The 72089-nt window shown below is 37.0% G+C and overlaps 2 protein-coding genes across 3 annotated transcripts; both read left to right on the forward strand.

Moving 5' to 3' along the window:
* Positions 1 to 19733: 19733 nt before the first annotated feature.
* sh3bp4 (SH3-domain binding protein 4) lies at positions 19734 to 36612 on the forward strand. Of its 2 annotated transcripts, none has more exons than XM_081368912.1 (5): positions 19734 to 19889; positions 23130 to 23287; positions 23384 to 25713; positions 31038 to 31226; positions 34047 to 36612. In XM_081368912.1, the coding sequence occupies exons 2-5, from the start codon at positions 23179 to 23181 to the stop codon at positions 34269 to 34271; spliced, it is 2853 nt and encodes a 950-aa protein (XP_081225038.1). In that variant the 5' UTR covers positions 19734 to 19889; positions 23130 to 23178; the 3' UTR covers positions 34272 to 36612. The 2 variants fall into 2 exon arrangements, with proteins under 2 accessions (XP_081225038.1, XP_081225039.1); XM_081368913.1 differs by having other exon boundaries at positions 19803 to 19889; positions 23111 to 23287.
* Positions 36613 to 40505: 3893 nt separating this feature from the next.
* arl4cb (ADP-ribosylation factor-like 4Cb) lies at positions 40506 to 42245 on the forward strand. Its single transcript, XM_081369197.1, has 2 exons — positions 40506 to 40605; positions 40687 to 42245. The coding sequence occupies exon 2, from the start codon at positions 40915 to 40917 to the stop codon at positions 41491 to 41493; it is 579 nt and encodes a 192-aa protein (XP_081225323.1). The 5' UTR covers positions 40506 to 40605; positions 40687 to 40914; the 3' UTR covers positions 41494 to 42245.
* The last annotated feature ends 29844 nt before the right edge of the window (positions 42246 to 72089 follow it).

Below are 72089 nucleotides of genomic sequence, written 5' to 3' on the forward strand. Positions count from 1 at the left end.
GCTGCTTGTGGTCCCGGCCAACCCAACACTACACAACGACTTCTCCATTCAGCTAAGTTCGTCATCCATAACCCCATCAGTTCCTCCGTCAGCCAGGAACCTTGGAGTTGTGATTGATGATCAATTGAACTTCACAGACTACATTGTTAGAACTGCCCGGTCCTGCAGACTTGCCTTATACAACATTAGGAGGATCAGGCCCTTCCTATCAGAGCATGCTACACAACTCCTTGTCCAAGCGCTTGTTCAATCCAGACTGGACTATTGTAATGCTATCTTGGCAGGTCTTCCAGCCTGCACTATCAAACCTCTGCAACTGATCCAAAATGCTGCAGCTAGAGTTGTCTTTAATGAGCCGAAGAGAACACACATCACTCCTCTCCTCACAAAACTGCACAGGTTGCCAGTTGCCGCTCGCATCAAATTCAAGACGCTGACGTTTGCCCACAGAACAACCACTGGCTCTGCTCCCTTTTACCTAAACTCATTTCTTCAGACTTACGTGCCATCCAGAAACTTGCGCTCTGCAAGTGAACGTCGTCTTGTGGTGCCATCTCAAACAGGCACAAAATCTCTTTATCTGACCTTTTCCTGGTCTGTTCTATGGAAGAAATGTTATGTTTAAGATGTGTGACCATCATATGACAGTAAAAGAGCACACACAAACCTTATTCTAATATGGAATTGTATTGGAATGGTAAAGAGTGTTGGTAGGTGACAGGTGACCTCCACTCAAGGATAAAATATAATGAACAAGTCTAAGATTGTTCCACATATGGTTGAAATACCATCATTGGCCTAGAAAGATAACATTCTGGGAGTCAAATCTATAAAGGAGGAAGGATGCCCTTCCTTCACTGTCACACTCTGCAGCCACTCTGAGTGACTGTACGACTGCTGACCTTTTCTTGCAAGAAAATAAACCTCATCAAAGACAATTGGAAATGTTTGTCTCTTATTCAGTGATATAATTTTTTTTTTTTTTTGCAGGATTGGCAGGACAATTTGGCAGGATTCCTTGTATGTGTCTCTTGGACCAGAGAGTGGACGGTGTTTGGCCACCTGGACAGTTCCAGCCCTACCTCTTAAACTTGAGAGACGAGGGGCCGACTGCCAGGGTCCAGGAGAGACACCACTAGAATCAAGTGGCGTAAGCTGAGACTGGTAAGAGACAAAGTCTAAATTATAAAAGGTACCAGAGGGGGATTGACTCATGATGGTCAAAGGAACACTGTGGTGACTAGTACGGGGATACTAGTCTAGATTAGTACAGGGATGTCTGGTGGGTTTATTAAATGGATGCATGACATTAGATGTCTAGAGAACTTAAATTTATATGATAAGGGTTGAAGGAGCAAGCAGCTATAAGGCTGTCTGTGCGACTTGGGGATTGAGATATGATTAATATAATATTTTGGTTTCTGCAAAACAGTAGAGATAAGTGGGACCGAGGCAATAATGATAATACTTCTTGTATCTGCAGACTAACTATTTGATAGATGAGAAGAAATATAGTAGAGAAGAAATAATGTAATAATGTAAATTAATTTTTTGATAGACTTTATCTAACTATTTATGAAAACCTGTGCTTTACAAAAAAAGCAAGTAAAGGAAATTATGGGTCGTGGATAATTTCCCTGGACAAGTGTGACTAAAGTTAAACAGAAACTTTGTGAAAACCTCTTAGAATATGTTGAGCGTTTCCGTGCAGCTTGTGAAAATGAATGTGCTGCCAATGATAATGATGAAGATTATGATTCGGCTATTGTGATTGAATCCGCCACTGTAAAAAGAATACAGAGAACTTCTTATCAGTGGCTCTGTTTACATTCCTGATTGGGACACACTCAAGGGTGTGCAGTAAGTTGTAGCCGTTTGCCAGCTCACAATGACCAAAATGTAGGCAAGGTGTGTGCTGCTGTAGTTGAGGCTGACACACAGCCACCAGATGACAGAGAGTGTTTTACTGTAAATGGCACTCAGAAGGTGAGAAAATGTGAAAGTGACAGAAATTTCTGGTGTTAATGTGGGTTTGAAAGTAGATCAGTGTTTAATATAACGATATTAACGTTTCCGTCTGAGAAAGAATAAGAGATAAAAACAAGATCAAAAGATTGAAGTCTTAAGGGAATCCTTTTGAAGGAAAGATCTATAATAATAATTTTTATAAGTGAATGGATACAATTATGTTTATTTGAAAATGCATGTAATTTCTGGCAAAGATGCCTCAAGCTGGGCTAGAATTAAAATATGGTAGATAAAGTCTGATGTTAGTTTATGCCTGAATGCCTCAGAGTCTCTCTCATTCAAAGTCAGCTAAAAGCTGTTATCTGAGCCTGTGTCAAGTGATAATAAGGTATTTGTAGTAAAGCACAGTGTTTCAGTTGAAAATCATAGACATGGAGATGTTAAAAGAAATCATGCTACAGGCAGTTCTAGTCTTAGTCTCCACCATGATACAGGGCTGATGGCTCCAGTTACAGATGGACATTGAATGGACGGTTGTGATAACTAAATTCACAGAGTATAATCTCGCACTGAGATTTTGCTGATTTGGAGATGTTTAATGGATTTTAGTGATTAAATACTGCTGTTATTAACCTGTCTCCCTGTGTTAACACTATTAGGCAACCTGATGGCTCTGGTGACTCTTGAATGCGCCTTCCCTAAGCTCCAGAAAACAACTGATTCTGTTGAAGAAAACTGTCAAAGATTCTGTTATGGGAAAGAGCGGTTACCAGTGTGCACGAGGTGATTTCCGAGGAGATCCTGTTTGGCCAGACAGAGGGCAACCTAAGGCAGGGTGTCACCGCCGCCCACTGGGCATCTCCTGATGGGAGGTGTTTTATGTGAGATGGGTATGAGAGTGGAGTGGATGACTATCGTAATTCGTTTGCAGTTGCTTATGATTTTGGGGCTGTGGTCAGATGGCCGACCTATCTTTCATGCAGGGTTAATATCAAATTTGCTGGATGCTATTTTGTTGCCTGATCGAATTTCTATTTGTAAATGTGCAGCGCATACTAACAAAAAAGATTTTATTTTGATAGGAAATGGCATGGCAGACGTGGCTGAAAAACTGCTGCCACCGAACCGAAGGAGATTATGTGTAACGTTATCTGAAAGTAACCTTGATTTTTCGGACTCCTTACAGAGCATGCAGTCTTTTAATTAAGATGGCAACCCTTGTTTACCGAAACATTTCTTCAACCACTATGATAAATGATGCACAGGTTGGTCCATGCATCAAAAGCTTTTGTAACTTTTGTAAAAAAAAAAAAAAAAAAAAGGTTTGCTTTGAACATTGTTTGGGAAACCCATTTATGGGAATGGAAGCGGTTATGCAACGAGTGTCATCAACCGAGTGTGAACATGACATGTTGTAAAGAAATGTCTTCTCTCCTATCTAACATTTATGGTTAGGTGAAAGCAGCTCAAGGAAAAGCAGCTGATACACCACTGCGCGACATCAAACCGGGAGATTTATGAAGTTATTAGGGGATTATGAAAATCTGACAGTTCTTGTTCAAATTATAACAATTTTGGTGTAGTAACAAGGCTAATGAGTATTTTACAAAGTTACAAAGTTATTCAGTGATATAATTTTGTTTGCCACCACACTTCCATGCTGGTGGAATGATCTGCCTTACTCAATCAGAGCTGCTGAGTCTGTAGCCATTTTCAAGAAACGGCTGAAGACACATCTTTTTCAGCAACACTTGATCCATTAATACTAATTTTAAAACTGGGAAGGGTCATAGCACTTGCATATTGTTGTCGTATTGTTAGTTTAAAGCAGCACTCAGTAGCTTTGGGATTTCTTCGCTGTATTCTCGCTTTTTGCTCGCAGGTTTCTCTCTAGAGCTCCCCCCACAGCTTCGGAATAGATATTTGACAACACTGTTGTAAAACCTCGTTGATGATTCTCAGACACCAGAGGCTATAGATCAACGACATCAAAGCAGATCGGACATTCTTTAAAACGTCTTCTTCATTCAGGTTCGGACAGCGTGAGGGAGCGCAATAATGACAGCATTTTAGCAGATTTCTTTTGGCTGTAAAGCAATTGTTTACATCGCGAGACCTGATATCACGCGAGACTTCCTGACGCGGCGGCCGGTGGCCCGCCGGCTCAAAGTTGCAAGTGCGTATTTTCCGCTCACGGGCACCAGGGGGGTGCGAAACGACCACCATTCAACCCGAAATAAGTAATATAACCATTCCAATGACTCCGAAGCTTTCTTTCTTTCTTTCTTTATTATTTGTCTCAAACAATCAACATAGTTATACAACATACAAAACAATAATTAAAACCATGAAATAAAACAACCATCACAAAAACAAAAACAAAATAAAAGTAATAAATACATAAATAAAAGATAATAGTAATAATAATAATAATAATATCAAAATAAAAGATTTGTTTGAGAAGGAGCAGGCAGAAGCAATTAGCTTATTTAAACCTGCCCCTATTTAACAACATAACATTACAAAGCAAATTAATACACAATTAATACATTCATTTTTCATAGATCTTACATAACTCACAACAATACCATAACCACAACACTTTCACATTGCAGATTTAGACCAGTGTTTCAATCTTTGCTTATCTATATTGGTCCAATAATGATTTCTTTAATCTATTTTTGAACCGAGTGATATTAAAACTCTGTTTGATGTCATTATCCAGTCCATTCCATAAGGTTACCCCACAAACTGATATACACATGTTTTTAATAGCAGTTCGTACAAGAGGTTGTTTGAACATACAATATCCTCTTAGATGATGTCCCCCATCTCTTTCATTAAACATTGCACTTATGTTACCTGGTAAATTATTTTCTTTGACTTTAAACATAAATTGAGCAGTTTTAAATGTAACAATGTCCATAAATTTTAACAAATGTGAATTTAAAAACAGAAGATTAGTGTGCTCGTAATACCCAGTATGATTTATTATCCTGATTGCTCTTTTTTGTAGTGTGCAAATATTTTGTAAATTGCTTTTATAGGTATTTCCCCAAATTTCCACACAGTATAACATATATGGCAAAATAAGTGCGCAGTACATAATATGTAATGTATTTTTGTTCAATATGTATCTGGTTTTACTCAATATACCAATACTCCTAGCCATCTTCATGCACAAATTTTTGATGTGGGGCTTCCAGCACAATTTATGGTCAAGTACTACACCCAAAAATTTACATTCATAAACTCTTTCAATTATTTGGTTATCAGTTATCAAACTGACATCTGTATTTATAATACGATTCCCAAATACCATAAATTTTGTTTTGTTCAGATTGAGAGATAACTTATTAGAATCAAACCAAAGTTTTAATTTATTCATTTCAATTGTTACCTTTTCCATCATCTGTTGCAGATTGTCCCCGCAACAAAAAACATTTGTATCATCAGCAAAAACAGTAAATTTAAGTAAATTTGATACTTTGAAAATATCATTTAGATAAAGAATAAAGAGTTTGGGGCCTAAAACTGACCCCTGTGGGACACCACAGGTAATACTGAGGCTTACTGACCGATGAATACCCATTTGTACAAACTGACTCCTATTTTCCAAATAATTTTTTATCCAATTATAGCCCACACCTCTGATGCCATACCTTTCCAATTTTTTTAACATAATTTCATGATCAACGGTATCAAAGGCTTTTTTTAAATCAATGAAAATCCCTACTGCATGTTTTTTATTTTCAATACAATTTGTTAATCGGTCTACTAACTCAATTAGTGCCATAGACGTTGATCTACCAGATCTAAATCCATACTGACTGTCCATTAATAAGTTGTTTTTATCAATAAAATTATCTAGCCTTTTAACAAATAATTTTTCAAGTATTTTTGAGAACTGAGAAAGCAAAGATATCGGTCTATAATTATTAAAAACATGTGAGTCACCAGCTTTATATAATGGGATAACTTTTGCCAACTTCATCTTTTCAGGAAATACTCCTGTTTTAAATGATAAATTATATATGTATATTAATGGCTCTACAATTCCATCAATTACTTTTTTTACTAGTGACATATCAATGTCATCACAATCTTTTGACGTTTTATTCATATATTTACTTACAATCTCTATAATTTCTTTGCCTTCAATAGTTCCCAAAACAAATGAGTGTGGATTTCTATCTACTTGATCCATCACAGAGTATTTCATCCCTGTGTACTTTATATCTTTGGCCAGTTGAGGGCCCACATTTACAAAAAAATTATTGAATTTGTCAACCACCACATTCATATTTGTCAGCTGTATGTCATTGTCCTTGAAATATTCTGGATAATTAAATTTATTAAGTCCTTTTGTAATAATAGTATTTATTGTACTCCATATTCCTTTCACATTATGTTTATTTTTCTCTAGTAAATTATTGTAATAATCCTTCTTACATACCCTCATTATGTTAGTTAATTTGTTTTTATATTTCTTATATTTTAACTCTGATTCTTTCGTTCTATATTTTATAAAATTCTTATAAAGAGTATTCTTTTTTTTACAAGCATTTTGAATTGATTTAGACATCCAAGGTTTATATAGTAGTTTCTTAAGTTCTCAATCTCCTATATTTAATTTCATTACACTCTCTCATTCCACTATAGTTACAGTCATAAGTCACAAAGATTGGCAGGTGGTCACTTATATCATTAATTAATATTCCACTTGTTGATGTACTTTCAACATTGTTTGTGAAAATATTATCTATCAGAGTGGCACCATTACCTGTTATTCTAGTTGGTTTAGTGATTGTTGGAAAAAAACTCAAACTATACAATGTTTCAATAAACTCTTCCGTCAATTTATGATTGTTGGGGTTTAATAAATCAATATTAAAATCCCCACAGATATAAATATTTTTATGCTTTACTTTATTAAACATTTTTTCCATTTTTTCCATAAATATATTAATATTGGATCCTGGTATATACACAACTAACTAGGACATTCTTCGTTTTTTCCATACATAATTCTATTGTAATACACTCCATTATATCATCAATGACTACTGCCATGTTTTCAACAACTTTGTAAATGAAACCTTTGTCAACAAAAAGCGCCACTCCCCCACCACAACTACTCTCTCTATTCACGTAATTAAATTCATAACCCTGCAACTCAAAATCCATGCCCCTATCGGCATTAATCCACGTTTCAGAAATGGCTATAATATTAAAGGGTTTCTTGAACTGTCCTAAATATTCCCTTATACTCTGAAAATTAGAATACAGACTTCTGCTATTAAAATGAATGATAGATATACCGCGCTCGTGTTTAATATTATTGTTAAACTGTTGCTCTGTATAATAGCCACTGTTGTTATACAAGTTATCATAAAAATTATTTTCAGAATCGATATTCATATCAAAGTCAGTTATACGTTGGTCAGTATCAGAACATCTATTATATTGAAAATCAATCATATTGTTAGACATGACAAAAGCTGCTGAATCAACAATAGTAGAAGCAAAATAATATGAAAGTTACATGATCAAACTCCTAGGAGTTTGCTCTACTGACCAACGTTACTTTCAAACTTTTCGAGCTGCTCAATGCTTCTGATACTCATAACTTTAGCCTGCTCTGGAGTGCCATTCATTTTAACAAACACCTTGCAGTTTGCAGTCCAAGTAGCTTGAATGATCCCTTTCTTCTTCAAGAACCTTGCCTTTCTTGCAATTTCTGCATTTGTTTTAGTTAGGTGCTCATTAATATAAACATTTGAGCCCTTCAATTTACGGCCTTGTCTGAGCAGGTCAATTTTATGCTTTCGGTTAGGAAAGCGGACAATGACGACATGATTACTTTTCTGGTTCCTTGCTGGAATAATGTGGCATGCCTCAATATTGTGTCTATTTATAGATATATTTTTATCATGGAGGAAGGCTGTTACCTGAGCCTCAGTTGAATCATCACGGTCCGCGCTCTCGTCTCGCCTCTCTCCATTCACAGCATGAGCGTAAGACCGTGGCTTAATCTTCAATCCAGTTATCAAGACATCGTTCATTCGAGTATACTGCTCCAGGTCTGATACACGAGCTTCCAAGAAGTTAACCTTGTTCTGCTGTTCCTCATTTTGCTTCTTAAGATCTGTGATTTCATTCATGAGATTCAAAATAGTACGTTGTTGCTTGGCTATAGTCGCCAGTTCCTCACCCATCATATTCATGGCTGCTTTTAACTCCTCTATGTCTTTTTTGATTTCTTTTGTGGCCATCTTGTTTGTTGTTACCTAAAACACAATCTGAGCGGCAACGCAGGACCGGCAGTCGCTCCGCCACGAGTCAGTGAGCCACTCCACAGTGACTAGGCTACCACACCGTCCCCAGCGAAGTTCACGCGAACGAAAGCCTCACCCGGCGTCCACAGCAGCAACTCCTGGTCTACCCCGACCAGCCTCTGGGTCACCTTGCGCCCGGGAATGCTCGCCTTCCTCGGCGACCACACCGTCGGAAGCGGCCTCCTCTCTGGTTCCCGCTGCTCCACGCGCACTCCCTTCGAGCCAGTCCCGGTCCAAACTTTCTCAAGCCAACTCGATGATCAGTTAAGGTAAAAAAAGTTTGATGATCAGTTAAGGTAAAAAAAGTTACTTTGTTCACCTTTAACTGCTTCTATTTTTCTCATTTGTAAGTCGCTTTGGATAAAAGTGTCTGCTAAATGAATAAATGTAAATGTAAAACCACAGGCTGAAGTCTGTACCCCTGTGACCTCAGCTGTCTTGGTCAGATACAGATATGTGACCCTGGATCACAAAACCAGTCACAAGTCGCACGGGTATATTTGTGGCAATAGCCAAAAATACATTGTATGGGTCAAAATGATTGATTTTTCTTTTATGCCAAAAATCATTAGGATATTAAGTAAACATCATGTTCCATGAAGATATTTAGTAAATTTCCAACCGTAAATATATAAAACCTTTATTTTTGTGAGTGGTTTGTTTTTATTAATAACCACATGCCATGATTTTTTATTTTATTTTTAAAAAATGATTCATACCATAAGACCATATATTTAACACTTATTGTTCAAATACTTGTTAAATACATAGATACTCAAAATAACCACTTTTGAAGCAACTTTCAGTTTATTTAATCATTTTAATAATTAATTTAAAAAGCACTTCTAAATTATTGCGCTTTTAGTAAATGCTATGTTAGTTCAGGCATATTTCACAAATAAATCTCCATATTTGATTTGAATAATTAGTGTGCATCCACTTTGCACATACCTCACAACATTAAATTGCACCAGTCTCTATACCTAATTATGTCAGGGATTACCATACTATAAAATGCTTGAGACAAATGAATATGAGACTTGAAAGAAGTGTCATAAATCTCTTACTTTATAGCGTTGGATAAATAAATTAATAAATAACACAGGAGCCTGTTTGAAAAAAGTGATATTTCACCACTTATCTCAATAGGCCTGTACTTTCCTGACAGAACAGTTCCACACCTTTAGATCTACTTCATACGCAACGACTGCATCCGAGGACATGGCCTCTGACTGCAAGTCCTCCAGGGTTCACAGTTTGTAGCAGAAAATATCTTGTAAATTTGACAGACTGCACTTTAACGTTAATGCAGCATTGATTTATTTCAAATCCACTCTGCTGGAGTTCAGAGCCAAAAACAGCAGCACTGTCCAAATACATCAACACCGCAAAAAAGAGTGTGCAAAAAGGAGATTTTAATTTTCATCAAAAGATATAAGGGGTGGATTGCGGTGCTTGTGTGGGTGGATGTATTGCCGAGCTGAAACAGGAATCATGACTGTCATATTACATTCAACTGTTTAGCCAATAAAACTCACTTATGGAATAGCAGGGATATCTTTATATCATTACATGCACAAATCTCACTAATGCTTCCTGCATGCATTTTGCTGCTAAAGAAAGTGGTTTTACAGTTTCTTGTGCAAAAATTTATGAAGATTCGAGCCCCCTCATTCTTCCAGCACCTGAGTTATGGTGTAAAACAGGTCTGGCGGAGAGCTTTATTACTCAGCTTCTGAAGACTGCAGATGAGAGCTAAATATCAAGCTGAGATCTCCAGCTCAGAGGAAGCAACATTTACCCAGACGCCCCCAGGGACAGGAATCATTCTGTTTGCTACAGACTCCTCACACAGCGGAGGTCAACGTCTAAAAATAAGGCAGGCTTGAGTTACAGTTGAGTTCAGTTCCGAGGAGAAATTACTGGGATATGGGTAGAAATTATAGGGCTTTATGCAGCTGTGAGACAAACAATAAATGACGAACTGTCAGCTTTGAATACCATTAAGTATAAGGGTTTCATTAAAAGCAGGTGATATAAGCAGCGGTTGATATACAGTAAGCCTCACTCAACGTGCATCAGTAAAAATCTAGTTTACCACAATAATAAGCAAACAAGCAAAAAAATTACAATATCAAAAATACAGGGGTGATTTATATTTATATAACAACATGCCCTGAACTAATAAAAGTTATGTACTAACAGGTAATGGATACATCTTGGCCTATTTAATATGAAAACTAGGCTTAGGAACTGAGAACCAGTTATGATAAATAAAAGGTTGTTCATGTGAAAACATGCATAAAAAACAAATAAAGAAGGCATTACATATATTAATACAATGTTGATTTGTTTTAGTAATGTTTACTGTAAATATGATTGTAATTTTAACATTAAAAGTAAAATTGCGACAGTAAATATTGGTTAGCAGTAAGGTACTATAGAGAGAAAAACTGTAACAATGTAATTTTACTGTAAAATACAGTAAAAAAATTAAGTAAAAAGAACAAATCATATTATAATTTATACAGTGAAAAGTCATAAACTGATATTTCTAGAATTCCCTGTGTGATACTTCATATTTGATGGGTTTTGATGGTTTTTAATAACAAAAAAATTAGAAGCATTCTTCTCCTGTTTTTGTTATCAGTTATGTACATTAGGGTTTTATGTTACATCCTATGTTGTTAATTGGATGTTTATGCATTATTTTAGTGTCATGTGATGTGTGTTTCCATAATGGTGTTTTGTATTACTCGGCATAATCTGCTATTTACTTCAGCTTGTGAAAAAGATACTTATGATGAATTTTGATTTGTGTTAGATGTTTGATGTCAATATGTTAAAAGTACAAAAGTAACATGGCCTTGCTAATTCAGCAGAAAAATGCTGTTGGATTTACCAGTTTAAAATGTTTTTTTTTTTTTTTTATTACAGTTTGTTCGGTAATTATGTTTACATGTTTACTATAGTTTTACTGAATTATTCTGGCAACTACAGCTGTCCTTATTTCTGTAAAAACTACAGATTTGTTTTACAGTGTTCTATAATAATGGTTTTATAATCAAAATTATCTTTGTCTTTTTTTTCCCCCCATTTCTTCATTGAAGTGGAATTGGAACTGCACCACTAAATTATTTAAGTTTGCTTACTTTCTTCAGTATTTCTCTCACTGTAGTATATCCACAAATATCATTCAAAAAAATATCACAGACTAGTTCTGAGAGACATTTAGGTTTTATGTGCAAAGTTTATACCGTGTTGTTGCTGACGAACTGGCCAAACCGCTGGTGACACCAAGTGAAAGGTGGAGGAAGTGCACTTGCAAAGCATTGTCTTTGAATGTCTTAGATGTTTCTTTCCTTTTCCCCTCTGTATATGTGAAATGGGACAGCCACTAAGCCTATTCTGTTTTTGAAGTTGCCTTTATATATCCAGCTGCTCACAGAAGCCATAGTGTGTAATGATCAATCTCTATGTGTTCCTCGCTGAGCGGTTTCTCTATAGCAGTTTGTCCACAGGTGCTTTTTCCAACTGAGAAGGACTCTTGATTTATCTAATTAACTGTTCCTAGTGGGCTGAATCAGATGGTGCAGTTTATGGTTGCAGCAAACATCTGAGAACAATAGAACCCCAGAGATGAACAACACTGGAGCAAGTGGGATTAGATTCATTTCTAGCAGCTGGTAAGGAAAATCATTTCCTTTCTAAACCCATAGGAGAGGAGAGGCACATGCAATCTAATCCTGCGAGTATTACTGACACCAGATATACGTTATGCATCAAGTTAATAAGCTCTATGATTATAGGCAGACCAAACTGGCACTTCTTCTTGGCTCTAGTTCAATTACAAACAACATCGGATGCTCTGATATACAGTAATAAACCCAAACCAATGATAACAGTAAAATGCAATATTAATTTTATCCACCTCACTATGTCATTAGTAATTTCACTACCGTCTCTGTAAATAGCGGATAAATGTCCAGGCAGTAAATATTTAAAATCTTTCTTTCATTACTTTGACAAAAATTCTCCTTTCAACCGATGTTATCAGAAAGGGAGCACATTTTTCTGAAGTTATGATTATGTTTTTGTTCCTCTGAATGTCAAGCTTTTTTTCTTTTTAGTCTTTTTTTCTGTCACAGTTGATGTGCTTTTCAAAGATTTTGGTTCAGAGTTCCATATAATCGCACAATCGTTGTTGTTCATCAAAAGACTTTCTCTCATAGAGCACTTCTAAAAACACTTGTCAGGGGGTATAAGAACCAAACCCGCATTTGATTTTTGATGGCTTCAGCGATCGCTCATTGAGATCAATATATTTCTACTTTAGAGAAAGAAAGAAATATGGCTTGTTTTCATGCTAGACCCAGTGGTTTATCACATCTGTGAAGCTTTTTTTATATGCTAAGATAGCAATTATTTGAAATTTCATAATTTATATTCAATGAGCATCGATCTGTTTTCTTCTATACTCTGTCTCGGAGGGCAACATCAAGTGCTTGACAAGGTAACCATGTGAAATAAAGGCTTCACAGAGTGTGTTTCAAATTATCAGAGCAGCTGCACAAAATCAATGCTGTTTAATTATAAATGAGCTCATTAATTGATCTCTTAAAAAGAAGTCTGTTGTCAGCTGAGAGATGTCAGTGCTCAGGACACCTTCAGGTCCCAAACTTTTCAAGTTTTACTAAATAATCACACCGCAAATTTGTTTGTTTGTTTATTTAATTCAATTGTTGGTTTACTGTTTTCATTTAAACCTATAGCACAAAATCATCCAATTCAGTAACATGAATTGAAACATTTAAATAATAATAGAATTATTAACCCATTTGTTGTTTTTGATACTTATCAGTCAACAGTCTAAAAAAAAAAGCCAAAAATGTGCTTTTATTTCAACAATTTCACCTGAAATGCTTGTGTGCCTTAATGGTCTGGTGGTATAACTTGTGTCAGAGTGGTTCTGGGTTCTAATCCACCCTTTTTCTTCATTAAAACCAAAGATGTTCATCAGTGATTGTATGTCAAGAAAATGGACACGTTTGTGTGCATTTTCTTTTGTGATTTCACCAGAACGAATAGAGAGTCTCTGCAACAGCGTTCAGTGATAGATTGAATTGCTCATTGCATGAGCACCAAGAGAACAACACTGTCTTCCGCCACTGATAACAGTGGCAATGAACGCTCAGCATGAATTAAAAAACAACACATTCCATCATCAGATTGCCTCTTATCTTAACAAAAGAACATTATGAATGCTCTGCTAGTTAACTCAAGATGTTTCATTTGAATTAGGTACATTCGTGCAGAGAGATGTTTCAAAAAGTGGTATAAGGACAATATCACCCCTGACAAAAACTGGTGGGGACTGGGGACATCCCACATGTCCCATCCGCAAATTATGCCTATGAGTGTAATGCGTGGGTACTTCATTACGTATAGAAGGAAACGAGTAAAGACACAAGCTGACCTCACAAACATTCTGTCTCAACTCTGATTCAATTCGACGTGGTTTGTGCGAAGACAAAACAATGGCGACGATGACAGTTAGTAGATTATAAAATAAAGTTAAATCGGATCGTACTCAAACTACTACTACTGGATCCTACTACATCAGTACCAGAATTCGACTGCTTTTGAACCCTCTAGGACTAGGCTGGACGAGATGGCTGTCGGCATTGTTCGCAGATGGAAAAGGACTGCTGTTGGGACAAAATGCAAGTGATGCAACTAAACAACGAACAACAATGTACAACATTTTTTTCACACGGCTTAGACAAGCTGCTAAAGACTGTGACTTTGGATTTGACAGAGATAATCAGTTATGTGACGCCGTTTTGAGCAAATGTAGTTACAAATGTCTGCCATGCATGTCAGTCAGCCGGAGAGAGAAACGGGAATTGTGTGTCGCGTTATGAAAACGGGGAAAATGTGACTGCACAAAAGGCTAAATATGTCAGCAGAGGAAATGAGAGAAATTACAATAATCAATATTATGCATTCATGGTTAAAGACTGTGACTCAGATATTGGTGGAGTCGATTTAGACATGTTGATTGATTCTGGGGCCACAAGCAACATCATAGACAAAGCATTGTACTAAAAAGCAAAAGAATTGTGTGCCACTCATTCAGGTCTGATAAGAAGCTGCATGCTTATGCTTCTAAAGAGGCCCTGCCCATAAAAGGAGCTTTCACGTGTGAAATAGAATGTGTAAAATGGAGCACCCGGGCCGAATTCACAGTAATCAGAGGAAAAGGAAAGCCATTATTGGGTAAAGAGACAGCTACTAAATAGGATAATGAAAGTCAGAGTCAACTAACTGCAATCAGAAACGTGGCAAGCCAAATTCGGGAACAGTATGCAGTTCTGGATCCAGTATCCAGCAAGCAATATCAACATGTTGCATCAGCACTTGCAGGTATGAGGGAGTGGAGAATATCTCTAACTACATTATTATACATGCCCCAAAACAAGAGACACATGATCAGAGACTACATGCAGTTTTACGGTGGCTTGTAGAATGTGGGTTGACACTCAACAAGGAAAATACAATACAATAAACAAGTTAGTGTTTAAGGGAATGCTGCTTTCAGAAAAAGGGATTGGCCCAACAGCTGAAAGAGTTTGTGCTGTGGTCGAGGCCAGAGAACCAGAGAACTCATCAGAAGTACAAAGTTTCTTGGGATTAGTGGGATAGTAGCCTGTTCATTTCACAATTTGCATCAGTCACTGAACCACTAGACTGACAAAGAAAGATACTACATTCACATTTGGTTCCGAACAAAGACGGGTGTTTCAAGCTTTAAAGAAGAAGTTAGCTGAAGCCGGAACCCTTGCTTACTTTAACAAGCGAGCACCAACCAAGGTCATTGTGTAGGCATAGGGGCTGTGCTGATTCAAGAACAAAATGGAGAATTGTCCCATATGTTATATCAGTCGCAGCCTGACTGAATGTGAGCAAAGATATTCCCAGACTGAACACGAAACATTGTCTTTAGTATGGGCATGTGAGAGACTTATATTTACATATACAGTATATATATAAAAAATGACAATTAATGGGTCGTTTTCATTGCCATTAAAGTGAAATAACTGAACATAAACATACAAGCTTGATAAAAATGATCATTCTAGAAGAAAATTTCAGATGGCACTTAGAGGCTTTTGCATCTGAAGTCTTCATATATATATATATATATATATATATATATATATATATATGTCAAAATCATGTGCCCGCATCGAGAGGCGGATGTCCACATTCTCAGCAAGCAAAATATATCAGACCCACTTTCACATCTTGTCTGTGGAAAGCATGGAGCTGTTAATGCCACTCCGGCCGCAGTTACAACAAGAACTGAATCAAAAGATGAAGTCAGACAGGCCATACAAACGGGTTGTTTTGATGAATGCAAGTCGTATGCTCACATTTCCAATTAGTTAAATGGGATTGGACAATCCGTTTTGATGGGTACGCACATTGTATTACCACAGTCACTGTCTCCAGGTGAGAGCTTTAAATCTAGCTCATGAAGGACATTTGGGCATGGTAGGTACCAAACAGAACCTTCGAAGTAAAGTGTGGTGGCCTGTCATGGATAAGGACGCAGAAAGGCATTTCAGATTGTGCTGTGAAAGCCACTTGGTGATGAGACCTGATAAACCAGAGCCACTGAGAATGACACGTCTACCCGAAAGCCCTTGGCAGAATCTAGCCAGTGACATATTAGGTCCTCTGCCAATGGGACAGTCCATACAAGTGGTAGTTGATTATTACAGCCGCTATTATATGCAATATTAAAGTCTGCTACGGCTGATAAAGTCATTGATTGATCAGATTGTGTTCCACAGTTTATGTCTGCTCAATTTCAACGATTCTGTGAGACAAATGGTATTCAGCATGTGAAGATAACGCCAAAACGGGCACATGGAAAACCTCAGAGGTGGAGAGGCAGAATGCATCTTGAAATGCATATGGATTGTTCAGGCAGAGGGGCTAGACTGGAAACAGGAGCTCTGCAGGTATGTAGCCATATTGACCACAGCTAGTGACCACAACACTTCTGGGAAGAGTTCTGCAAAATTGCTTTTCAATAGGAAAATCAGGGGTAAACTGTCAGATTGTACCATGCCGCAAAATAACCAGGAGATAAGGGATCATGACACTGAACGAAAAGGTAGAACAAAGCTTTGTGCCGATCACCGCCACGGGTCAAAATATTGACAGCTGGAAGTGGGAGATCAAGAAAAGATAGAAAAAACTGACAACTGCGTTCAACCAAGTTCCATACACTGCTGTGTCTAGAAAGGGAAATTCTGTGACCATTGAAGATTCAGGTGGAACACAATATAAAAGAAACACCACATTTGTGAAGAAATTCTTCAGTAAGAAGAATGCAAATGACAATCCAGATGAACAGCAAAACCAAGACAAAACCAGCAAAAGCAGGACCAGAGAAAACAGATTCTGACAAAATGCCAACACAGAGTTTGCCACTAAGTGGTATGATGGCTCCACAAATGAGACCACAGACACAAATCAGACTGCTTTTTATTGTTGTTGAGTGGTCCTGTTGAGGAAATAGCATGCGCTGAGATGTTCTATTCATATTTTCACTGTTTTCATAAGATATGTTAAAAAGGTATCTGGAATCTTTTTTTTTTTTTAGGTTAAAGGGAAATGTAAGAGGAAGTTGTTTATCTAGCAGTAGGGAAAAAAACACAAAAGAAAGTCTATATTCTGAGTTATCACTTGTATGTTGGTGACACTTTGATATGTCACACTGAAAATTACATATTTCTGTATGACAGTGTGCTGTGTGACATCTTTTTATCATTCTTTTGCGCATACGGGTCAGTCCAGGGCCAAGATTTGAGGCCACATTTAAAACAACAATGTGAACCACAATACAAAAAATAATAATAATAATCAGATGTGAGCAGTGGCCTAATCGCAATTGAGCACTAAGGCTCGCAGGCTGAACATAACCTTTGATACCCATATGCTAATATCATTAATTAAATTACCCTGCTAATAACGATAATGTAAAAGGCTGTTCAATAACACTACTATGATTTTATAATAATTTTACAGTTTGCTAACAACAACAAAAGCAAAAACTTCCTATCAGCTGGTTTTGGATGACATCTAGTGGTTGTGCCCTATCTGTGCAACTATAAATTCTTCATAGTTGTTAGCTAGAGATCCACAATCCTGAAGCTTTTAGGTGGGTCTCTGGAAGCAGGACTACACTGCTCTGGTTTTGGTGACTAGGGCCCACCATACAGCATACACAAGAGATAAACATATCCATAGAACAAAATCTTGTCTGAGAACAGAAACAACAGTCTCAACTTTATTGCAATCGATAGGCCTATTTACAATACCGTATTATATTTTATAATACATATAAAATATAAAGGCATGTTGCCAATCATGACTGATATGGATCAAATAAATTCACAGAAGTGAGAAAATTTAGTTAAAAAATTAATCTGTTACATTGAGGACAAGTGAACATGATATTATCTAAATGAATGGGAATGGGAGCTTAACTGGATTTAAGTCAAAAATTAAGAGATACAACATATTCCTTGAGCTTAGCATTTAACTGGCAAGTTACAAGTTTAAAGCCTGTTTAAAATAGGGGAAACATGCATTTTATAAAATTGTATAAAATGTTACTTTATGAAAAACTATGATGTACTTTATCAAGGAGGGAATTTGTTGCCATAAGGGGAAGATGGGGGATGGAAGTAACACTTTTTCTTTGAGCATCAGTAACTCAGTGGTTGTTTGTTGTAGATCTCTCAAACTTTGATACATGGTAGCCACATTTGTCTAATACAAATATAAAACTCACTCGGATGTGTACAATCACAGATTATGTGAGTAATGTCAAATACAAAGAGTTTGGTTACAACCTACCCCACTTCTGGGGTGAATTATAACACTAGCTGGGGATATGAGAGGTAATTTGCTGAAATAAGATCCACATTAAATTTGTGCACGAACTTCACTGAAGAACAAAGAAAAGTAATTTTTTGATAAAGTAAATGATTTAAACATTTATCACAAAAACAACTGCCGTGTGTTTGTGTGTGTACTGTATTCCTGACACAAGGTTTCAGTCACTAGCTGTAGCCATCCACCTATTTTATGTGAATTTTGTTTTCACGTTACACACACACACACACACACACACACACACACACACACACACACACACACACACACACACACACACACACACACACATTTAAAAAAAAAAAAAACACTGGATGGAAACACCAAGATGCACATTTTATCTGTTAAACGACGCGCATAAACTACCACATAAATTCCTTGATGCACAATAAAAAACCTCACATTTTGCCTTAACAGAACATGTGATGGATAACTGGATCATCATAAGGGGTTGGTTTAAAAACATTTTAAATTAACCATTACAACTATCCAAACCCCAAACAGCCATAACATGACTTAACTATTTTAGCATGTGGGTTTGAGAAGAAGAGAAACGCTACTTTAGGTTATGTACTAAGTCAAATAATGGTACAACAATATGATTGCTAGGCAAAAAAAAAAAAAATGTATCTTGATAAAAAAAAATTCTTTCCTGAAAATATTTTGTTGGTCATAAAATCTACAATGTTGCTGAAAATCACATGCCACTTATGTGAAGTGATAATGATAATGAGATCACCACAGCTCTTTTCGGACTTGTTAAACTTATAACATATTGAACTGTGGAAATTGAGATCTACATTCTCTAACTGTATCCAGTGTAAATTTTACAGGTTACAGGTTACAGAAACAAGACTACAAGGCACAAACCACTTTGCTATGCTACATGACCACCAGGTGATGCCAGACATGTATTATTTAGACACATTCCCCAAAAGGGTTGAACTTGATGAGCTGATTAGATGTAATTTCGATGTCGCAACTTTTTTTGTGACTCACAGTTTATTAGAAATGAGGTGGAAATGTATCTAGGGCACTAGGCTACATGAGGCTTTCTTAAAATCAATTCAGATTAATTATCTAATGAGCAAGATTTTCTGTGTAATTTAATCCAATAAATGGAACTTCATCCTCAAGAGTGAAATAGCCTAAAGCACATACAACTACAATAAAACATTTAAATTTACAATATGGAGTAGGCCTAGGCTAATAAGGCATACAGGCTACCTTAGCTCAATAAAACTTGTATCAGTTAAAAAGCTGTATGGCAGTTAAAGTGTAAAGGGTTTTAGGTGAAGCCTATAGTGCCAAATTCGGACCCCCGCCACCGCCAGATTATTAGACTACCCCTCCAAATCCCCAGTATAGGTAGGTTTAGGATTAGATATGGAGGTGGGGTTAGGGTTAGGCAATCAGTTAGCGGCTTAAATAAGGGGGGTAATAATTTGTCAGGGAGTTGAAATTAGGCACAACAGGGACTCCTCCTGGCTAATGACGTCACGCAGTTTCTCCACTAAACAGCGAAGCGCTTGGGATTGAGACGCGCGCTCACGACAGCCTCACATAACGGTCCACACACTCAATAGACCGGACTGCATCTGCAATAAAGTAAGTAGGCTATAATTCATATATATTTTGCCTTTATTTCTTCATCGGGGTTTCATAGATTAGTGTTGCATTGCTTTTTCCGCCAATACCATTGAGTTACAACTTTCCTAGCTGAATTTACAGCTGCGGTTTCTGACAACTCAGTTTAAATCGAGTTTATGATTTTTGTTTTCGTCGTGTTAGACACTAAAGTGGATTAAAGTGGATCCCGTGTGAGTGTGTAGGTCTACTGAATGTCCTCGTCCGTTGAGATTTCACAATCCGTCTCAACTTGTCTGAGATACACCCACCAACCGTCTTTTATCTTACATAAAGAATCTGAACTTACTGTTTGAGAGTTTAAACTTGCATGTAGTTCTAAAAACCTGGAAAATGTCAGAACATTTTCTTTTGCGCCATATCTTTCGCCTGTAACTGTAGCCTATCGGATGCAAATTTGATTAGTAGGCTATTAGAACTCAAACCTTCAGGAATCCTCTCATGTCAAACTAGAAGCTCCTCTTAAATAATATATACTTTCTCTGCAGCATTAATGTTTAATTTAACAGTCTGAACATGATTTTACACCCATTTCTCCTCAAAAGTTATCTGTAGCCTAGATATTGAGATAAATGGGAACAGATTAAACATGGTCCAGACACTGCTTTGAGCTCTGCCTGGAATGTATTGTCAAAAATGTTTTTAATTCATTTAATCTTCACAGGATAAAACATTACAAATTCTTGTTTAAATATTGCCCTGTACAAGGCTGGAATGCGAAATGGAGGAGAAATAGCCTTTTCTGTGGTGGGACCCATCACAACTTAGGGCTGTTTCCATATCAGTTTTTAAATCTCTCTTGAAAACTTATTTGTTTTCTTTAGCTTTTAAAATTAAAATTCTTTTTGTTTTGATTACTTGGCTTTGTACACCACTTTGGTCAGTCCTAGAACTGTTTTTAAATGTGCTTTATAAATAATAGAACTAGATTGTTTATTGCAATGTCACCAAAAGCAGTGGCCATTTTTCAAAACTCTGCAGGCTTGTAAAACAAGTTTGGAAAAAAAGCCAATGATATAAATGTCCATGACAGTGCAAATTAATTCAACAAGCACAGAGATAGTTAAATTGGGTATGACTGGTATGTCCTACCATGTTGACTCGCTAAAATATGATTAAGTTGTACAATGTAAGTTTTGGGAAATGCAGCACGTCTTTATTTCACAGGCATTTCCTCTGTTTTTCTGAAACAAAAGGTGGAACAATCAAACAGTCTTTCACAGAACAGATCCTAAACACACACACACACACACGTTTTTAGGAACATTTTGACCCAATTCTAAAGAAACTAATCTCTAAATAAGCAGTTTACCACAGATAAATTTGTAGTCATATCTCATACAATATGCAACTTAACACAGCTGCTCTCCATTTGCTGATACTTAATTTGCTGCTTATGTTATCTATTTACGAATGGTCTTACTGTATAACATTGCCATTTGAATTTTAGTGAATTTGTCTGTGAATTTGCTTTCACTAACTGTGAGGCTTTATGGAAACCTTCTAGTTTTAAACATATTTAAACATATTGAGTCCAGCCACATAGTGATTGCTTTGTTGGAGTGATAATCTGATGGAGTGCAAAACAGTTAGTAGTTTCATAATATGTCAGACTGATGTGTGTGAGACATTCCTAGTAGCCTACAGCTGGGCATTTTCTCTAAAGGCGCTTCACTGTGTGTGCTTTCTTCCCCAAGGTGGTAGTCATGGAAACCACTGATGTGTACAGCTGGAGAGCCTTTATAGTTCATGATCAGACTTAAGAGGATGCCGAGTTCCACTCAAACACTATCCTACTTTTGATTACTAAAAGCAAGCGTTGTTTGATCCTTACGCTTGCAGATTGCGCACTTAAAGCAGCTCAGATGGAACTTCTATTTATTTATGAATAATTCAATCACTTTGCGCAATATTTTAAGCAATCATTTGACAACATAAGTCATTGCACAAAAATAAAACTATAATAAAATAAAAGAGGAAATACATTTTGTTCCTTTGATTTCAGGATATAGAAGCAATTGACTGTGTGAACTTTCATAGAGAACAGGGCTTTTTATTCTCAGTTTGTTTTCAGGAGGATGTCATGAATAAGGTAGACATGTCTGGACAAGAACAAATATTTCTGCCCATATTAGCCTTATCTTCAAGACATGTAGTAGCAAAGTGTGGCATCTCTTAGGTTTAGGATAATAAATGGAACAAGGAAATTAAACTGAAATTTCCCATATATACACACACACACACACACACACACACACACACAAGCCTGATAGACTAATTAATGACTAATCACAATGACTAATTAAATGCATTGAAGAAATCACAGTTAACAGTGATTTTATTTTATATATATATATATATATATATATATATATATATATATATATATATATATATATATATATATATTCTCTTTGTAGATGAATTTTTCTGATTGCACTTCTTAATCAAAAAAGAACTGTCACACAATCAATATAAGAAAATCATTGTTCTTTAGAAAATATTTGAGAAATAAAGATTTTTTTAAAGAATTCCACATAACATTCTTATGAAATTCTAGCCTGGGTGCCAGCCCGAACCCCGCCCACAACATTTTTTGGTCGGGAAGTTCGGTCTGGACTCGATCCGTTGAGGAGTAATTAGGCTCGGCTCCCAGAAGGCCGAGCCAATCAAATTGCCAGGGCGGGCTTTAATCGATGATGGACAGATAATCTGCGGTTACGTAATCAGCCACACCATCAAAGAGTGCTTGGGTTGAATTGGTTTTCAACAATGACTGCAGCTGGAGAATTGAGATGTTTAGATTCCGCTATCGCGTCTGTTATAAAAGTTAATTTTAAAAGACGAACAGAGAACCGCAATCAAGGCATTTGTCGATCGGAAAGATGCGTTTGCCGTCAACATACATCACTTACTGCGTTGCTCTGATTGGTTGTAGGTCTATCCAATTGAGTGCAGAGATTTTTTTTCTTGGTTCGGTTAAGACACGCCTCATAATCAAAGCCCTATGGAGCAGTATCAGACTCACATTCTGCCTAGAATATGAGTATGACGAAGTCAGGCTAATGAAATTCCTAATTTTCATGAATTCCTAGTTTATCTCTGGTGGTGTTATTGTGCAAATAACATCAAATTACCTCAAAGAAAAAATCTCATAATGCCACTATATTGCTTTGTAACAGATCTCTCAATCTGAAACAGAAACATGGGAAGAAAAACTTGAGACAAGAGGTGGAGTTAGATACTCACCATGGCTGCCCATCGCATTCGAGCGAACAACAACACTGTGCTCCCCCGCTGCAGATCTGAGGGCGCACTTATCGATCACAGTGAAGGAGTGTCAGAGGCCACCCTTACAGGTGTCAAAGGTTTCTTGTCTTATTCTTACCTTGAAATCAACGTATTGTTAACTTTTATGTTTAATCTCATGCACCATTTCTTTTTCTTTTTTCCAGCGCCTTCTCCTAGCGCCTTACGACTGGATGTTACCTCATTTGGAGCAGTCAAGGAAGTCATTGCCATTAAGGATTACTGTCCGTCCAGCTTTACCACTCTTAAGTTCTCAAAGGGAGACTGTCTTTATGTTATAGACACATCAGGGGGAGAGTGGTGGTATGCACACAACAGTAAAGAAATGGGATACATCCCAGCAGCCTATGTCCACCCAATCAATTATCGAGACTCCTCGTTCAGTGATAGTGGTATGATTGACAGCGTAGGTGACATTTCTGAGGGAGTGAAAGAAATGGACATCTCAGGGGAGTGGCCGGAGTCCTCTAAAACCACAGAATCTAGAAATGAAAATCCTTTTGTTAATAAACGGATGTCAACTAACCCTTTCCTAAATGGCACGGTGCAAGGCTCCTCTGACCAAAACAGTAAGCATAATTCAGCAAATGCTTTGTGTTTTGATGATCTCTCACTTCCCATCTCAAACACCAGCAGCACTGTTAACGTTAATGGCTTTGAAAGTGGGCTCTTTCCCGGCTCAGGGATCGGTCCAAATCTTCGCCGAAACAATTCGTTTTTTAGGGGCAAGCGCTGCTACAGCATGTCAGAGCTGTCTGTCCTACAGTCCTTGTCTGATGGGAATCAAGGTTCCTTGAGTTTTTTTGGTGGCATGAAGTCACCTAAACCTGAGCATTATCAAAGTAGAGAGGATTTCAAAACGGCATGGCTAAATCATCGTAAACTTACGCGATCCTGCCACGACCTGGACTCCATTGGACAAAACCCAGGTTGGGGACAAACCCAGCCAATAGAGACCAACATTGTGTGCAATCTGGACAGTGCAGGCGGTGCCGTGCAGCTACCAGATTCCAGTATCAGCATACATATCCCTGAGGGCCATGTTGCACCTGGTGAGACTCAACAGATATCGCTGAAGGCCCTTCTGGACCCACCATTGGAGCTCAACAATGATAGATGTACAACTGTAAGTCCAGTGGTAGAAGTAAAACTCAGTAACATGGAAACCAAGACCCCAGTCACTTTAGAGATGAAGGTGTCTGTTGTAGTGAAGATAGAGAGCCGCAAAACCACAGAGGTGGTGTGCGTAAGAAGCGACTTCAAAGAAGGCCCATATGTCTCGATTCCACATGTATACATGTATGGAGACACAGTTCAAGTGACTCTGGACAATTTAGAACCTTGCATGTATGTCTCTGTGGTTGCCCAAGCACAAACTGTGGCCCCATACAACACGGTGTGGGAACATGTCGTAAAAAAGGTCACTCTTGGGGTATACGGGCCAAAACACATCCACCCATCCTTCAAGACAGTGGTGGCCATTTTTGGGCACGACTGCGCCCCGAAGACGTTGCTAGTGAGCGACGTAAAAACGTACTCACACTCTACTCCACCTGTCGTCCTCCAGCTCTGGGGAAAGCATCAGTTTGTACTAACAAAACCTCAAGACCTTCAAGTTGGCGTGTATTCGAACATGTCTAATTTTGAAGTAAAAGCCAATGAACAGGCAAGAACAGTGAGGGGATTCCAGATCAAACTCGGCAAAGTTGCCCGTCTCGTCTACATGATTGCAGCCCGGGATTCAACTGACATTTTAGATTTTACTTTGCGAATTCAAGTCAAGGATGATAATGACTGTATCCTGGCCCAGTTCTGCGTTCAGACCCCAACCCCACCACCAAAAACAAGCACAAGCTCCGCTCAAAGGCGCTTCCTAAAGAAAAAGGAAGTGAACAAAATTGTACTGTCTCCTCTTGCAGTGACCACAAAGTACCCTGTGTTTCAGGACAGACTAGTCAAAAACATGAAATTTGCTAAGTTGCTAAAAACTGTTATAAGACAGTCCAAAAGCCTGTATTTGCTAGAGTATCTTAAAGGAGATGTGATAGCTCTTTTGAGTGAGGAAAAAATTAAATTTAAAGGGCATCTATGGACCAAAGAGTGGTACATCGGATATTACCATGGAAGAATTGGGTTGGTGCATGCAAAAAACATTCTAATCATGGGAAAAGTGAAACCTGTTCATTTCAAAGGGCCTGATCTTATGACTACAGTCCTTTTAGAACAGATCTTGAAGCCCTGCATGTGCCTGACATACATCTACGCATCAGTGCGAACGATATTGATGGAGAACGTGGCGAGTTGGAGAGCATTTGCTGATGCTTTGGGCTACGTCAATCTGCCTCTGGCACATTTCTGTCGGACAGAGCCAGACAGTGAGCCTGAAAAAGTGGCTTGTGTTCTCGAGAAGCTTAAGGAAGACTGCAACGCAGCTGAGGGCAAGGAGAGGAAGTCTTTCCAGAAGGAACTCATGAAGGTAAGTGTTGATATGGATGTAGATCTTTCAGCTAAACTTGAGTGTGTACTGAGAGCACCTTCGTAGAAACTAAACATAATAATTGTATAAAATTATATAAATTATGTTAAAAAAAAAAAATATATCAATTTATTTTTTCCTTAGTCATACATTAGTTAATTTATTATTTATAAGATTAGCAACTGCAAAGAGAATCGGGAGAAGAGTGACGTTTTTGAAAGTTAACAAGTCAAAAGTCTGAAAGTCAACTATGATAGCAATAGATCCAGCCTGAAATCGAAAAATGTCATTACTGAAAATTATAAAAACGATGAAGCAGCATGCAATCGACCTCGCAGATGTGATTGAAGGATTTATTACACTTTTCGCTTTTGCAAATGAATAGATTTGTATTAATTAAACTATGAATAATAGATCATTTCTGTAGTTCATACCAGAGCCAGTCAAATGAATATTTCATAACATACTCTGAGCACTCATATAACTGTCAATAAAGCTTGATGTGAAAACTTATGTCAACAGGAACTTGAAGCAGGATGTTTCCTAAGGAAATATCAAGTTGCATTTTAGCTTATATTACAAACACACTTTTAAATATAAATCTGCTCTATAATGCATCAGTCAATCTGCAGTTATTACCTAAAACAAACCTCTCTATGTAAGAGAGAGTTCACTGAAGACTCTCTAAATAAAAATATTTTAATACACATATTTTAATATCAAATTAAAAAAGAAGTTGTGATTAAACCTCTAAATATATCAATATAAAAATACACATGTAAGAAGGACTTGCCTTGCCTACAACAGTCTACCAGTGGCCTTCTCATTAATGCCGTGTTTTGCTCAAATATTTCATTTCATATGAGCTTCAATGAAAATTCCAATGCTTAATCTGACAAGTCTTTACAAAGCAGCACAGAATGAAACCATTTTAATGTTAAATATTCCAGGTCAATGTGTTAAATATCTGTAGGTTGACTTCCTGAAAAGTGTAAACACTGTCAGAAATTACACACATTTTCCGTTAACGTTTATTTTTGGCTGCGATAATGTATGCAATTGTGTGTGTGTGTGTGTGTGTGTGTGTGTGTGTGTGTGTGTGTGTGTGTGTGTGTGTGTGTGTGTTTCAATTACTCAAATCAATTTTGAAAAGTCAGAAACACACCAAATCACCTAAAAATATTACTAAAGTTTAAAACTTTCAACTTATGTGCAACTGTAAAAGTAAACAACCACCCAGATGAAAAAAAACATACAGTCGAAATGCACAAGACTTAAAAAGGTTATCTTCAGTATCTGATATCAACACGCAGAGACACATCATATAAAGTGCATGCGCATACACGCTTAAGTTTAGTTAATGCTGGGTCTCAACTGAAATAACAATGAGCTGAAACAGCATCTGCTCAAAACACCACATTTGTTGTGAGATTAAAATGATATTGACAATATACATTGTTTCATAGCACGGCCCTTTGACAAAGTCACTGAAGTGAAGCTAGCAGATACTGTCTGTCAGATACATAGAAATGTTCTTCATGTCCTAAAATTAGGAAGGGTCATCCGTGACCATCTCAAACGTGACAACAGACCCGTGAGTGAAAATGCCGGAAGATGTGAACGTGTTGAAGAGTCTTAGTTGTGCAGATGTTTCCTTTCTTATTGTTAACATTTACACAGAAGCATCAAATATGGACCGAGAGGCGCCTTAAACTACACAATCCCTCCACACCTACAAATCTATTGCCAAGATATTGCTAACAGATATGCAACTGTAATTCTCTGCACGTTTTAATAAACTACTTGCATATTCTGAATAGAGAAGAATTTGCATTTTAGAGCAATGGATTCCCTCTTGAATTCCCTCTGGCCTTTTGATTTATGAATAAAATGAGGTCTGCGGTTAATAGTACACAAAGAGACTTTACTGTTTTGTTTTACAAAATAAATTACACACAGTCAAATGTGAATTTTGAAACCCATTAGAAATTCCCAAGGGAAGCCGTAGCGAATTAGTCTTTCGGGTTACCTAAAAAAAAGGACATTCTGACTGAACAGCTTTATAGAACTTTGCAATTCCATTTTTAATCAGTAAAAGTTCCAGTTGTAAATCTTTTTCCTGGCATATTCTCCAGTCTGGGCTACATTTAGGGTCAGATGAATTTACAGACATGCTTCAGAAGAACAAGTGAATGTCTCTAAACTTTGAGTCTTTGATTCCCCACGGTCTCCTCCCATTTCCCTTAGCCTATTGTTCCAGCAGAAGAGTGGTTCTGTATAAATGCTCAGAGATTTCTTACAATAGTTTATAAACAGAAAAAAGAAGACAGAACGGTCAGCTTATATAACAGGAAATCAAAAGAGACAGGCAAGAGGAAATATAATGAAGTATGAGTAATATCATAAAATCAGATGTTAAAGAAGATGAATTTAAGAGAGAAACATACTAAAAGCATTCAAGTAATCATGTGTTCAGCTGTCTTATTAATGAAAGCTGCATTGTCTAGTGCACATGCAGTGTTAAATCAAGGCTAAGCAAATGTACGAGCATGCTAACTAATTCACGTGTTATGTTATATGAATTTAAAGAATTTCTGCACTGATAAAATATCTCGATTTGCTCAGGCAGGCTTTGTGTGTAATATAATTAAATTCCTGTAGTAGGTCAACTGGTAGATCATGACGCTAACAATACCTGTCAATTGGATTCCTACTGAACATATACTGATTCATTTTTTTTATAGCTTGATTTCACTTTACTGAGTAAAAATACTCCAATGCACTACTCAATTCTCAATGTGTGTATTTACAGACTTTTTATAGGTCAAATTAACAACACTTCTTTTGGAACTGTTAACATTTTCCAGAATATTAATATAAAATAAACTTTTTCAAAAAGTTTAGCCAGCTAGGTTCACTGGGTATTACTTTGAATCAATGTATCATCAGTAATAAAGAATCTGCACACCAAAAAATAAACAAATAAATCATGGAGATAAGAGGCTCAGAGTATTTATGGGAAAGTCCAATGGACTGAAACATTTTTTTACTTTTTTTTTTTTTGTGCACCTCAATTTATAAGCCTCTTGTCTGCCATTAATTGTTTGTTTTATTGTTTTATTCTTATTATTTTATGTGTGGACTCCAGCATATTAAGATACATTTAGGAGAGAACAAAATAACAAAACAATGAAACCAGCTTTGGCATTTTTGTGTGCAAAACAGTGAAATTATTAGGAATTAAAATCATTATAATAACAATTTGTCCTGGATATTTTTTTCAATATATTGTTTAAATGATAACACATTTGGATATTCTGTTTTCTAGTTACGTTTCTTGTCATTTCTGAGGAATTAACATCTGGTTCTGGATTCTGTGACAGTCAAAATCCTGAGCAGCAGATTTTGTTTGTCTTTCTGTTACTACAGTGTCTCTGGAGGGTTTACTTAATAAGTTCCTGACTGTGACAGGGGTCAGAGGTGAGACACCTCAGGAAGCAGGTGCACATGAAAGGCCTTATCTCTCTTTAGCTAATGCACACAATCAATGTGTACAGAGTGTGATACTTTCACACACAATATGATTTCTATTTCACTTGCATCCAGACAGTGAGTGGCAAATTCACTGCTTGTGCTACAGGAGAGGAGTGAAGATTGTACCGATCACAAAAATGTATCTTCCTTTTAGCACTGACTGAATGTACAAGTCAAAAACATACCGTCCTGTGTGTTTGTAGAACTAACATCTTTGATAAGATGGAAAGCATCCAAGACTCCTGCTATCTCATTGCTCTGTTTGGAACCAAACAGGTCTTCTGGGGCATCAGCGCCGTGTTCCTCCCCCTCTGAGCAGACTTCCTGTCATTCCAAACATTCCAAGACACGGAACTGGAATCAGAGATTAGTGGGTTTAGGGCGTGTAACTTTTAAACACTTGCTTCTGTTGTGAGACCATATTTGAGTGCATGAAGTACACCTGCACTTTTGACAAATGCTGAATTACATTCACTGATGGCACTAGTAGAAAGACTGATTCTTTTCTTTATTGTATAAAAAAGCGCTAACAAAGTATAAATGTCACATGTCATCATCAGCAGATAACAGTTTTGTAGATCAGTGAATGTCATTCAAAAGGCACAGTGGAATATAAGTCCTTATTCAGTTTTTTAAATGTCAGAACAAACTCTAAGGGAGAAAAGAAGGTCACATTAATAAGACGGAACACTTGGCAAAAGAACGGCCGGATATTCCACCCTAACATTTCCCTTGTCCAAGGGGCCCGGAGTCACTCTCATTATATTGTGCTCACAGGAGCATGCACGTCGCTTCCTGCATATCGCCACATTTATCAAAGGACCCTGGATGATGACTTGAGCTCTTGATTGGTCCAGATCTTCTGAGGCGGTGCTTAGAAAACCACTAACACTATCTCAGTTTTGTAGTTTGTGTTGCTGTGTACTCTTGGTGAAGGTTACTTATTAGAACAGGATTTATTTAGCAACAACTAGGGGAAAAAGAAAACACTTTTATAGCAGATGACATGGTGTGAGATTATGAAAGCAGCTAAACAATAGTACACAACTACACAAACTATAAATTTCAGTTTGATGTGAACAATTTTACTGTGTCAAATATTTGCACATAGGTTCAACGTCATTTACGATTTTGGGCATGATATTTTAAGCATGGGGTAATGCATTGTAACTAGGGATGCACTGCCAATAAAATGATGCACTGGTAATAAAAATTATATATTTTTTATGTTAAAGCTGATAACCAATAAATGGTCAACGTTAAAATCCGTAACTGAAAACAATGAAAAGTAAAATAAACCATTTTAAATGTTACAATAGTGTTTAGGCATACAATATTAAAATGTACAGTTTGAGAAAATGGATATTCCTTTGCTAAAGACTGCATCTAGATGGACAGTTGCATTTTTGTTATCATTTACCCTCATGTCGTTCCAAACCAGTATGACTAAAAGAACATATTTTGAAAAATATCTCTCTTTTTTGGCATGCAGGGAAAGTCAAGGGGTTCCTTTGTGGTTTTGGACCCCACTGAATTTAACTGTAAATAAAAACAGTTCTTCAAAATAACGTATTTTGTGTTCCACAGAAGAAAAAACTCATACAGGTTTAGAACAACATGATGGTGAATAAATGATGACAGTATATTAATTTTTGAGTGATCCCTATAATACCTTTATGAAATTATAACTCTAAGCAAGTGTTAGACAATTGCACAATTAAATTTCCATTATATGCCAATATCAATAGAGAAAAAAAAAATTAGTATGCATTTCTGTATCTTTCTTTCAGGCTCTTCTGAAGATGGACTGTCAGGGCCTGGTGGCACGACTGGTCATGGACTTTGTGCTGTTGACCACAGCGGTGGAGGTTGCGGGACGCTGGAGGGAGCTTGCTGAGAGACTGGCTAAAGTGTCCCGGCAGCAGATGGAAGCATATGAAGCTCCACACAGGGACATCAGAGGACAACTGGACAGCGAGGTAAAACAAACTCACAACGCACCCAAACCTGAACATTCTGTCATCATTTACTCACCATCATTTACTTTAGTTAGTGTGTAATGTTGATGTTTGAGCATAAACAACATCTGCAAAGTTACAACGCTCAAAGTTCAAAGCAAAGGAAGATATTTGCTTTTAAAGAAATAGTTTTTTAAGGACTGATACAAACGGCTGGTAGGGACTGCATGACATTCCTCCCGGGTTAGTGACTTCACTAACCCTAAAATTTACATAAACCCCGCCCCCGGGAACACGCAAGCAGTGTTGAAAAGAGGAAGAGTTGTTGTAGTACAGCTGCACATGTGTGAGTCTGCATCCGTCTTTTCACCTGCAATACAGTACGTAACACAAATGCAATAGCATGTCACTCTGTAGGCATCTTACAACAGTTTCCACACGAGCGATTTTATAGATTATCATGACAGAATATGCTAATCAAAGACTTGAAGATAGTTAACTCCACATCAGCAACTTAAATTCATCAACTAACCATTCAGAAATGTCCTGTTGCATTCTACATTTTGTCACTTCTTCTTGTGTCTCTCCATCATTGTCCGACTCCAGTTTCAACAAAAAAGGCAGAACAGTTGTCTGCATGAGGTAATCGGAGCTGTTAATACACACAAGCTCTTGAAGCTCCGCCCTCTGTGCCGGTACCAGCAGCTCATTTGCATTTAAAGGGACACACACGAAACTACGCGTTTTTACTGACCCTCAAAAAGGGACAACTTTTACATGCTGTAAACAATTATCTGTGGGGTATTTTGAGCTAAAACTTCACATACACACTCTGGGGACAACAGATACTTATTTTTCATATTGTAAAAAGGGGCATTATACCACCCTTTTAAGCTTTACATGAGGTTGAGTACATTTTTGGGTGAAATATTCTTTTAAAACTGACTGGCTATATATCAACTAAAAGACAAGGCTATACTCCTCCAGGAATTTAACTTAAGAGCATGTTTGATTAATGACAAGTCATGAATGATGATTTTGGAATGTGGAAGCTCTGTTATCCTGTGCTGGTGCTGATAGACTCTCAGCCTACAGAGTGACATTAAACAGGGAGGCAAAATATATATCCCGCATCTCATGGCAATTTGTAACTATTTTACGTTTTGCAGAATTGGTGACTAATTCATATGATCTCATTCGTATGTTTTTATCCAATCTGCTTACGCCCCGCTGACGATTTAGGGGTGTGCTTAGGGCCTTCATGCTTACTGTTTTTTTTGTTTTTGTTTTAAATCATATATTTTCGTACAAATCACATTGTACAAATTCATGCCAAATCACCACCTTGTAAAATGCATATTCTTAGGAGATTGGATTGTAAAAAAGAGTTTGTTTGCACAGTTTACACAGTGTTTAAAATGTGCTAAGGACGTGGCTCAGATTGTAGAACATTGACATTACAGACAACTGTGCAAACAAAACATAGACATAGATTATGTACACACAAAGTTAAGAAAAAAATTATATCTGAAGTACACTGCAACAAGACAACATTTTTTACATGCTTTAACTCATCAAAATAAGTTAAGCAATTTTTTACTTTTTTAATTATACAAGTTATACTAGATTCAACTTTTTTTTTTTTTTTTTGGTTTAATGTAATTTAAGTTGAAATGACTTCCAAGCTTATTGTACTTAAAAAAATTAAGGCAGCAACTTTTTTTACAGTGTATAGAATGTTGAATATTCTAATTTGTCACAAATGGATAAAGAACAATGTCCTAATGAGATTGGTGCGAGAGATAGTAGCTGACATATGAAAAGTATGAAAATCAAGCATAGCGTCAGTTCTGGCAGGTCACGTTATTCAAGCTCGCATCAGCTGACTCTCAGCTGATCCACGTCTACCATTAGGAATACGACACCCAGCACAGCATTCTTATATTAGCTCCTTCAGTATTATCAACAGCTATCGCGCTTCTCAGGAGCTAATTACCCTCCTCCAGCTCCTCCTCTCATCCAGTCAAGATTGGCATTCTGATTCCCCTTTGAATCGAACTAAATTCTCGAATTATGTTGTACATTAAGGGTACGTTTACACGACAATGATGTGCTTAAAACGGAGAAGTTTTTCATTTCAGTTTTCCATTCACACGGATCCGCGAAAACGACCAAAAACGCTGTATTCTGCTGCCAGCCCATTAGATGGTGATGAAACACGTAATATGCTTTTGCATGACGTCATCGTCTTCAGAGATTCACGTTTTTGCTGTTTACACAGAGACCGTTTTCAAAAACTTGCACTTTGAAACCTGTTAGAAACCCTTTGCGGTTTCAGGCACCCAAAACGCCATTGTCATGTAAACGAACATCCAAAGCGCATAAAAAGTTTTACGTTTTTAGTTGAAAATAGTGTCGTGTAAACAGCCCCTAAAATTTTAAGTTCTGTTCTGTTTACCCTAAGGGGGGCTTATCCATGCTAGGCTGCATGGATGCGCAGGGAGTTCTTGCCCAGAACGGAACCATACCACCAATCCAAACTGTATGCTAATTGTCAATCATATTTGACGACAGTGGTCCTGACAGAACTGGGTTAGAGCAGCGATTACAGGAAACCTGATTTAAGTGTTTGCATCTAGCTCAGAAAAGGAACCAAAATGTTCTACCAACAATTGATGAGATTGTGAGCTTCCTCTTACTCTTTGTTTCACTGGCTTGGGGAATTTGCACACACATTCACTTTAATGGAGATACAGATTGGGTATAGACGCCTGGATATCATGTGCATGCAGGTGTACATGTCAAATTAAAATTAATATTTAATTTTTTTTCCTCACTAAGGCTATGTGGAAACCTGCATATGACTTCCTGGTCACATGGGCAGCCCAGATTGGGGACAGTTACAGGGATGTGATTCAGGAACTTCACACTGGATTGGACAAAATGAAGAACCCCATCACCAAGCGCTGGAGACACATCACTGGCTCCCTCGTCCTTGTCAACTGCCTGGATCTCCTACGGAGCTCCGCCTTTAGCCCCTCCCCTCAAGATGACTGTGCCATATAAGGACTGCCTACACCAACTGGCTTTTACGAGACCCAGATACACCTGATTTCAATTTCCTAAAGGGCCCCTATTATGCTCATTTACAGGTTAATAATTTTGTTTAGGGGTCTAGAATAAAATTGCATGATTAAATGTTCAAAAAACTAATTTTTCTTTTAATTTACATTGTTACGGCACCTGTTTTCACCCTCTGTCTGAACGCTCTCTTTTAGTTTCCTGCCGGAAAGCCCAGTCTGCTGTGATTGGTCTACCGCTTGGAGCGTGTGTCACAAATATAATGCCCCTACCATAACCGGTGCGTTTTAGCTTCCGGTGCTTTGAACAGGCACTGTAAAGACTACTGTAACTACGCTATGGCGTCAGTTTTGCTGTATCAGTCCGAGCCTGCGTCTGATAATGACAGTCAAGAAGAACAATCTGATCGACCCAAACCACCACTGCAAGCATAACTTGTGCAGGTCATTTTTTAAAAACCTCTCTTCCATTTCAGATATGATACAACTTTCTCCATTAAGACATTAACTGCATAGTTCAGGAAAGAGTCGTTAAAAAAATGGTGAGAACACAACAAAAGTTTGTGGTTATACTGCTGAGGAATAGTGTTTAAATACTGATTCTTTCCATTTTTATGCTTTTGTAAGTCCATGTAATGATGTTTTTCCCTCGCACGCAGTAAAAAAAAAAAAAGATAAACTCCAGTTTACATGCACACACATTTATAATAGTTAATAGGTCTCCTTTTAAGACCCTTTTGTTTGTACAATAAAAAATTGTACATTGGACCAAATGTGTAGGCTATTTCTGATGTTTTAATACAAAACAAAGGCCTCTATCTCATGGATATGTAAAACTTCAAATGTAAAATAAGATATGATTGTTCAGATTCATGATTTTATACTTGTACATTTTTTACAAAAGATATGCTTTTACATACTTGTAAATTTAATACTGCAATATAGGGCAGTACGATTAACTGTAATTGATTTTCAATTTTGGCTTCAACGATTATGAAAACAACATAATCGAGGTGAAACAATTATTGTGCCCTGCCACATTCAGTCCAGGGCACCTTCCTTTCATTCACAGAACGCTTTCGTTCCTCCCTAATCAACCCAAACTTAACATCCAAAACAGCCATATCCGCAAATATTGTAAACTGCAGTCTACTGTTGCTAAACTACGGGAAGTGTTTGATAATAAACCGTGTTATTAAAAGCACATTATGCCACTGTTCCCCAAGTGGCTTTCTGTGTGCACAAACAAAGATAAGAAAATGGGCTTCAGATACGCACCTTAAACGCGTACACACACACACAAAAAAAAGTCAAAATGCCTTTTTGGAGAGTATTAACGTAAACACAGTGGGTTATGTCTTAAGTAAACGTGCAGAGTTAAGGAAGAAAATGTGTGTGTAACAGTATATTGGATTTGTGCATCAGCTTTTAAAGTGACAGCAGCCTAATAAACATACTGCAGTGTCATTAATGATAATCAAACAACAAATGATAAAGGCAAATCACTCGCTGATCTTGACTGAATAACTTAAGTAGCTTTAATAGGGATTAATCTATATTTAATGTGTACAGTAAGACTATGCAGTGTCATATCATATGCAGTGTTATTTTACATTTCATAATTATTTTTTGTAGAATATTACGCATCTGAATACAACTATTAGTAGGCTACATCTTTCTGAAAATGTAAAACACTGTTTATTTAATTTGTATTTCCATTCTGTTGTATTTATTTTTTCCATTTTGTTTGTAATGGTTTCTTTGTTCTTATTGTATTGTTGACTCTTTACTTGTCTTCTGTGATTGTTTTGAGGCCTTTTTCTTACATTAGTTAACCTAGTAGGCTAATAGTTTTTCCTGAAGTATCGATAATTGTGAAATTTCAATGTTTAAAATTATTCAATCGTGAAATAAGACTTTGATCATATCGCCCAGCAATAATCTTCAGTATTGACCAAAAATAATCGAACAGCCCTACTGTAACAATTTTTCTCTTTTGTTTTGTGTTCTTTTATAATCCTAACTGCATTGTAGCCTATGCTAAACTGCCTGTTCCACTTTGCTCTAAGTGTCTATTGTTTATGAAGGCCTACTTCAATTTTAAGTAGCCTAATGTTATAAGGGAAAGTAAACACACATCAGCACATGTAAAAAAGAAAGAAAAAAGCTTCTGATCATCACCTGGCAAATAAAAATGTTTACTTACCATTGGTGCGCTGAAGCTGATGAGAACTTTTCCTTTGCAAATTGTTGTGCTGTTAGGCCTACTTTATTTCAGCGTGTTTTCCTTTTGTTAATAATTTCCTTTGATAAACGAAATTAATCTTAAAGGTTTCTGGCTGGAGGTAATCATTTGTACTGCAATTGTAATGTAATTTTCATTTATTCCGCTGAATCTGCTCAAACTGTAACTCACAGCTCACAAAATATCAACTTTGGTGCGTAGCGGAAGTCGAACATTTTTCGCCTGTGGGAGAAGCTTGCGTTCAAGAGGTGAGTAGCTACGAATTAAAGTGTGTGGAGCTAGAAGTATATCTAGCTCTAAGTAAAATGTCCCTAATGAGAAAGTTCAAAATTTTCTAACAAAATGGCCAGTTATTGTTTGATGTCAATGTAGCCAGTAGCCTACGAAGTAGCATATTAGCCTATTCATGCGGCCTCTGTATTTCGTTCTAGTCCAATGGTTTGTTGTAATTCCAAACAGCACATATAGATTTTTAATAATATAGCAGTTTTATTAATTATTTTATCAATGTAAAAAAGATCACTTTGTTCATTCAAAGTTTAAATGCATTAATAAAATACAATTTTATTAAATTATTTATTTCTTTATTCTGTGGAAAATAAATGCTAGCATCTACACATGATGACTGCTAATCTACGTCTCTGTATCCAGTTTGGAAATTTTTACAACATGCCTTGTACAACATGTCACAGTAGATTTGGTTACACATTTACTGTGCACATTCTGAGAGGATACTGTTCTGGTGTAAATTATATTATACATTAACCAGCATCTGACTTGCTGAAAATAATGTTTCTTTCATTTTCGGTCGACCTGTTCTCCAAAGAGCTTATGTGGCATCAAGTTGGCTTGAATAGCCTCATTTGTAACGGTTAAATGTTTAATGTTAAACTGATGTGTCTGTATTTGTCAGATTCTTCATATAATGGCTTTGTGAGTAGGCTATATGGTAGCCTATGTATGTATGTATGTATGTATATATATATATTCACTCAAATATATTTGTTAAGTGTTAACTTGAACAGCATTCAAAGGTCATTTTCTTACTGTGGCTACTGAGAGTTTTACAAATGTCAAGTATTATGTGCAAATTCCAGTCTTATCACTCCATCATAATTTTTCTCTCTGTTTGACAGGCTCTCCCTAGAGAAATTTTGACGAATGTAAACAGTCATCGCTGTGGGTCTAACAAAAATGTGCGTACATCTGCCCATTCAGTAGACACAGGCATGTAGACAGCATAGTTCACGTCACAAGTCTTTCATCTGGGCCCTCTCTGACTCTCTGGAGGGGAACCATGCTTCTGACAAAAATCTGAAAGACACTGTGTGTGTGTGTGTGTGTGTGTGTGTGTGTGTGTGTGTGTGTGTGTGTGTGTGTGTGTGTGTGTGTGTGTGTGTGTGTGTGTGTAGCTGGGGTATCAGGTGCCCCGGTGCAGGTTGTTGCTGTGGGTCCCCTTGAAATCGTTCTCCGGAGCAGGGGGGCTCCCCTCAGATGAAATCACGTTCGGGGTCCCCTCCATTGAAATCGCGGGACCTAAAGCCGGGGGACCCTATAATCACCACCTTTCACCCTGCTATAGCGACAGCCCTGTGTGTGTAATGTACATGTAGAATCAACTGTGAAGATTTTATACAGTTGTACCTGCTATTCCAAAGACACGGTCAAGCAAGTTGTCTGTTTATGAATGTGTCTGCATTTGCTGGGATATGCCATAAATAAACTGTGTTCCTCCTTGGGTCAGTGAGCAGTGGAGGTTTTTTTTTTTTTTTCGTTTCAGGAAGACAAAGACAAATTACTTTCCTCTGTATAAAGCTTCATTTTTCTTTCTCTTTATGCTAATGCTAAAAAAGAATGGTGTTTTGAAATAGTCCATGATTGAATGTTACACCCTGAGTAATTTTCTTACTGCAAATGGGTAATTACAAAATAAGGCCAATTCTCATTCCCAGTAATTTCTCCTACATTTCCATCACATATCTACCATCTAGTGGACAAACAGTTGTAAGCCTAAGGTTTACTCAGTAAAGACAATCTCTTGACAATAAAAAGACAATTGCCTCATCTGTAGGCCTAAAGGTTAAATGTTTAATGTTGAACTGATGTGTCTGTATTTGTCAGATCCTGAGCCACAGAGCCACACACATATATATATATAAACCCAGATTGTTGCCCAGTAACCGTATCTGAGTTGTGTTCAATGAGCAATAAGTGTATGATACTGTAATTAAACCTGACATTAATGATTGATTACCATATGTAAAAAAACTTTTGTCATTGTTGTGTTGTTGATGCTGGTTCCTTTGGGTTATTAGATCTTTCTTAGTAGGTCTGATTAAAATTCGGAAAGTGCTTTTAATTTTTCAGTCTATAGTTTGCCAATTCAGAGCTCCTTTTCTTAATAGCCTATTGCACCGATCTGTTTGGCCTATGGATTTGTCAACAATTTGAATTACCCACCTGAATTAGTGACTTTTCTTAATTTTATGAGGACTGGTTTTAGACAAAATTTTGATTTGATAGCATGCCACAACACTCATCCATGAAAAGTTTAGGCTACATTACGTTTTTGGTCTCAGAGGCTGTTACCAAATGCAATGAAGTTTAACCAGTCTCTGACCGGTGTACAAATAGAGATAGCCTACACTCTTTTTATTGACCGTGTTTTTTCCGGGGTCAATTTGAAAGCCTGGGTTTTGATAAAAAAAAAAAAAAAAACATTTAAAAAAAAACTGTACCTACTATGAACGGTAGGTGGCGCTACATAACAACAATAACAATACCCGCAATGTAACTTTTATGTAACTGAAATAAGACCGTGAGATAATGCTCGTTTTAGAAAAGATTTGGGCAAAGACGAATTACAAATTTAATCACTTTTAAGAGGTAGTAGGTTATGCTATAATGATTCAAATTTGCTGTGGAAATATAGGCCTAAGTCGGCGGAATCATTTAAACGATTTCAGGGAATGTTGAAAAACGTGTCTAAAATGTTGCATTTTTTCCTAATGTGTTTCTGAACAAATCGGTGCAACCCTGTTGACGCACCCTGCGGTTTCTTTACGAATGCAATACATCTTCCATGAAAACTAGGAATAACCTGTGTCCTGTGCGCATACTGCTGAGGAAGGTTATGTGGAAAACCATTTTAACATTTAATCCTTAGAACCAACTAGTTGTGAACTATTTTTGTTGCTATAACTTATTTACTTAAATTGTATTACTGGCCAGTAGGCCTACACTACACAAATAAAGGTTATTTATTGGTATCGATGGTTTCATGAAGAAACGGAACCTTTCCATTCCACAAAAGGTTCGAAAATGGTTATTTAGAATAGGCTAAAATGTTTTTCCACAATAAGAAGAATATTGTTCTTTTAAGAACTTTTTACTAAAAGGTTCTTTGGGTAACCCAAAATTGTTCTTCAGTGGCATCGCTGTGAAAAACAACGTGGAACCTTTATTTTCGAAATCACTAACTAGCCTATTATTCATGGACGTAATTAATAATTAATGAGGGACCATTGAATTATTGAAAAATAATGTACATTCTGGGTGTGCATTGTTTTTAAATAATTCATTGACCCCCCTCGTCAATTAGCCTATTCCATAGTTATTTAAGCACAAAATGTTTTACATGGCTAAATACATTTAGGTTGCAGTTTATAGGTAACATCACACATTTTAAAATAATAGCAAATAAAAATAATAATACAGCAAAAATTAGACTTTCTATATGTAGACTCAAATTGTCCATGTAATGTGTTTTACTGTAAATACAAATAATTCGTGTAGGTTACTGATTAAATAGCCTACTAATAGTTTAATAGGCTATTTAATAGTGAAAAAGATAGTCATTCGTGGACTACCAAGTGTTTAACAAAATAATTGCTAGTAACAAAAACGTATAGCCTACTAATTAGTTTAAATGAATAAATGGCTTGCCATAAAAGGGGTTTGTTTTTCAGTTTCCACATGAAATGCGGGCGGAGTTTCTCCAGTGTGAGGAGCAGCTGCTGCAGGGCCACTGCTGGCTTTCATTCATTATCATACATTCGCTTGTGTCCGTCACCTCGTGAGTAGACACGTTCGTGTTATGTCTAAAACACATTTCTGATCACATTCATTCATCGCTAATGTGGACAACCACCGGCAGAGACTGAACACCGAGACGTCTGGAGGAATTTGAAGCAGTTTGTGGGGGGAATGTTGATGTGAGCTGTTACTGCGGAGACTCTCCGCTCACAGAGGAGTGTTTACCGAGCACGAGATGATCTCACGCGCACTGCAATGATCACTCCATCACATCCTGTCTGAATTTGGTCGAATCGCTGGTGCCAAGGGGGTCTGCTTTGGTTTTACCCCTGCTAACGAGGAGATCAAAATGGGGAACAGTTTCTCCAATATATCCGCGTTTCAGTCCCTCCATATAGTGATGCTTGGTTTGGATTCCGCAGGGAAAACCACGGTCCTTTACAGACTGAAATTCAACGAGTTTGTCAACACTGTACCCACAATAGGATTCAACACGGAAAAGATCAAGCTTAGTAATGGCACGGCCAAAGGAATAAGCTGTCATTTTTGGGATGTTGGTGGGCAGGAGAAACTCCGGCCCTTGTGGAAATCTTACAGTAGGTGCACTGATGGCATTATTTATGTGGTGGACTCAGTAGACGTGGATCGACTGGAGGAGGCCAAGACAGAGCTCCATAAAGTGACCAAATTTGCTGAAAACCAAGGAACACCGCTTTTAGTCATAGCTAATAAACAGGATCTGCCAAAATCTCTGTCTGTGGCTGACATAGAGAAGCAGCTCGCGCTCCAGGAGCTCACGCCTGCCACTACATACCACATCCAACCGGCCTGTGCCATCATCGGTGAGGGGCTTCACGAAGGCATGGATAAACTGTATGAAATGATAGTCAAACGACGAAAAAGCCTCAAACAGAAAAAGAAGCGATAACTCTCTTAGCCTGAACCTGCCTTTTTTCCATTGCTGATGGCCTGAGTCATTGGGTTTGCCATTACAACATTGCACTGTTGACATTCATCTGAATGGTTGGTTGTTCTCGAGCTGGATTTATGTTGCATGTGATTGTGATGGCGCAGGTGAACCAAAAAAATGGAAATGATTTGTTAAGGGCTGGTCCTGATTAAGCTGCCATTTATTTGCATAGCCTGGTCATCAGTTTGAAGGAGTTCTCTGAAGCACTGTGAAAAACGCTGTAACATTTCATGGAATGCTTGATATCTATTTTGACTCTTATGGAAGAGAGTGAACTTCTAAGAACATTATCGAGAACTTTAGCTTCAAAATCCCAGAAGGAAATTGGGGTTTGAGGACCTTGTAATTCACAAAAATTACTGTAACTTCACAGAGCCTGCAGTGAGTATATGAGACCTCATGAAGATACAGGAACTCTGAAGAACTCAAGTGATGGGCAGGGCATTTCCTGCAACACGGTCGACCTCTAAGCACTTTTTTTCTTACCAAGATAGTAGTGTACAACACTGTAGATCAGATATTAGACTGTCAGTGTATTACAGAGTCTAAATGAAACCTGAAGTATTTTTCAATTAAAATGTGTTAAAGCAAACATCTCTCATGTTCTTTATCATGTCGATCTGAGGGTAAAAGTTGAGGTCAGTTCAGCTGTATGGATGAATCACCTCAGATTTTATGTTGTTCAAAGAAATAGTGATTAGATTGTCTTTTGTACCAATATGTTAGATATTAGATAGCCTATTCATTGGAAATTTCACTAGTATGAAACAAATCATTTGGGCTTTTTCAGTCTCTTAAAGTGGAGTTATAAGAGCTACCAAGCTGTAGAAACATTTAAAGAAGCCACACTGATCACTTCAATGCATAAATGATAGCTTAGCCTATTACCTAAACTTATTTATGGACGGCTAAGTTTGAAATCACAATTCCACTCTCAGGACTCTGAGCTTGGAAAATATTTAACTTCATCACACTTGAATTGAACAAAATTCACAAAACTTTTATTGATAGGTGAATTGTTATCCTTCGATATTATCTACATATTTTACAGTTTTCTACAAACACACACACACATTAAATTTAATATGTCTTTCACAAATAGTGTGTATTTGGATACCCATGCTCTTTGTTATATTAGCTCAAGAGAATAAGCCCCCTTTCCAGCCATGCCATGCTGACAATGGTGTCTTTCTATCACATATAACTCTAAGGTTTCATCCCAAGAGGGAAGAGATGGTCAGTCTATACAGAAATCCCATTTGAGAAAACTGGCTGGTCACGTACAGCCACAGTTATACTGAAATACCATGGTCTTACCTAAAAACTCAGGATTAGATTACATTTTAAATATTCTACTAGTAATTTTACAATAATGTGTGTTTGCTTTTTGAGCGTGGTTTTCACTCATCAAATTTCCCATAAATGCACACTAAATAAACATACAAGTATAATAAAGCATTTTTGTGGTTACAAACTGAAAAAATAAGATTTTTTTTTTCCTTTTAAAGGTTTAGCTGGTAAGATTTGTCTTGATTTGATAGGCAATATGATAAGAGACTCACTATACATGAAACTTTGATGAAGATCAGGTTTCACATGAGGCTTTTGTGGAGACAGAAGGCAATTCCCTGTGCACCTCCAAATGGACAGCAGAAGATGATGCCATAATGAGGTCATGAAGGCGATCTTTACATTTTGTCTTCTTATGAAGACTATATATTTAACTGTACCATGTTATAGAGCAATAGTTGTTTTACTAGCCCAGTATCCAGCAACATAATGCATGATGTGGACATGAGGAATATTGACTCGAAAATATAAAATCTTGAATTTATAATTGTTTACATTCAAGTCAATTCAACACACCTTCGTAAAGATGGACAGGTCAGCAAAAACTCCAGAAATCTCTCTCAATCTTCTGTCAGTAACTGTTTAAGCGAGATGTCTCACATGATTAAACCGCAGAGGAATTTCCTCTTACAAAGATAGAAATGGTGACAAAAATAAGCAACTGTTGAGTCAGAAAAAAAACTTGTTAAAAACTGCAACAGAGCATTTTAATGTTTCCACTCTGCAGTCCTCGCATTATTGCAATGCTATTCTGCAAGTATTGGAACTAAAACTGTTGACAGAAAAGTTGATTGTTCTGGTTATGAGTTGAGGAAAAAAAAAAATATATGAATGTCAAACTCTGTCCAAATCAGAAGAAACCTAAAGATTGTTTAAGAACATTTAAGATGTTGTGAATGTGTGTATGTTTTAAATTGTGTGTGTTCCTTCTCTTGTGGAACGTGCTGATGGTCTGTTTTCTCAGCTGCGTTTTGGGCTGTTGGCTTTTATTGATTTGAAGTCTGACTTTATACAAATATAGGTTAGTATGTGCATATAAATCCATGAAGCTATTAGGCGGCCCATCTTGGAACCAAATGTTGCCCTCCTGTCAATCAAATGCACACCTCTGGCCTTATATGTGTAAATTGTGCAAGAGACTGAAGGTGCCTGAAAGAAAGATGTGAGATGTGAGTGAGAAATCTACGGAGGAGGGGAAAGCTGTTTACATTTCCCTCGAGAGGGGGATGGGGACTGAGACACATAATGGGTGTGTGTCTGTTTCGGGGGCAAGGGTGGGTGGGTGGATATCTCCAGGTTCCTTGAGGGAATAGCACAACAGAAAGAAGAAACCTTCAGTAAATGGATGCAAATCAATGCCTGTGACCTCGCTCTCTCAGGAGAGAGAGAAGTACAGCAAGAGACCCACAACCCCCCTCTATGACCATCAGGCTAGTTCTGCCACAAAACAAGTATCAAAAAGCATTTAGCATTTACATTCCCAATGCATTGATAAACTTGCATGTATGTGCAAATACACTCTAACAGTCTCATAATGACGTTTTACCATGGTTTTTCCCGAATGTAAGTGTATTGTCAGTAGAGAAAACAGTATCAACAAAGTAATCCAAGTAAAACAACAGCAGATTTCAAACCTCTTATTTTGCCTATTACCTTATCCATCCCATGTGGATTGGACTCTCCCATTGGATCTAGAGTCAGGTCACCCTCCTTTCCCAGCATTCTTGGCTGCACATGCAGACTTTGCTTGGGGCAGTTGTGCTTAATTATGATCAGACAGCTTAATAGAGACATTTATCACAATATCTGAAGTCAAAAACCTGAGTTGTAAACTCTGCTATGACTCCTCTCTTGATCAAAAGTAAAGACATGTATAATGTTACAAAAGTAAATCTCAAATTTCAAGTAAATGCTTTTTTTTTTACATCAAAGAAACAATTGTTTTCAACATTGATAATAAGAAATGTTTCTTAAACAGCAAATCAGAATACAGCAACAGAATGATTTATGAAGGATCTTGATGCTAAAGACTAATGATGCTGAAAATTCAGTTTAGGATACAGGAATGAATTACATTTTAAAATATAGGCTATTAAAATTGAAAACATTAATTATGTTAAATTGTAGTTTTCCTTTTCTGATTTTACTGTATTTTTGATGATCCAATAAATGCTGCTTTGATGAGCATGAGACTTCTTTCAAAAACTATATAGACTTACTGTAGGCTTCAGTGAAAGAGACCTCTGGAACACCCCACCTCTTCCCCAGCACAAAATACAGCATAATTAATCTATGAGAAACAAAGTGTAAAAACAATCTAAAACACATTGCACCAGCAGTCATGAGGAGACCAATTAATTATGTCTTTAATCTAATGACAAAGGGTGCATGTCAGACTCAGAATAAACAAACAGGCGTTTGACATCACCAGTCCACCGCACTCATGAGCAGAACTGAACTACTGAAGATCCACACGGCCTTCAGGAAAATAGAGCAATGAAGAAAAGATCCATGAAACATGACTTTATTCTTTATTCAGAAAGCTGGAAATTAAATATTAGCTTATACCTTCAGGCATAAAAGGCTTTTGAAAGGTTTCCCTCTCTTAAACCTTGACTTTGTATCATCGTAACAGAAACCACAAATGGATGTTTGATAAGTGTGAAACAGCAGCTACACCCAACAGACATTTTGTTCTGGGGAGAAATCTGGGTCACATCTCACACCCACCTCTTCTACTATTTTATGTTTTTAGGTCATTAAACAGTCATTGAATTGTTTGTGCTTAGAAGGATGTCTAAACTATAACTTTGGGACATTAGAGAATCAGATGATTAAGCTGAAATGGTATATTCATTTGATAACATTGCGTATGAAACACTTGTGATAATAACATTGGAAACTGTAAAAGGGAAATTTCAGCTTCAAGCTAAATCGGCATTACTTTTGGCATAATGTTGATTACTGCAAAAATAATTTTTGATATGTCTCCCCTTTTCTTTAAAAGAAAAATAGCAAAAATCTGGGTTACTGTGAAACACTTACAATGAAAGTCAATGGGGCCAATCAGTCAACATTAAAATAACTGTTTAAATAAACATAAAATGTTTCTGTAGTATAGCCATAAGATATAGACAATATACTGGTTAATATATCAGTGTGAAAAAATGATGAAGTAATGGCTAAAACCGTAAATTGACCAAAAAAATTATGAAACAAAATAAAGAACATCATCTTAAATGAGCTGATCACCGGTAGATTTACACTGAATGCAGACATGCAACAGACACTTGTTTTGTACTGCTACTTTATTCAGACATTTCAATGCCACCTCTACTTTCCTTGAGAACGTGAGACGGCCGCTGAAGTGAACATGATTTCCGTCTTCAATTCTCAGCGGCCCAAGCTGGGGAACTCCTTTCAGATGGAAATGGAGTGACTTTTTGTTGCCCTGCTCTCTATTGTTCCCTCTCTCTCTTTCTTTGTCCCACCCTATCTGATTCTTGTTCCTCATGTGCCCCTGTTCTACTGAATCAAACTCAGCAACACAGTGGGTTCATATTTTTGAAGTACACTTGCTGAATATTTCCTTCACTGAAACTAAAATAGATGTCTGTATTTCACAGTTTTTCTGAACTCATAGGCTACACAAATGTGTGTGTGTATATACAGTATATATATATATATATATATATATATATATATATATATATATATATATATATATATATATATACACTGTAAAAAGTGAATAGTTGGATCAACTTAAAAAAATTACTTCAATTGGTAACACCTAAAGAAATTAAGTTTTCTCAACTTAAATTATCACGTTTTATCGTGAAAAACGTGATAATTTAAGTTGAGAAAACTTAATTTCTTTAGGTGTTACCAATTGAAGTAATTTTTTAAGTTGATCCAACTGTTCACTTTTTACAGTGTATATACACTCACCTAAAGGATTATTAGGAACATCATACTAATACTGTGTTTGACCCCCTTTCGCCTTCAGAACTGCCTTAATTCTACGTGGCATTGATTCAACAAGGTGCTGAAAGCATTCTTTAGAAATGTTGGCCCATATTGATAGGATAGCATCTTGCAGTTGATGGAGATTTGTGGGATGCACATCCAGGGCACGAAGCTCCCGTTCCACCACATCCCAAAGATGCTCTATTGGGTTAAGATCTGCTGACTGTGGGGACCATTTTAGTACAGTGAACTCATTGTCATGTTCAAGAAACCAATTTGAAATTATTCGAGCTTTGTGACATGGTGCATTATCCTGCTGGAAGTAGCCATCAGAGGATGGGTACATGGTGGTCATAAAGGGATGGACATGGTCAGAAACAACGCTCAGGTAGGACGTGGCATTTAAACGATGCCCAATTGGCACTAAGGGGCCTAAAGTGTGCCAAGAAAACATCCCCCATGTAACATGTAACGAGTGGTTATTTCAGTCAAAGTTGCTCTTTTATCAGCTTGAATCAGTCAGCCCATTCTCCTCTGACCTCTAGCATCAACAAGGCATTTTCGCCCACAGGACTGCCGCATACTGGATGTTTTTCCCTTTTCACACCATTCTTTGTAAACCCTAGAAATGGTTGTGCGTGAAAATCCCAGTAACTTAGCAGATTGTGAAATACTCAGACCGGCCCGTCACCTTTCTTTCCCATTCTGACATTCAGTTTGGAGTTCAGGAGATTGTCTTGACCAGGACCACACCCCTAAATGCATTGAAGCAACTGCCATGTGATTGGTTGATTAGATAATTGCATTAATGAGAAATTGAACAGGTGTTCCTAATAATCCTTTAGGTGAGTATATATATATATATATATATATATATATATATATATATATATATATATATATATATATATATATATATATATATACCCTTAGATGCTCCTGAATTGAATTGTCATTGTGCAACAAGAACTTCCTGCCTTTTACGGTTTTACCTCTCTTTTTACAAAATAACCGTGGAAAACCCCAGACACATAAGGTCCTGCTTTTCCTTATGTTTACCCTTTTATATTTTACTGTATTGTACTGTTTTAGTGATCAAATGCCTGCATATAAATAAAATGTCACTAATCACAAACTTCCACTTATTCAAGTGATATATTTAGCATATTTCTCTTTAACAGCTAGATCTTTAACAGCATAATTACACTACCATTTGGTCCCATCATTTTTTAAATGTTTTTTTGAAAAATGTTTTATGCTCACTAAAGCTACATTTATTTTAGCAAAAAAATACAGTAAAAACAGTAATATTGTGCAATATTATTAAAATGTAATCAACCGTTTTCTATTCAAATACATTTTAAAATGTAATGTATTTTTGTCATACAAAGCTGAGTTTTCAGCATCATGTTCTTTTTAACTTTCTGAATCCTGAAAAAAATGTCACATGATCCTCAGAAATCATTCTAATATGCTGATTTGGTGCTCAAGAAACATTTCTTATTATCAATATTGAAACAGTTGTGCTGCTTATTTTTGTGCAAACATTTTTTTTTAAGGATTATTTGATAAATGGAAAGTTTAAATAAAAGCATTGATTTTAATTTATTAACAATGTAAAAGTCTTTAATGACACTTTTGATCAATTTAATGCATCCGTGCAGAATAAAATATTAATTTATAAAAAAATGAATTAAAAAAATCTTAACCCAAACTTTTTAACAGTAAAGTGTATATTTGAGTTGCTTGCTTGAAAGGTGTAAAATATTATATAGTCTCAGATCATTCAAAATCTCAGGTATAATGTTACTAGTACATTCATTCTGTCTGTTTCATGACCGTTTTTGAAATGCAAAGGAAATTGCAAAATTGGGAATGATGACACATACAATAACGTGTTGCAGCCAAATTCTCTGTACATGATTGTGTTTGAAATAGGGAAACTGACTTGACCAAACATATCATTTGACAGACTTGATGTGAGAACATTAGAAAGTTATTTTAGAGGTTGTGTCTCAAGAAGTGTGGGTTATTGTAACATCTCTCTAACACGTCAGCACTACATTTTGCAATCTCTCAACTGAAGGTTGTCTATATATATATATATATATATATATATATATATATATATATATATATATATATATATATATATATATATAGCCTATATATAATAACCTCCAATATGACAGGCACTCAAAGGCCCTAATGTAAGGTTTATTTTTTTTTTTTTTTATTACGTTTTTTTTTTGGACGTTTTAATTACACCTGTTTGCCTGCCTGTTAAATCTCCTTGACGTGTACCAGATTCTTTCATATATTTCAAATAAAAGCCTGTCTTTCTCTGGTTTATAGCTGAGGCTGTATATGGTATCATATTTTGAGTAGACCAGTTTAACATGTTATGCAACATAATGAATATAACGAAGAGTATGACTTCCTCTCATTAACAGGCTCTCCTGGTTGTCTTGCCCTGAGCTCACCACAGCCATTCAGAGCAACATGCCTAATGATGTACAAAGTGTTCAGTGCCAGTTTTTATCTTCTTCTTGGAACTTTTATTTTTTATTTTTTTATTTTTATTAAAGATTCATATATCAAACATACAACAAGGCACCTTGCAAACATATTCAGTCAATCTTACAACATGAATTGAACATGGAGTACAACATTGATACATTTTCCAAAAAAAAAAAAAAAAAATTAAAAAAAAAAAAAAAAAAAAAAAAGGGAAAAGAGACCAAGAGACCAGAGTAAACACTAAGGAATGAGTTTGCATAAGTATTCATGAAAAATTAGGGCTTTTTTTGTTTTGCAACATTTCAGGGATTGTTTATACAGAATTATATCATTTAGAAAGGCATTAAAGACAGGGGATGTTTTAAGAAATCGACATTTGTGTAAGAAATATTTTGCCATTAAAATCAGATTATTCACTCCAAACTCTTGGAACTATAAAATCTGGATTTGGGTTGGAGAGGGGGGTGGTCAGAGATCTGCACAAAAATGCCACTTACTTGGGGGTTGTAGGCCAAGCAGCTCTATTTGCTCGGAGGAGAGTTTTTGTGAGAAGTGTCACAGGTCAAAGGTTAAAGTTCTACGACTCCATGCATGGTTGAGTAAACAAACCGGCTTTGGGTGCAGCAGTCACACTAATGCTTGAGAGAAAGACAGAGCCATGGCATTCCGGGGGGAAAAAAGAATGATTGTTAAGCTTATGCTTTAAAGAAATACAAAAACGAAAGACAAATTAGAAAAAACAAGAGTCAATCAGGGAAAATATACATTTATTTTGTAATGAGTGGTTAAAAGGTTTGACATTAAGTTTTAATTTAAGACAGAATAAAAAAACAGTAGTATATTTTTCTTGGTCTGTTTTCACAGCAGAAATGGAATATATGTTTGCATTCAGCTTTAAAACTTCAGGGTTCAATACTGACTAAAGGCCGATTCACAGACACTTTTGTCGGATCAGTGTGTAACCCCTGTAGCTGTAGGAGTCTGTTGGCCCTCTGTCAGAGCTTGTTTTTGCCAACTGAACATGCTGAATCAGAATTAGAATGTCTGAGAAGTGACGTGCTATAATCTGGTGACTGTCGCCGTTGGTCTGCAGTGTGAATAAGTATATACCAGCACATACTGGAGATCTACCTTCCTGCCAAGTTCAGCTCCAACCCTGATCAAACAGATGAGCATCTCAATCAGCTCCCTAGCTTCCGAGGTTGTGAACCAGTATATCGTGAACACGAATAAGGACAGTAAGGACCCTGGCTCACTACACATTGAGTCACTGATGATGACTCTATTTCAACATCCTCATTGAACAACATCACTACTATTTATGAACAACAGAACTGATATCTTTCTGATGTTATGTTATTTAAAGTACATTATGATAAATACTTTGCTTGTTACATACGGGCAACATTTAAGCCTTAAATAAATTATAAATGTTAGCTAGATTATGTTCATTACCTGAAAGGTTATAATGGTTTTTATTTTTAAAAACATCTATTGCGTGTCATTATATGAGGCGAGTTGGCTCACTTGATTTATATTTCTCACTTCAGAACTTCCGTTAAGTGAGCATAGAGAGCATCAATGCTCCCTTGTTTTCACGGTGCATTGAGAGACTATTTAAGGAGTGAACGTTTCAGTGCACTGGAAGGATTTTGCGATTGAGACAGCCCGCAAAATGGCCGACTCCCTGATCAGTGGTCACTGAACTAGAGCTGATTGAGATTTTGCTCTCTGTCGCCATCTGTGGCTAAAACATAAAATTGCAGTTTTTTTTGGCTAGCTCTTCGTTTACGGACATGATGTGAACACACAAGAATGAATGATAAAAGCTGAAATTTTCCTGCAAAAACAAACTCAACAACTATGAATATAAATAATTGCTGCAGATTTACCATAGTTACTCGGGTAAGGCAAGAACACGGTTTTAAACACAGTTTATTATCGGCCCTTACCAAGCAGAAATCACCATAGATGAAATCAGAGAGTGACTATTTATTAGAAAAGAATAATACAAACATCATAAATACCCATAAGCATTATAGGCAGAGGTGGACAGTAATAAGGTAAATTTACTTGAGTGCTGTACTTAAGTAAATGTTTTGAGTATTTGAGAAACTTTTTACTTATCTTCACTACATTTGAAATGCAAATATCGTACTTTTTACTCCACTACATTTCTACCCGACTGATGTTGGTTTCTGACGTCAACACGATTTTCATGTTCAACCACAATACAACGTCTGTCCAACATTGGAGATTGACATCAATCTGGCGTTGGACTCTGACATCAACCTGATTTTCATTTTCAGCGTTGGGTTTGGTCTTCTAAATGCGAATTTTGTCATTGTTTTGGAACACACTAGCTTATAGATAACAGTAAGGCTAACATATTCATAAAAGCCAAAAAAACTTTTCATAGAGACTTTAAATAGGGCACTAATTGAGGAAACAGCCATTTGGATGTCCGAAACCATTGTGGATGTTATTGAGTGCACTTATTCAATCTCACATTCAATCCCACTACTGGAACTTTGTTCTAGAAATGAATTTGATATTGGTATAAAGGGTATACTATGGGGGTGATTTCGAACACAACCAATATCTGATTAACGTGAATATTATTGCTAGTCTTCTCGACTAGATGTCATCCTTTTTTCTTTTACCTTGTAGGATGTTACAACGGCGTCCCATTATAGTCACTGTCTTTTCTCCTGCAAAAGTGCTGACTCCATGCTTGATAGTGTGTGGGCCGAACTGCTGAGCACAGTGTCCTTCTGAGAAGAGCTTGTGTTAGACTAACACTCACAGTCCTGTCTCCCTTTTCTTAACAGGCGCGATGCAAAAGATTTTAAAACCTGTTCACTATCACACCAAATAAATGTAAATCCCAGTAAACAGGGACTGTTCTCAGAACTTTGGCTAACATTCTGGCAAGGTTCTCTCAAAGTTATGAGCAAACATTTTTCCAGTAACTTTAACAGAACATTTGTTCAAAGTTATCTGTTCTTTAAAAAAAAAAAAAGAACATTAGCAAAATGTTCATATATATATATATATATATATATATATATATATATATATATATATATATATATATATATATATATATATATATATATATATATATATATTTGCATTTGCATTTGCATTTGCTGACTGATGCTTGTTATACTATGATCCATAATATAACTACTGTAATATATATAATAACCATAATTAACTAATTGATGATGACAATGATGATGATGATGATGATGATGATGATTCCTGGTTAAAACTTAAACAAAACTCTGTGAACTAAATGTTTGGACTGGCATTGCGAAGCATCGCATCTCCATAAACTCAGTTATAATAAATATATGATTAATGACTGCGCTGGATCAGTCTCATTATCTCTGTCTAAACTCTTCCACATGACCCCACAGCATGGTGACAATTGAGTGAAAGGCAGAGCAAGGCATTTTGATACAGAAATACATGATCTGATGATTTCTTCATCCACTGCATAAATTATTTAAAAATCCCTTATAGAACACTCTAAGAACACTATCTGTGGAAACTGTATCCTCCACATAACTCTCACCTTTCAACACCATCCAAAATAAATGATCAGCTCATTGCAGCAAAGAGGATGTGCTAACATTTCTCAATATGAGTGACTGGCGTGTGAAGGTGTGAAGTCTGCACTCACACCTTTAAAAGCTGCTCCTGGCTAAGAATTCTAAGCTGAAACATTCTATGTTTACATACAAATACTACAAATGTTTTTTAAAGACTTAAATGCTAACCAATGCTGCATTTATCACCGATGCTTTGTGCTGGCAAAACTGGATTTTCAGTCTTCAGTGTCACATGATCCTTCTAAAATAATAATTGTCTTAAGAAACATTTCTTATTATTATCATTGTTGAAAACAGTTGTGTTGCTTAATAGTTTGTGGAAGCTGTGTGATAAAAGAAAGTTTAAAAGCATTGATTTGAAATGGAAAACTTTTTTAACAATATGAATGTTGACTAATGCATCCTTGCTGAATAAAAGTATTAATTTCAATATTACTGACCCCAAACTTTTAAACAGTATGAATGATTATTTTAAAAAATCAGTTTTCAAATATGTGTCCCATGCAAGTGATTGATCCATGAGTGGCATTCATTTATATTGCCCAACATGATTCCCATCTACTGAAATGTGAGAGAGAGGCAGAAGGATCTCGTAATGACATTCAGCTTTGTTTATGATCAGCCCACTTTCACAAGAGTGAGAGGGAATCAAGAGGTTGACATGGCAACCGGTCCATCTGGTCACACTCCAGCTGTCTTGAGAGAATCGTAGGGTTTCAGTGGGGGAAACTATTCACAAGAACGTCTTGAATGCGAAACTCTGTACTTCCTCTGAAGCCACAGATAACACTTTGTCCATGTACAACAAAATTAATTTAGAAAAAAAAATCGATTTCACTGTAATCTTGTTACAAAAATAACTTTGTATTACAAACTAAATACCAGTTGGATAACATTCCCATTGTCTTTCATCTGACTCAATGGCTTCTTTGGACATCTTTGTGTGATGTCAACATTAAATTCCTATTTGAATCTTTCAGGCTCGCTTAATACAGAACTTTTTTGTATAATACAACACCATATGCTTCTGTTAACACTGACTACTTTCTTCTCCAAAAATGTTTGCTACCGTTGTCTGCCATGCTTCTTGTGACTGTCCTGCCAAGAAAGGTCTTCTGTGGTCAACATCTGTCATGCCATCTTGCTTCCGTGAGCACATGCAGATTACATCTTTACAGGGATATATTGGCTCTCTTGTGGTTTCCGCTGTTTTTGTTGGTCACATTCTGCAGTTGGTCCTCTGCTTCAAGCTGGACAGATTGCATTTTTTCACTGTAAAGATTAACAATGTATCATTCTGCATCAAAGATTATATTTCAGACCAATAAAGACACGGTTTATACAACATCACAATCATATAGCAGACTGACAGTTTACAGTGTGTTGAGATCCAAACATATTAGATCAGTGAGCCCGATCTCACGGGAAAACGTACAAATTCTACGAGGTGGCTTATTCGTACGAATTCATACGACCTGGCTCGTACGAATTAGTACGATTTTTGCAAAATCGTACATATTTTACGAATTGGCCAATTCGTGTGAATTCATACGAATGACCTACCCCTGACCCCGCCCCTAAACCTACCCATCACGTGGGTTTAGACAAATCGTACAAATTCGTACGAGCTAGGTCGTACGAATTAGCCAACTTTTTATCATTCGTACGAATTCGTACGAATTAGTCGTGAGATAGCGTTGGATCAGTAGAACAAGCATATTTGACATACATTGTACCTTTGACCTTGAATGAACAATATTTTTGTAGGTGGTATTTCATTTGAATAAAGAATTTGGCTCAAAAGCAATGATTTCTAAAGGCTTTTCCAACTTTTGAGCATTGAGCATCATTTGTTATATTTAGCTGTGACAGATTTGTGGGTGGGAATGTGATTCATTTGGCATCATAAATGCCATTAGTCAAATGCTGACCATTCATCCACACTTTTTGATGACTCTGAAATCTATTTAGCAAATTCTGTGGAAAATCGTGAGAGCGCTAGGCGGCTAGCATTGCTAAATCAATAGCATGAGTCAGTGGTTCATCACTGGAGCAAGTATTGTGACTCATCATGTACTTTAAAGATTTGGACATGCGAGTGTTAAATTGTTTAACAGTGAATTTATACATATTCAGACAGATGATATACAAAAATTCTAATCAAACCAAAAATATTGGTTGATGAATATTATGGAAGAACGTTTAAATTCAATGCATGATCAAATGGCTGAAAAACATTTATCCAGCATCATAAATAAAAATCTAAAGCTGCTGACTAAGTAGCCTACTGAAGCCTTAAATTTAAGTTACCTTTACTGGCCCTCACAGGCAAACATTCCTCATGGAGGAAGGGACCGAGTCATTCATTGTTCCTACGAAAGCAGGTAGAATGGTCTTTCTTTGCACTACAAAAACAAGAAGAGTAGACAGAGAGAAAGAAACTCCTTGTACAAAGGTTGATTCATGGCTGAGACATTATTAGTCAGTAATAGAAGAACAACTTCACCCTGGTGAAAGCTAGGAGGTGGTGGGGGTGGAAGCAATGAGGAAGACGGGACATTCTACCAGGTAATGCAACAGGAACTCATCTTTATGTCCTTTTTATAAAGTCTCACAACTGTATTATAGTAGAAAGCTTGTATGAACAACCTAAAAACTTGAAGACTGAAGAGTTATGTAATATTTCTGTCCTTATAATGATAGGGAGCACTTGTAATAATGACTAAGCTAGGAAAAATCAGGAAATGCTTATCCTGTAAACTAAAATCAACACCATTATTTCTGGAAAAAAAAAACACATTAGACATCGGAGAAACATTATCTTGCTACATTAGATTAAATGATGGGCAGTTTTGGGAACTACAACAAAGAGTTCTTTGTTCTTCTCTTTGTTCTCTTCTTTTTTTTAACCACTCCCTCTAAGGAAGCAATTCCCACACATGGACAGCCTAACTGAGACTACAGCCCCGGTCTTTGTGGGACAGGAGGGTCAGAGGTGGTCATAAAGGGGTCCCCAGCTGGAGAACGTAAATCCAGACAAGCTTTGACTGCCAGTCTTCTTGGTTAATTAGCTTTTCTCTGTTTTGGTTTGCATTGGGCTACATTTTCTCAATGAAACGGCACTAAATATGCCTTAAATTGCAGGCTATATAGAGCACATTACATACTTTGACCATATGAAATATTATTTGTGGGGTATTGTGTCCTCAGTATACAGAGATAGGGAGAGCACTCAGACATGTCTATGCTTGCTCATGTAGTGTTTGTGTTCTGAGTCAAACATTATCCAGTCAGAACAAGCACTCTGGGTGTTTCTCAATTACAGGGTGTAGCAATAATAAGAGCTTGACTTTCACGAACACATGTGTTGTTTACATTCGACAAACAAACCTGCAAGGTAAACACACCTGCAGTTGGCATTTCATTTATAGCAAAAAACAGTAACTAAGTGCATTATCGGGATTTATGATGTCCGTTATCTTGCCGGTGTGATCTCTGAAAAGATCTGCCATTTTAAATCAGATAACAGCTTATCAACTAACAAGAATGTTTATTTTACAGTTATTTTCAATATAATTTTAAGTTACTGAAATTAAGTTTGCTAATAAGATGTATAGACAACATAAATGGATAGCTGATTGTTACACAGAAGAGGGACAGAAAAATTAAGGTTTTTGTTTGTAGGGAACATGTTTATATACAAAGGATTCACAGATTGAGGGTAAAACTGAATAATTAACAGAAAAGTGTCAAAAACCAAACATTTGAACTGTTGAACATTTGTGCTTGGCTCATTGCTTTAACTAAAACAACATTCGGATGCAGATGCATGTAATTTCGTCAAGTGACACCACATTTATTTTCATTCTTGACAAAAAAAAAAATCATTAAACTTACAGAGACAAAGTTGATGTGTAGCAGCATTGACTGTGAACGGAGTCACTCTGAGATGCTGGAAGAAACACGTAACCTGCACGTATGTGAATAATCAAAGCATTGTGCTTCACTCTGAAACTCGCAGCACATACATTTATTTAATCAAATCACAGCGTTTGTGATTTGACATAGCACTATGCTATATTATGATTTTAAAATGCCTCTAATATATCGTGCAGCCTTAGAAAATGGTCCAATAATGAGTTTCATGGATTCTCGTCCATGGAATGTGCCAGTTAATAGACACTGGTAAATTGCAACTGAGGTTTTTTTAAAACTGAGTACTCAAATTTAATTGAAGAATAGTGATAGCCCTACATAGAATTCTGCTAAAGTTACATGAAAAATGATTATTTAGACACTCGAAATTTTATTTATAATTAGCAGTCCAACTTAGTTCAATTAGCAAATGATATAATTATCATTTTTTAGCAAAAAAAAAATAAAATTCTTAGATGGAAACTTGCCTATTGTAACATTGCACTGCTTCTACTACACCATTATTGCTGTCTTTAGAAATATTGATGCATATTTATTAGAAATCGCAATGTCTTCTTTTGTTAAAAATATGTATTCATTAAAAAATATGGCTTTATATTTTAAATATGTAGTCAGATTTACATGAAAGATAAGTATAGGGATTTGTAAATCACATGTTTATGAGAATGTGGTTTATGAGATCACGTTGCAGCAGGAGATCCAACCATAATCACACCAACCCCGCAGCTTCTCTTTTACAGCAAACCACTCTAAAGCAAAGGATGAAAGACAATGTCTGATTAACCACAACCTGCTGACTATCCAAAAATAGCAGGTATATTTACAGATAAGCTTATCTCATAAACCTGAAAAGCCCAACATTGCATTTTAAAGTCAACAATGTTTTGAAGGAGATGGAAAAGATTACAGACAAACTTTAAAGTTAAACTAAGTAATACTAACTGATAGATCCACACAAGCTGTTCTACAAATCCCCAGCAGAGTAGATAAACTATTATTTGACCTCTTTGTATTCCTCCATTCCAGATAAGTTATTATTAGCTTGAACTCATAGAACTTAAATTCTTATGAGTGAACTGAACAGAAAACATGGTTCTATGGAAGGATGGTGCTACTGGTTGGTCTAATATAAATATGAAAAAGTTTGCAGAGCTAATCCTTTCTAGTCAATTATTTTCTCTGTCCATAGCACCATTGACGCAGTTATTTCAATGGCATGTCGTAACACACATAAGTGTGTTGTGTAATTATTGCGTATAATCTAGGCACAAATCCAGACCTACCACTCCTGTTCTCTGTTCATTCATTATGTTCAAGGAATTATGTCTGTTGAGGTCAGACTGGAATCTTTAGGTGTTTGCCATAGATTTAATAGCTTGAATCTCTTTTGTATGTAAACAGTGCTTTGGAAACCAAACACTCTAAGGTCCATTCACAAACAATGCGTTTTTGTATTCCACAGCACTGCTTTTCCATTGTTTTTTATGTAAACTTGCTAGACTGGCGTGTTTGACCCTTGCCCTCGCATCTTGCCTCTTTCAGCGTCTTGCTCTGAAACATTTACTCAATGATAAATTTTACACATTAAAGTGCCCCTATTATGGATTTTTGAAAATGACCTTTCATGTAGTGTGTAACATAGCTCTAAGTGAATGAAAACATCCTGTAAAGTTTTAAATCTGAAATTGCACCGTATATAAAGTTATTGTCTTTCAAAAGTCAAAAGGCCAAAAGCCATTTCGTTGTGACGTCAAGAAGACGAAACATTAGCATATTGCCCGCCCACTTATTGCACTCGCAGACAGCAGGGAAAACTTGAACCTCAAACACTGCAGCTGATTCCTGTGGATACTGGATAGCATCATGTTGAGAAGACGCTGTGCTCTACAATGTGAAGGTAAAGCCAGTTTTTTCCCACTGCCCAAGGATGAGCATGTGAAGAATCAGTGGTTAAAATTCATCTTTACCGCAATATCATAGCAGTATAATCCTAAACTTTTGCTGTGTTCCCTTTATTTTACTGACAACTACTTCTCAAATCTCGGAGTTCAATGTAGGATTCGCAAACCGCTTGCTCTTGAAAGTGTTCAAAATACTTTGTTTTGAGTTTTATATTGTGTAGGTCTCCTGCTAACTGGTTAACTCACATTATTACTGTCTTACTGAAATACTTCTGCTAATCAGTTGTGGGCCACTATTACCCATAACTGTGTCTATTAATGCAGATTGTCTGTCGTTCACACTACTTTGAGGAAAGATTAAGCATGGAGCAAGATTTGTTTTTCCAACGTTTATGTTTCATCAGTCATTCACGCTTGAGCTCGGCTAATGTATGCACTGTTATTGATACAGTTTCCACATGTTCACCGTAATAAATTAGAAACATACTCTGTAAATAAATAAGTAACTTACAAGTAAAATAATCGGTTTGTTGATGGACATGCACTTGTTAATGCTGATAGTGAGGAATTACAGTTGCAACATCTCATAATGTACCTCAAACTGAGTAGTGTATCACTGAGAAACGTCCTGCGCTAGTCGAGCGGGGTAAAGTTAGTTTTGTTTTCGATATTCCCCGGACATTCGCTGAAAAATGGCAATACCTCCTAAACGACTTGGCCAAAAATTATTTAAACCCTATTGCCTCTAAAAAGGCAAGGCTAACAATGTTTCACAAGCTTCATTTTCCGTATTTTCGCTCTATATAATAAGCACTTTCCCTCAAAAGCCGCCGCAATGTGAGTTTCGCCGGGAAAGCTCAAGATGCGAGTAAGGGACCGTGGTGAAAGTGCACTTTTTCTTCGTTTTTGAGGAAAACGCAGAGGGTGTGTTTTTGTAATAGCTTTTTAATTTTAAAGGGCCTATTGACATGAGACCAGTGCAGTTCGGTAGGGGGCCTCAGTGGGCATTTTTAACAACCTCTCCTTTACCCCTACTGGCTGAAATGGGTATCGCATGTCCAAAATTAACATTCTTTTTGTAATAGCTTTGTCCAGCAGTGAGACAGAGACTTCAAACCAGTGTCATTAAGTAGAGGAGGTCAGGGGACAACTTTCACAACCTCTATTTTTACCCCTACTGGCTGAAATCGGTATTGCATGTCCAAAATTAACATTCTTTTTGTAATAGCTTTGTCCAGCAGTGAGACAGAGACATCAAACCAATGTCATTAAGTAGAGGAGGACAGGGGACAACTTTCACAACCTCTATTTTTACCCCTACTGGCTGAAATCGGTATTGCATGTCCAAAATTAACATTCTTTTTGTAATAGCTTTGTCCAGCAGTGAGACAGAGACATCAAACCCGTGTCCTTAAGTAGAGGAGGACAGGGGACAACTTTCACAACCTCTATTTTTACCCTTACTGCTCTAATTTCACCCCTACGGGCTGAAATCGGTATTGCATGTCCAAAATTAACATTCTTTTTGTAATAGCTTTGTCCAGCAGTGAGACAGAGACATCAAACCCGTGTCATTAAGTAGAGGAGGACAGGGGACAACTTTCACAACCTCTATTTTTACCCCTAATGCTCTACTTTCACCCCTACTGGCGGAAATCGGTATTGCATGTCCAAAATTAACATTCTTTTTGTAATAGCTTTGTCCAGCAGTGAGACAGAGACATCTAACCAGTCTCATTAAGTAGAGGAGGACAGGGGACAACTTTCACAACCTCTATTTTTACCCTTTCTGCTCTAATTTCACCCCTACGGGCTGAAATCGGTATTGCATGTCCAAAATTAACATTCTTTTTGTAATAGCTTTGTCCAGCAGTGAGACAGAGACATCTAACCAATGTCATTAAGTAGAGGAGGACAGGGGACAACTTTCACAACCTCTATTGTTACCCCTACTGCTCTATTTTTTACTCCTACTGGCGGAAATCGGTATTGCATGTCCAAAATTAACATTCTTTTTGTAATAGCTTTGTCCAGCAGTGAGACAGAGACATCAAACCAGTGTCATTAAGTAGAGGAGGACAGGGGACAACTTTCACAACCTCTATTTTTACCCTTACTGCTCTACTTTCACCCCTACGGGCTGAAATCGGTATTGCATGTCCAAAATTAAAATTCTTTTTGTAATAGCTTTGTCCAGCAGTGAGACAGAGACTTCAAACCAATGTCATTAAGTAGAGGAGGACAGGGGACAACTTTCACAACCTCTATTTTTACCCTTTCTGCTCTACTTTCACCCCTACGGGCTGAAATCGGTATTGCATGTCCAAAATTAAAATTCTTTTTGTAATAGCTTTGTCCAGCAGTGAGACAGAGACTTCAAACCAGTGTCATTAAGTAGAGGAGGACAGGGGACAACTTTCACAACCTCTATTTTTACCCCTACTGCTCTACTTTCACCCCTACTGGCGGAAATCGGTATTGCATGTCCAAAATTAACATTCTTTTTGTAATAGCTTTGTCCAGCAGTGAGACAGAGACATTAAACCAGTGTCATTAAGTAGAGGAGGACAGGGGACAACTTTCACAACCTCTATTGTTACCCCTACTGCTCTATTTTTTACTCCTACTGGCGGAAATCGGTATTGCATGTCCAAAATTAACATTCTTTTTGTAATAGCTTTGTCCAGCAGTGAGACAGAGACATCAAACCAGAGTCATTAAGTAGAGGAGGACAGGGGACAACTTTCACAACCTCTATTTTTATCTCTACTGCTCTACTTTCACCCCTACGGACTGAAATCGGTATTGCATGTCCAAAATTAACATTCTTTTTGTAATAGCTTTGTCCAGCAGGGAGACAGAGACATCAAACCAATGTCATTAAGTAGAGGAGGACAGGGGACAACTTTCACAACCTCTATTTTTACCCCTACTGGCTGAAATCGGTATTGCATGTCCAAAATTAACATTCTTTTTGTAATAGCTTTGTCCAGCAGTGAGACAGAGACATCAAACCAGTGTCATTAAGTAGAGGAGGACAGGGGACAACTTTCACAACCTCTATTTTTACCCCTACTGCTCTACTTTCACCCCTACTGGCGGAAATCGGTATTGCATGTCCAAAATTAACATTCTTTTTGTAATAGCTTTGTCCAGCAGTGAGACAGAGACATCAAACCCGTGTCCTTAAGTAGAGGAGGACAGGGGACAACTTTCACAACCTCTATTGTTACCCCTACTGGCTGAAATGGGTATTGCATGTCCAAAATTAACATTCTTTTTGTAATAGCTTTGTCCAGCAGTGAGACAGAGACATCAAACCCGTGTCCTTAAGTAGAGGAGGACAGGGGACAACTTTCACAACCTCTATTTTTACCCTTTCTGCTCTAATTTCACCCCTACGGGCTGAAATCGGTATTGCATGTCCAAAATTAACATTCTTTTTGTAATAGCTTTGTCCAGCAGTGAGACAGAGACATCAAACCCGTGTCCTTAAGTAGAGGAGGACAGGGGACAACTTTCACAACCTCTATTTTTACCCTTACTGCTCTAATTTCACGCCTACGGGCTGAAATCGGTATTGCATGTCCTAAATTAACATTCTTTTTGTAATAGCTTTGTCCAGCAGTGAGACAGAGACATCAAACCCGTGTCATTAAGTAGAGGAGGACAGGGGACAACTTTCACAACCTCTATTGTTAGCCCTACTGGCTGAAATGGGTATTGCATGTCCAAAATTAACATTCTTTTTGTAATAGCTTTGTCCAGCAGTGAGACAGAGACATCACACCATTGTCATTAAGTAGAGGAGGACAGGGGACAACTTTCACAACCTCTATTTTTACCCCTAATGCTCTACTTTCACCCCTACTGGCGGAAATCGGTATTGCATGTCCAAAATTAACATTCTTTTTGTAATAGCTTTGTCCAGCAGTGAGACAGAGACATCTAACCAATGTCATTAAGTAGAGGAGGACAGGGGACAACTTTCACAACCTCTATTTTTACCCCTACTGCTATACTTTCACCCCTACTGGCTGAAATGGGTATTGCATGTCCAAAATTAACATTCTTTTTGTAATAGCTTTGTCCAGCAGTGAGACAGAGACATCAAACCAATGTCATTAAGTAGAGGAGGACAGGGGACAACTTTCACAACCTCTATTTTTACCCGTACTGCTCTATTTTTACCCCTACTGGCGGATATCGGTATTGCATGTCCAAAAATAACATTCTTTTTGTAATAGCTTTGTCCAGCAGTGAGACAGAGACATCAAACCAATGTCATTAAGTAGAGGAGGACAGGGGACAACTTTCACAACCTCTATTTTTACCCCTACTGCTCTATTTTTACCCCTACTGGCGGAAATCGGTATTGCATGTCCAAAATTAACATTCTTTTTGTAATAGCTTTGACCAGCAGTGAGACAGAGACATCAAACCAATGTCATTAAGTAGAGGAGGACAGGGGACAACTTTCACAACCTCTATTTTTACCCGTACTGCTTTTTTTTTAACCCCTACTGGCTGAAATCGTTATTGCATGTCCAAAATTAACATTCTTTTTGTAATAGCTTTGTCCAGCAGTGAGACAGAGACATCAAACCAGTGTCATTAAGTAGAGGAGGACAGGGGACAACTTTCACAACCTCTATTTTTATCTCTACTGCTCTACTTTTACCCCTACTGGCGGAAATCGGTATTGCATGTCCAAAATTAACATTCTTTTTGTAATAGCTTTGTCCAGCAGTGAGACAGAGACATCAAACCAATGTCATTAAGTAGAGGAGGACAGGGGACAACTTTCACAACCTCTATTGTTACCCCTACTGCTCTATTTTTACCCCTACTGGCTGAAATCGGTATTGCATGTCTAAAATTAACATTCTTTTTGTAATAGCTTTGTCCAGCAGTGAGACAGAGACATCAAACCCGTGTCATTAAGTAGAGGAGGACAGGGGACAACTTTCACAACCTCTATTGTTAGCCCTACTGGCTGAAATGGGTATTGCATGTCCAAAATTAACATTCTTTTTGTAATAGCTTTGTCCAGCAGTGAGACAGAGACATCACACCATTGTCATTAAGTAGAGGAGGACAGGGGACAACTTTCACAACCTCTATTTTTACCCCTAATGCTCTACTTTCACCCCTACTGGCGGAAATCGGTATTGCATGTCCAAAATTAACATTCTTTTTGTAATAGCTTTGTCCAGCAGTGAGACAGAGACATCTAACCAATGTCATTAAGTAGAGGAGGACAGGGGACAACTTTCACAACCTCTATTTTTACCCCTACTGCTATACTTTCACCCCTACTGGCTGAAATGGGTATTGCATGTCCAAAATTAACATTCTTTTTGTAATAGCTTTGTCCAGCAGTGAGACAGAGACATCAAACCAATGTCATTAAGTAGAGGAGGACAGGGGACAACTTTCACAACCTCTATTTTTACCCGTACTGCTCTATTTTTACCCCTACTGGCGGATATCGGTATTGCATGTCCAAAAATAACATTCTTTTTGTAATAGCTTTGTCCAGCAGTGAGACAGAGACATCAAACCAATGTCATTAAGTAGAGGAGGACAGGGGACAACTTTCACAACCTCTATTTTTACCCCTACTGCTCTATTTTTACCCCTACTGGCGGAAATCGGTATTGCATGTCCAAAATTAACATTCTTTTTGTAATAGCTTTGACCAGCAGTGAGACAGAGACATCAAACCAATGTCATTAAGTAGAGGAGGACAGGGGACAACTTTCACAACCTCTATTTTTACCCGTACTGCTTTTTTTTAACCCCTACTGGCTGAAATCGTTATTGCATGTCCAAAATTAACATTCTTTTTGTAATAGCTTTGTCCAGCAGTGAGACAGAGACATCAAACCAGTGTCATTAAGTAGAGGAGGACAGGGGACAACTTTCACAACCTCTATTGTTACCCCTACTGCTCTATTTTTACCCCTACTGGCGGAAATCGGTATTGCATGTCCAAAATTAACATTCTTTTTGTAATAGCTTTGTCCAGCAGTGAGACAGAGACATCAAACCAATGTCATTAAGTAGAGGAGGACAGGGGACAACTTTCACAACCTCTATTTTTACCCTTTCTGCTCTACGTTCACCCATACGGGCTGAAATGGGTATTGCATGTCCAAAATTAACATTCTTTTTGTAATAGCTTTGTCCAGCAGTGAGACAGAGACATCAAACCAATGTCATTAAGTAGAGGAGGACAGGGGACAACTTTCACAACCTCTATTTTTACCCGTACTGCTTTTTTTTTAACCCCTACTGGCTGAAATCGTTATTGCATGTCCAAAATTAACATTCTTTTTGTAATAGCTTTGTCCAGCAGTGAGACAGAGACATCAAACCAGTGTCATTAAGTAGAGGAGGACAGGGGACAACTTTCACAACCTCTATTGTTACCCCTACTGCTCTATTTTTACCCCTACTGGCGGAAATCGGTATTGCATGTCCAAAATTAACATTCTTTTTGTAATAGCTTTGTCCAGCAGTGAGACAGAGACATCAAACCAATGTCATTAAGTAGAGGAGGACAGGGGACAACTTTCACAACCTCTATTTTTACCCTTTCTGCTCTACGTTCACCCATACGGGCTGAAATGGGTATTGCATGTCCAAAATTAACATTCTTTTTGTAATAGCTTTGTCCAGCAGTGAGACAGAGACATCAAACCAATGTCATTAAGTAGAGGAGGACAGGGGACAACTTTCACAACCTCTATTTTTACCCGTACTGCTCTATTTTTACCCCTACTGGCGGAAATCGGTATTGCATGTCCAAAAATAACATTCTTTTTGTAATAGCTTTGTCCAGCAGTGAGACAGAGACATCAAACCAATGTCATTAAGTAGAGGAGGACAGGGGACAACTTTCACAACCTCTATTGTTACCCCTACTGGCTGAAATGGGTATTGCATGTCCAAAATTAACATTCTTTTTGTAATAGCTTTGTCCAGCAGTGAGACAGAGACATCAAACCAATGTCATTAAGTAGAGGAGGACAGGGGACAACTTTCACAACCTCTATTGTTACCCCTACTGCTCTATTTTTACCCCTACTGGCTGAAATCGGTATTGCATGTCCAAAAATAACATTCTTTTTGTAATAGCTTTGTCCAGCAGTGAGACAGAGACATCAAACCAATGTCATTAAGTAGAGGAGGACAGGGGACAACTTTCACAACCTCTATTTTTACCCCTACTGCTATACTTTCACCCCTACTGGCTGAAATGGGTATTGCATGTCCAAAATTAACATTATTTTTGTAATAGCTTTGTCCAGCAGTGAGACAGAGACATCTAACCAGTCTCATTAAGTAGAGGAGGACAGGGGACAACTTTCACAACCTCTATTGTTACCCCTACTGGCTGAAATGGGTATTGCATGTCCAAAATTAACATTCTTTTTGTAATAGCTTTGTTCAGCAGACGGAGACATCAAACCAGTGACATTAAGTTGAGGAATTTTACAGTAAAGCTGCTTTAAACAATCAGAATTGTAAAAAGTGTTGTACTTGTCTTGACTTGACTTGATATTAAACTAAAAATGAAAAAAAAAAAAAAAAAAAAAAATATATATATATATATATATATATATATATATATATATATATATATATATATATATAAATATATATACACGAGTTCTGTCAAAATGGCTGTTGTCCTGAACATTTTTTTGGGTGAAATCTCTTAATTTTAAATCAAACAGTATATATATATATGTATATATATATATATATATATATATATATATATATATATATATATATATATATATATGAACAAAAAAATGTTCAGGACAACAGCCATTTTGACAGAACTCGTGTTTATGTAAATTGGAGGAGATTGAACAAACTGATCAAACAACATAAAACTTTTTTTTTTTTTTTAAACAACAGAGTAAACAATTTTTTTGTACAGGTACAATTTCAACCGATTTTGTAGTTTTTTTGGTGCATTTCTCAGATCAGAAATGAAATTCTCAAAACTACTTGTTCAACCTCCACATCCTCTATTCACTTGATCATATTATAAAACTAGTTTCTCATTCTTTTGAACAAGTTGTGAATGCTTTAGTACAGTCATGCTATTGGACTTAACCCCCTTGATTATGTACCATTGTCTGCGGTTTCCTACATTATCAGTTTCTAATGCCATGTTGCTTAAAATGTATTACATATTTATCTGTGCAATAGTCTTACCCCTCAAAACATCTAGTCATTAGTTCATTATATAAGGCATTAAATGTAAAATGGTTGATCTAATAGTTGTCATAAACAAGCATATTTTCTACACATTTCGATTATACTTTGTGTAAATGTGCCATGAATTGATTAATTGTGCTGGTGAATCTTGATTTTCACTGCTGAAGATAATGTAGATCAACCAATGATAAACCTTTTCTTTGAAATAGCTCAAAGGTTCACCTTCAATATATACTTTAACCCTCAAGTATATACACATAGTGCTGTTGCATGGAAAAGCAAAGTTCTGCCTAAGGGGTCTTTCCTGTGTATTCCTTGATAATGTTGTGTTTTCGCCTTTGTGGCCCTTTTTCAAAAAATATTATAATGTTTTTTTGTTTGTTTTGTTTTTTGCCTGACCACTAGTAAAAGTGTAACTGAATCCTGTCCAGTCTCTTTCAATCAATAACTCACATACCGTAGTGTGTAAATTGGTACTTTTCAAATGGATATATGACATACAGAAGTGCAGCTTTGTAAATTTCAATACAGTAACTGTCATAAAAATGGTTGCCATAGTTTACATTATATTATCCCTCCAGAGTACACTGTTATATTAACAACATGACTAAGCAATTTGACTGTCTTATCCGTACACAAATGACACAAGGACTTGTCTGATGGCACTGACATGTTCATTGACACAGACATTTACTTTTGAGAGATAAACTAAGGATTATGAGCAAGAGACTGGCTTTTGGCTAATCCATGGTGTTTTGCTACTGTATTGTAAATGCACTTACTGTTTTACAAATGTAGAGGATGATTCGAGAAATGTATCAAAGTGACAGAGAAAAACTGTCTAGAAAAGTACTACAGAACATTTGCTATAAAGTTATTTCAAACTGCATACTAATTACATAATTATCTGCATACTAATTATTTAAGTACTTTTAATAATTTAACACTTGAGATCTATTTCTAATATATAATTTAATAATAAAATGTACTTAGAAAAGGACACAAACCCATGTATTCCGACCCACAAGCAGGGATGGGCAGTATTTCAGATACATGTATTTAAAATACGTATTTGAAATACAAAATACTATTTTGTATTTTGTATTATAAAGCCTTTGGAAAAAATCAAATGTAATTTGATTAAAGTTAAAATAGTGCATTATTCACAGTTAACATGAAAGAATAAAAGAGCACAGACAAGTGGGAAAATAGCGTTTGCCAATCATTCTTGACCGGTTGTTATGGAAGCTTGTTTCCGCCACAAAATAAAACATTTTAAGAGATAAATTTGACTTTATTTCTCAGAATTGCGAGATATAAAGTCAGAATTGCATGAAATAAAATTCGCAATTGCATTTTATAAAGTTAGAATTGCGAGATATAAAGTCAGAATTGCATGTAATAAAGTCAGAATTGCGAGATATAAAGTCAGAATTGCGAGATAAAGTCAGAATTGCGTGTTATAAAGTCAGAATTGCGAGATATAAAGTCAGAATTGCGTGAAATAAAGTCAGAATTTCCTTTTTTTTTCTCTCACAATTGCGACTTTAAATCACGCAAATCTGACATCTTTTCTCAGAATTGTGAGATATAAACTCACAATTGTGAGATTTTAAGTCCAATTCTAAGGAAAAAAAATTACTGATTTTTTTTGTTTGTTTTTTGCCTACCTCAGAATAGTTTATAGTCTATATTCTGCCTTTTCTGTTGAGGGCTCCAAACTTTGGAACCTGTTGCCGAATGAGCAAGCTGTAAGCCATAATCATCAGAATTATAACAAATAAAGGCTTGAAATATCTCACTTTGCATGTAATGAGTCTATATAATATTCAAGTTTCCCTTTTTGAATGAAGTAAATGAAATAAATCAACTTTTTGATGATATTCTAATTATATGACCAGCACCTATATATATATATATATATATATAAAATATGTTTATAATAGATATACTGTATACACACACACACACATATATGTATAACACACATACAGTGAGGAAAATAAGTATTTTAACACCCTGCTATTTTGCAAGTTCTCCCACTTGGAAATCATGGAGGGGTCTGAAATTGTCATCGTAGGTACATGTCCACTGTGAGAGACATAATCTAAAAAAAAAAAAAAAAATCCATAAATCACAATGTATGATTTTTTAACTATTTATTTGTATGATACAGCTGCAAATAAGTATTTGAACACCTGAGAAAATCAATGTTAATATTTGGTACAGTAGCCTTTGTTTGCAATTACAGAGGTCAAACGTTTCCTGTAGTTTTTCACCAGGTTTGCACACACTTCAGGAGGGATTTTGGCCCACTCCTCCATACAGATCTTCTCTAGATCAGTCAGGTTTCTGGGCTGTCGCTGAGAAACACAGAGTTTGAACTCCCTCCAAAGATTCTCTATTGGGTTTAGGTCTGGAGACTGGCTAGGCCACGCCAGAACCTTGATATGCTTCTTACAAAGCCACTCCTTGGTTATCCTGGCTGTGTGCTTCGGGTCATTGTCATGTTGGAAGACCCAGCCTCGACCCATCTTCAATGCTCTAACTGAGGGAAGGAGGTTGTTCCTCAAAATCTCACAATACATGGCCCCGGTCATCCTCTCCTTAATACAGTGCAGTCGCTCTGTCCCATGTGCAGAAAAACACCCCCAAAGCATGATGCTACCACCCCCGATGCTTCACAGTAGGGATGGTGTTCTTGGGATGGTACTCATCATTCTTCTTCCTCCAAACATGTTTAGTGGAATTATGACCAAAAAGTTCTATTTTGGTCTCATCTGACCACATGACTTTCTCCCATGACTCCTCTGGATCATCCAAATGGTCATTGGCAAACTTAAGACGGGCCTTGACATGTGCTGGTTTAAGCAGGGGAACCTTCCGTGCCATGCATGATTTCAAACCATGACGTCTTAGTGTATTACCAACAGTAACCTTGGAAACGGTGGTCCCAGCTCTTTTCAGGTCATTGACCAGCTCCTCCCATGTAGTTCTGGGCTGATTTCTCACCTTTCTTAGGATCATTGAGACCCCACGAGGTGAGATCTTGCATGGAGCCCCAGTCCGAGGGAGATTGACAGTCATGTTTAGCTTCTTCCATTTTCTAATGATTGCTCCAACAGTGGACCTTTTTTCACCAAGCTGCATGGCAATTTCCCCGTAGCCCTTTCCAGCCTTGTGGAGGTATACAATTTTGTCTCTAGTGTCTTTGGACAGCTCTTTGGTCTTGGCCATGTTAGTAGTTGGATTCTTACTGATTGTATGGGGTGGACAGGTTTCTTTATGCAGCTAACAACCTCAAACAGGTGCATCTAATTTAGGATAATAAATGGAGTGGAGGTGGACATTTTAAAGGCAGACTAACAGGTCTTTGAGGGTCAGAATTCTAGCTGATAGACAGGTGTTCAAATACTTATTTGCAGCTGTATCATACAAATAAATATTTAAAAAATCATATATTGTGATTTCTGGATTTTTTTTTTTTAGATTATGTCTCTCACAGTGGACATGCACCTACGATGACAATTTCAGACCCCTCCATGATTTCCAAGTGGGATAACTTGCAAAATAGCGGGGTGTTCAAATACTTATTTTCCTCAATGTATATACTGTATAAACATACAGTATATACATATTGCCCAGACTTCTATATAAACAATGCACAACCACAAGTTTATAAACATTTTATTTAACATTTAGTTGTTGTAAAAGGAAAAAGAGAGTTTGTCATATTGTCAATTGTTCCCCTTTACTGAATGAGTTTTACATCTCTCTTTTCCTGATGGATAAAGCTATTCATTTTTTTTATTTGGTCATGGATTTTTCAAATAAAAGGAGAGGTTGTGAAAGTTGTCCCCTGTCCTCCTCTACTTAATGACATTGGTTTGATGTCTATTACAAAAGCTATTACAAAAAGAATGTTAATTTTGGACATGCAATACCGATTGAAAGTAGAGCAGTAGAGATAAAAATAGAGGTTGTGAAAGTTGTCCCCTGTCCTCCTCTACTTAATGACACTGGTTTGATGTCTCTGTCTCACTGCTGGACAAAAGTATAACAAAAAGAATGTTAATTTTGGACATGCAATACCCATTTCAGCCAGTAGGGGTAAAAATAGAGCAGTACGGGTAAAAATAGAGGTTGTGAAAGTTGTCCCCTGTCCTCCTCTACTTAATGACATTGGTTTGATGTCTCTGTCTTGCTGCTGGACAAAGCTATTACAAAAAGAATGTTAATTTTGGACATGCAATACCCATTTCAGCCAGTAGGGGTAACAATAGAGGTTGTGAAAGTTGTCCCCTGTCCTCCTCTACTTAATGACATTGGTTTGATGTCTCTGTCTTGCTGCTAGACAAAGCTATTACAAGAAGAATGTTAATTTTGGACATGCAATATCGATTTCCGCCAGTAGGGGTGAAAGTAGTGCAGTAGGGATAACAATAGAGATTGTGAAAGTTGTCCCCTGTCCTCCTCTACTTAAGGACACTGTTTTGATGTCTCTGTCTCACTGCTGGACAAAGCTATTACAAAAAGAATGTTAATTTTGGACATGCAATACAGATTTCATCCAGTAGGGGTAAAAATAGAGCAGTAGGGGTAAAAATAGAGGTTGTGAAAGTTGTCCCCTGTCCTCCTCTACTTAATTACATTGGTTTGATGTCTCTGTCTCACTGCTGGACAAAGCTATTACAAAAAGAATGTTAATTTTGGACATGCAATACCGATTTCAGCCAGTAGGGGTGAAAGTAGAGCAGTAGGGGTAAAAATAGAGGTTGTGAAAGTTGTCCCCTGTCCTCCTCTACTTAATGACATTGGTTTGATGTCTCTGTCTTGCTGCTAGACAAAGCTATTACAAGAAGAATGTTAATTTTGGACATGCAATATCGATTTCCGCCAGTAGGGGTGAAAGTAGTGCAGTAGGGATAACAATAGAGATTGTGAAAGTTGTCCCCTGTCCTCCTCTACTTAAGGACACTGTTTTGATGTCTCTGTCTCACTGCTGGACAAAGCTATT

This window comes from Scardinius erythrophthalmus (genome assembly GCF_964197995.2).
Source record: "Scardinius erythrophthalmus genome assembly, chromosome: 6".
Lineage (NCBI taxonomy): Eukaryota > Metazoa > Chordata > Actinopteri > Cypriniformes > Leuciscidae > Scardinius > Scardinius erythrophthalmus.

What these genes read in the sequence shown, in the direction of transcription:
- sh3bp4 (XM_081368912.1), top strand. Translation starts at nt 23,179, where the DNA reads ATGGCTGCCCATCGCATTCGAGCGAACAACAACACTGTGCTCCCCCGC. An exon ending in TCCAGAAGGAACTCATGAAG is followed by an intron (nt 25,714 to 31,037) that starts GTAAGTGTTGAT and finishes TCTTTCTTTCAG; the next exon opens with GCTCTTCTGAAGATGGACTG. An exon ending in GAGGACAACTGGACAGCGAG is followed by an intron (nt 31,227 to 34,046) that starts GTAAAACAAACT and finishes TTCCTCACTAAG; the next exon opens with GCTATGTGGAAACCTGCATA.
- arl4cb (XM_081369197.1), top strand. Translation starts at nt 40,915, where the DNA reads ATGGGGAACAGTTTCTCCAATATATCCGCGTTTCAGTCCCTCCATATA.